This window comes from Triticum urartu, chromosome 3A, assembly GCF_056163025.1.
Source record: "Triticum urartu cultivar PI428250 chromosome 3A, HENAU_Tu73, whole genome shotgun sequence".
Taxonomy (NCBI): Eukaryota; Viridiplantae; Streptophyta; class Magnoliopsida; order Poales; family Poaceae; genus Triticum; species Triticum urartu.
Window position 1 is genome coordinate 401748119 of NC_141875.1, and position 72089 is coordinate 401820207.

General features: G+C 45.5%; 1 protein-coding gene and 1 pseudogene across 3 annotated transcripts; both read right to left on the bottom strand.

The window, feature by feature from the left end:
- Nucleotides 1-23551: 23551 nt before the first annotated feature.
- LOC125546811 (uncharacterized) lies at nt 23552-32453 on the bottom strand (annotated as a pseudogene).
- Nucleotides 32454-66336: 33883 nt separating this feature from the next.
- Nucleotides 66337-69741, bottom strand: DNMT2 (DNA methyltransferase-2). 3 transcript variants are annotated; one of them, XR_007299241.2, is made up of 12 exons: nt 69557-69740; nt 69349-69459; nt 68769-68862; nt 68572-68690; nt 68370-68492; nt 67846-68053; nt 67659-67751; nt 67432-67526; nt 67228-67308; nt 67077-67141; nt 66764-66923; nt 66337-66665 (listed from the first exon to the last, which is right to left on the bottom strand). XR_007299241.2 is itself a non-coding variant. In XM_087547208.1 (12 exons), exons 1-11 carry the CDS (start codon nt 69611-69613, stop codon nt 66848-66850), a joined length of 1122 nt encoding a protein of 373 aa, XP_087403334.1. In that variant the 5' UTR covers nt 69614-69741; the 3' UTR covers nt 66337-66665; nt 66825-66847. The 3 variants fall into 3 exon arrangements, 2 of the variants coding, with proteins under 2 accessions (XP_087403334.1, XP_048563502.2); XM_087547208.1 differs by having other exon boundaries at nt 66825-66923; nt 69557-69741; XM_048707545.2 differs by having other exon boundaries at nt 66337-66923.
- Nucleotides 69742-72089: the final 2348 nt, after the last annotated feature.

The following is a 72089-nucleotide window of genomic DNA, read 5'->3' on the forward strand; positions in this document are numbered from 1 at the left end:
CTCCGCCGAGCTCCCCTCCTCAGCCCAATAAAACTCTGCAGCATCCAGCATGCTACGGGGAAGATCTGCAAACACTCTTGGAGATCTCTGAACTCGGGTAAGAAAAAGGAAAGTCTCCTTCACATGCTTACTTTGCATATTGAATGCCTTACCCACTGCTATCTTCTTTGCCGCATCAATCTCCTGGAGGGCCTTGTGGGCTTCGGCCTTGGCACTCCAGATGCTTTCAAGCGCCTGTGTGAGCTCAAACTCCCGTGTTTTGGGGTCAAGCTCCAAGGACTCGTGCTTTTTGGTGAGAGCCTCGAGCTCTTGCCGCACCTCGCCCACTCGGGCTTCTTGGTTCTCCCGCTCAATACGTTCTTTGGCCGCTTTGTCTTCGGCCGCGGACAACGCCTTCCTCAGGGTCTCCACCTCGGTCATGGACCTTGACAAATTCATGATGATCCTATTACTTTACACCGAACTTCTTTTTACCTATATAAACCGGGGTATATCTTACCTTTGCTCTCTACGAGCTGCCCCTTGGTAAGGCCGAGCTCGTCCTCGGTTCACTTCAGGGCCTACTTCAGCGCAGAGACCTCCACAGTACGTGCGGCACCGGCCAGCAGGGAGGCCTGCACATACACATAGACATACTCTAGTTAGACTCCTGAGTTATCATTTGATACTCTATTCGGCTTTTCTTCGCGAACGCCGAACAGAGCATCAGGGGCTATTATCTATGCGGTAATATTTTTATATTTCAAATGCTTACCTCAATGCCTATTAGGAGGCTGGCGCAAGCTTCGGTCAGTCCGTTCTTGGAGGGCTGAACCTTCTTAACCACCGCACTCATGATAGTGTGGTGTTCTTCATTGATGGAAGCGCTGTGAAGCGCTTCCAGCAAGTTGTCTAGTGCCTCTGGTTGGACAGAGGACACCGACACAGATGGTTGGCCCCCCTTATTGGGGGACCGCCTGCAGGAGTCCGGAACCATTGAATGTTCCGACGTAGTGTCCGGCTGGGGCCCGAACTCGAAGCCCGCAGGAGCCTCGCTCCCTTGGTACCCAGGGTCCGGGAGGTCGCCGTGAGGCGCCCCCAGGACCGCCTCCCATTGGGTCGGTGCCTTTTGAGACACCACCTCGGCGTCGTCCGTAGGGCGGGGGGTGGAAGCCGTCGGAGGAGAACCGCTGTTCTTATCCGACGTGCTCAAAGAGCCGCTCGACGAGGGTACGTCGAGACGAGCTCGGGCCGGACTACATGATCAGGTTCGGCATAAGCAAAGGTAGTACAATAAAACATACCACGAAGTACTATGGCGTCCGGACACTTACGATTTTGCCAGGGGCTTGTCCCTGGGTAGCCACTCGTCGCCGCTGTCGGCGGCCGTCGTGGCACAGTCCGGAGGGAGGGTCTTTCCCTTCTTGGACCCTTCGGCCTCCCCGGATGGGTCGGCCTTCCTTTTCTTGTCTCCCCCGGTTGGGGGGGGGAGAATTTTTCTCCTCGTCCTCGTTTCCGGGGGAGGAGTGCGCATCGGACTCATCGGATGATGAGTCCGACAGAACCATCTTGCGCCGGAGACCCTTTTGGGTCCCCGCGGCCTTCTTCTTGACCGTCTTTTCCGGCACCTCGTAAGGTTTCGGGGTCAGCATCTTCGTTAGAAGAGCATTTGCCGGATCTTCGGGCAGGGGGGGCCGGGCAATCAAGCTGCTCCGCTGTCTTTATCCCGTCCTATACCTAGGCAAATAAATACCCCGAGAAATATAAATGCTTACCGGACCGGCATGGCGCTTTGCGCTGAGTCCGCGGTCTTCGGTAAGAGGGGGAGGGATCTCGGCGCTCTTGAACAGCACCCTCCAATCGTCCTTGTGCATCATGTCGTAGAGCTCTGCAGCACCTGGTGCTTGGCCGAGTCAAACTCCCACAAATTGAATGCCCGTCGTTGCCACGGAAGGATCCGGCGGACGAGCATAACCTGAACCATGTTGACAAGTCTAATTTTCTTGTTCATCATGTTCTGGATACAAGTCTGGAGTCTGGTAAGCTCTGTCGAAGAACCCCAGGACATGCCCTTCTGTTTCCAGGAGGTATGCCGCGTGGGGATTCCAGATCGAAATTTGGGGGCCGCCACCTAGTTGGAGTCACGCGGCTCGGTGATGTAGAACCACTCCGATTGACACCCCTTTATGGTATCCACATAGGTGCCCTCGAGCCAGGTGACATTAGGCATCTTGCCCACCATGGCGCCTCCACACTTTGCTTGTTGGCTGCTCACCACCTTCGGTTTGACATTGAAGGTTTTCAGCCATAGGCCGAAGTGGGGCCTGATGCGGAGGAAGGCCTTGCACACGACGATAAACGCTGAGATGTTGAGGATAAAGTTGGGGGCCAGATCATGAAAATCCAGCCCATAGTAGAACATGAGCCCGCGGACAAACGGGTGGAGGGGAAATCCCAGTCCACAGACAAAATGGGTAAGAAAAACTACCCTCTCATGGGGTTCGGGTGTTGGGACGATCTGCCCCGCATCGGGCAGCCGGTGCGCGATATCCGCGGCCAGATATCCAGCTTCCCATAATTTTTTGACGTTCTCCTCCGTGACGGAGGAGACCATCCACTTGCCTCTTGCTCCCGACATGCTTGGAGTGGTTTGAGAAGAAGAACGCGAGTTTGGGCGCTGGAGCTCGAGTGTGCGGGAATGGGTAAGCGAGGAAGAAGAAGGCGTGGGTGAAAAAAGTAAATCCTTATCCCTTTATAAGGGCGGAAGAGGCGATGTGTCTCCCCACTTTCCTGGCAAAACCGCTTATTCCCCAGGTGCCATAATTGATGGCACGGTTGGGTTACCCACGTCCGTATTGATGAGAATCCTGTGATAAGGGGAACACGATCTCTGCTTTGACAAGACGTATCGAGAAAACCGCCTCACGATGTGTGCGGATCTGGTTGAGAAAAGCGGTTTGAATGATAACCGGGCCATGAAGTGATGTCATACTATCAAAACATGTCAGCAGATTGGATTTATGGAAGTATTATTCTCTCTACGGTGGTATGTGGAACTTATTTTACAGGGTCGAACACTATCCTTGCATTCAAACTCTTCCATGGTGTATTCGGAGGAGGAACCCGCCTTGCAATGCCGAAGACAACGCTGCCCGCCGGACTCATCATCATTGAAGCCTGGTTCAGGGGCTACTGAGGGAGTCCTGGATTAGGGGGTCTCCGGACAGCCGGACTATATCCTTTGGCCGGGCTGTTGGACTATGAAGATACAAGATTGAAGACCTCGTCCCGTGTCCGGATGGGACTATACTTGGCGTGGAAGTCAAGCTAGGCAATACGGATATGGATATCTCCTCCTTTGTAACTGACCTTGTGTAACCCTAGCCCCCACCGGTGTCTATATAAACCGGAGGGTTTTAGTCCGTAGGACAACATACAATCATACCATAGGCTAGCTTCTAGGGTTTAGCCTCTCTGATCTCGTGGTAGATCTACCCTTGTAATACTCATATCATCAAGAACAATCAAGCAGGACGTAGGGTTTTACCTCTATCCGGAGGGCCCGAACCTGGGTAAAACATCGTGTCCCCTGCCTCCTGTTACCATCCGCCTTAGACGCACAGTTTGGGACCCCCTACCCGAGATCCGCCGGTTTTGACACCGATAGAGGTTTTGGAAGTTTAAGTCTATGACGAATCAGGGACTCCGAGTGCTCCTCACACAGAGTGGTTCGAATCTGACTTGATCAAACTTTGTGATGTAGCATGAATAGAGTTTGAGACGAGAAAAACATAGATAGCTAGAGGAAGTCCTTAGGCATTCTTGTCCATCCATTTGGCAAAAGAGAAAAAGCCAAACAATCAAGGCAACAAATGGATGTCCTCGAATGAGTAAAACATGCAACCAACATGCTCACACAATAAGATGGCAAATGAAATATGTGGCAAAGCATGCACAATCACTCTAGCATCTATCAAGCAATTTGGCGATGACTAGGTCATCTATATATGAGTATATTGACTGAGGAGTCAAATGAGAACATTTGATCGTAGGTCATACTCATCGTTTAAGCACAAGTGGGGTTACCACTTTTACATAATGCATTGTTGTGTTCACATCATTAGAGTTGCTTTAGCTCACTTGATTAGAGCAAAGCTCCCCCTAGATATGATATCCCCCCTAGGAGGGATGAACTAACCTTTGGTTTTATCGATGATGACTTCATGTAGGTGTTGAAGATGTAGGTGCTCAAAGTTGATGTAGATCATTCGGAGCAATCCTTTGGAGTGTGTTGCACTTTCAATACCTACACGGGTTAGTCCCACAAGGAACAAACAAGGATATCCATAGACATACAGTGATATTCACATTAGATGATGTCCATGAATGCATTAGGTTACCTTGTCCCTTGTCTTACCAACAAGAGGGTTTGTGACTCCTTGAACTAGTGCAAGATATGGAAGTTGTTTGAACTTGTCCTTGCCAAAATGATATGAGTGAAGTATGTTGGCGGAGTCACCCTCAAGTACTCTCTAGTTCTTCTTCTTCGAGATCCACACCATCTTGATGGGAATCCTTGGAGTTGTAGTTGTACTTGATGAAGTAGAACTTGATGTAGTCTTCGAAACCCACTTGACCAATGCCTTAGGGGCTTCTTCAAATGCATCAATCTCCTCTTGAAGCTTGTCCTTGCCCTTTAGCTTGTGGTCTTGTGGTGGAAGATCATCTTGAGCTTGTGTTCCTTGGAAAGAAGTAGGATCATACTTCTCTTGTTGAGGAACAAACTTTGTCTTGGGGTATTGATCTTCTTCCCACTCAACACCATTGGCATTGAACTTTCATTCAAAACCAACACCTTGATTCTTCCGGTGTCTTCCTTGCTTGCGTACAATTTCCTCAAATTGCTTACTTCTAGCAAGACTCTTGTAAACACCTTTCTCTATAATTCCCTTCAATAAGCTATTTTATTGCTCAAGTGTAACTTGGCTAAGAGAATCATTAGTGGAATCAAGAGAACTACTAGAAGCAACAACATTGGTTTTAGCATGATTATTGTTACTACTAGAAGAAGAATCTTTCTTGTTCTTGTTGCAAGATTTAACTTGTGGCATGTAAGTAGACAAGAGTAAACACCTAGCAAATCATCTTCATCAGTATTGAAATCAACATACTCGGGGTGTGATACCTTTGGGCCTTTAGCCATGAAGCATCTTCCAATTCCTTCATTTGGTGACTCAAATATGTCGTAGGAGTTGGTTGACACAAGTGCTAGACCGGCAACAGCTTCATATTGGGTGTATTCGGAGTCGGAGTGGTAACTTCTTTCGGAGTTATTGTCGGAGTCGGATACCCATTCACCAACATGAGCTTGATGTCTTCGTTTTGTGTAGCTCCTTGATGACTTGTCCTTCCTTTCTGAATCCTTGCTTCTCCATGATGTTCTTCGTTCATAACGGTCATCTCTACTCCTTCTCTCTCTTGGTGGTGATTCTTCTCTCCTACTTCTTCTTTTGGGAGAATCTTCTCTTCTTTTGTAGGGAGTCGTACACTCATTGGAGTAGTGCCTGGGTCTTCCACAATTTTAGCAATTACGTTCACGACTTGAAGATCTTTTGTCATTGTAGGACCTTGACTTGGAATTTCTTTCCTTGCTTCTACTCTTGTAGAACTTGTTGAAGTTCTTCACCATTAGGCTCAATTCTTCATTGAAGGTTTGTTTCTCACTTGATGATGTGGGAGCATCACATGAGGCTTTGTAAGCACCAATTGATTTGTTGTGGAGCTCTTCCTTATCCTTAAGTGACATCTCATGAGCAACAATTCTTCCAATGACTTCTGTTGGCTTGAGATCTTTGTAATTTGGCATCATTTGGATCAATGTGCACATGGTATCATATTTTCCATCCAAGGCTCTTAGAATCTTCTTGATGATGAATCGGTCGGTCATCTCTTCACTTCCTAAGCCGGCAATCTCATTTGTGATGAGAGCAAGCCTAGAGTACATTTCAGCGACACCTTCACCATCCTTCATTTTGAACTTGTCAAGTTGACTTTGAAGCACATCCAATTTGGATTCCTTGACGGAGTCGGTACCTTCATGCATATCAATCAAAGTATCCCAAATTTCCTTTGCATTCTCAAGACGGCTGATTTTGTTGAATTCTTTGGGGCACAATCCGTTGAAGAGAATATCACAAGCTTGAGCATTGTATTGCAACATCTTCAACTCTTCCGCGGTAGCTTCACGGTTCAGTTCTCTCCCACCAAAGAATTCAACTTGCAAGCCAATACACACAATAGCCGAAACGGCAGGGTTATGTCCAAGAATATGCATTTTCATCTTATGCTTCCAACTAGCAAAATTAGTACCATCAAAGTAAGGACCTTTACGGTGGTAATTTCCCTCACTAGACACCATACTCTCCTAGGTTTTGAAACCAAGGCTATGATCACCAAAAGCTATGGAAATCAAAGCAAATGGAGACCAAAGCTCTGATACCACTAGTAGGATCAAAAGTATGTCTAGAGGGGGGTGATTAGAGGGGGGGGTGTTGATGATGAACTCCTTGCTCCTGTGCTTCAAATGATAGTCTCCCCAACACTCAGCTCTCTCTCATAGGATTGGATTTGGTGGAAAGAGGGTTTGAGTGGAAAGCAACTTGGGGAAGGCTAGAGATCAAGATTTATGTGGTTGGAATGGAATATCTTGACCTCAACACAAGTGTAGGTGTTTCTCTCTCTCAGAAAATATATGTTGGAAGTGTAGGTATGTTCTGATGGCTCTCTCCATTAATGAAGAGTGGGTGGAGGGGTATATATAGCCTCCACACAAAATCTAACCGTTACACACAAATCACCAAACTCGATGGGACCGAACCGTGAAACTCGGTCGGACCGATTCAGTTCAAAATGTGAACGTTAGGATTCTCGGTGGGACCAACACGTCAACTCGGTGGGACCGATTTCATTAGGGTTAGGGCATAACGTAATCTCGGTGAGACCGATTACACAAACTCGATGGGACCGATTTTGGTAATAGGCAAACAGAGAGTTGGTCAGGCAAACTCGGCTGGACCGATTCACTCATCTTAGTTAGACCGAAACATTATGAAGGGGAAACAGAGAGTTGCATTGCAATCTCGGTGGGACCGATCGCTCATCTCAGTTGGACCGAAACGTTATGAAGGGAAAGAGAGAGGTTGCAATCCCATGTCGGTGAGACCAAGATCCCTATCCGTGAGACCGAAATGACTAGGGTTTGTGGCAGTGGCTACGTCAAGTGAACTCGGTGGTGCCGGGTAGGAAATTTCGGTGGGGCCGAGTTTGACTTTTGGTTTGGGACGTATGTGGATATGAGAAAGTAGTTGAGGGTTTTGGGAGCATATCACTAAGCATTTTGAGCAAGTAACTCATTAAGCAACACATCATCCCCTTTTAATAGTATTGGCTTTTCCTATGGACTCAATGTGATCTTGGATCACTAAAAGTAAAATGTAGAGTCTTGAGCTTGAGACAACATGTATCCTTAGTATTTTGAGGGGTCCACTTTCAAATCCATGCCATGCCAAACATTGAGCTTTCCTGAAATATTTATCTTGGATAGCATTAGCTCAATGGGCTATATGTTGTTAGGAATTGCCAAAACCACCCAGGGATAGTTGCACTTTCACGGCCGAAGTCAAATTCGATTCAACTAAAGTTGGAGAAACAGACACCCGCCGGCCACCTTTATGCAAAACTAGTTGCATGTCTGTCGGTGGAACCGGTCTGATGAACGTGGTCATGTAAGGTTGGTCCGGGCTGCTTCATCCAATAATACCGCCGAATCAAAATAAGACATTGGTGGTGAGCAGTATGACGATCATCACCCACAACTCTTTGTTTTCTACTCGTGCATATCATCTACGCATAGACCTAGCTCTGATACCACTGTTGGGGAACGTAGCATGCAATTTCAAAAAAACTCCTATGACCATGCAAGATCTATCTAGGAGATGCATAGCAACGAGAGGGGGAGAGTGTGTCCACATACCCTCGTAGACCGAAAGCGGAAGGGTTTACTTAACGTGGTTGATGTAGTCGAACGTCTTCTCAATTCAACCGATCAAGTACCGAACGTACGACACCTCTGAGTTCTGCACAAGTTCATCTCGATGATGTCCCTCGAACTCTTGATCCAACAAAGTGTCGAGGGAGAGTTTCGTCAGCACAACGGCATGGTGACGGTGATTGTGAAGTGATCCGCGTAGGGCTTCGCCTAAACACTACGTGAATATGACCGGAGGCGTAAACTGTGGAGGGGGCGTCGCACACGGCTAACAATGTTTGTTGTGTGTTCTAGCGGTCCCCCCCCCGACACATATATATAGGTTGCAGGGGAGGAGAGGCAGCCAAGGGGTCGCCCCAAGTGAAGGAAATATGCCCTAGAGGCGATAATAAAGTTGTTATTTACATTTCCTTATATCATGATAAATGTTTATTATTCATGCTAGAATTGTATTAACCGGAAACTTAGTGCATGTGTGAATACATAGACAAAACAGAGTGTCCCTAGTATGCCTCTACTTGACTAGCTCGTTAATCAAAGATGGTTATGTTTCCTGACCATAGACATGTGTTGTCATTTGATGAATGGGATCACATCATTAGAGAATGATGTGATGGAAAAGACCCATCTATTAGCTTAGCATAATGATCGTTTAGTTTTGTTGCTATTGCTTTCATCATGACTTATACATGTTCCTCTGAATATGAGATTATGCAACTCTCGAATACCGGAGGAACACCTTGTGTGCTATCAAACGTCACAACATAACTGGGTGATTATAAAGATGCTCTACAGACGTCTCCGAAGGGGTTTGTTGGGTTGGCATAGATCGAGATTAGGATTTGTCACTCGGTGTATCGGAGAGGTATCTCTGGGCCCTCTCGGTAATGCACATCACTATGAGCCTTGCAAGCAATGTGTCTAATGAGTTAACCGCGGGATGATGCATTACGGAACGAGTAAAGAGACTTGCAGATGACGAGATTGAACTAGGTATGATGATACCGATGATTGAATCTCAGGCAAGTAACATACCGATGACAAAGGGAACAACGTATGTTGTAATGCGGTTTGACCGATAAAGATCTTCGAAGAATATGTAGGAACCAATATGATAATCTAGGTTCTGCTATTGGTTATTGACCGGAGATATGTCTCGGTCATGTCTACATAGTTCCCGAAGCCGTAGGGACAGCACGCGTTCGATGACGATTTGTATTAAGTTATGTGATTTGATGACCGAAGGTTGTTTGGAGTCCCGGATGAGATCATGGACATGACGAGGAGTCTTGAAATGGTCGAGACATAAAGATTCATATATTAGAGTGTTACATTCGGACACGAGAATGGTTCGGGTCGTTTTGGATGAGTTTCGGAGTACAGGGGGTTACCGGAAGAGAGGAGGCCGGCCAAGGAGTGGCGCCCCCCCAGACCCAATCTGGATTGGGTTAGGGTTGGGGGCCCGCCCCCCTTTCCTTCTCTCCTCCTTGTCCGTCCCTCCTTCTCCTACTAGGAATAGGAAAGATGAGGGGAATCCTACTTGGACTAGGGAGTCCTAGTAGGATTCCCCACACTTGGCGCACCCCCTTAGTGCCGGCCACCTCTTCCCTCCCCTCCTTTATATACGTGGCCAGGGGGCACCCCATAGATACACAAGTTGATATTTTAGCCGTGTGCGGTGCCCCCCTCCATGGTTACACACCTCGGTCATATCGTTGTAGTGCTTAGGCGAAGCCCTGCGTCGGTAACTTCATCATCACCGTCACCACGCCGTCGTGCTGACAGAACTCTCTCTCGGCATCAACTGGATCAAGAGTTCGAGGGACGTCACCGAGCTGAATGTGTGCAGATCGTGGAGGTGTCGTACGTTTGATACTTGGATCGGTTGGATCGCGAAGACGTTCGACTAAATCAACTGTGTTACTAAACGCTTCTGCTTTCGGTCTATGAGGATACGTAGACACACTCTCCCCTCTCGTTGCTATGCATCTCCTAGATAGATCTTGCGTGATTGTGGGTAAATTTTTCGAAATACTATGTTTCCCAACACCAAGTAGGAGGAATCCTACTTGGGGTCCTCCCGATTCGGCCTCTCCCCTTTCCTATTCCTTTTCGGAGTAGGAAAGGAAGAGGAGGAAGGGGGAATCATATTCCCTTTTCCCTCTCCTTCTTCCCCTTTCCTTCTCCAATTTAGCCAGCCCATATGGGGGGACACACTGCTGATGGTATAATTTGGCTACTTAGTATGTGATGAGCCAAATTAAATCAATGATTTATCAAGCTAATCGGTTAATGCATTGTTGAAGTATTTCCATAGGAAAACTCATGGAAGGTGAAGATACAAGTCCTAAGAAGAATCATATGCTATACTGGACCATGGGCGTGATGCATGCAAGTGATATATATTTACGTATAAGAAGAAGTGTGCTTAGTCCTGATGGCCATTATCCAGTTTGATTCCCGACGTTGCCAGAATATTTAATTTTTGTGTGGGCTCAAGGTATTTATACATATGCTTAGCCACTATATTTAGTGTGATGGTAACATGGACGGAATACTTTATTCATATATACAAGAGTGCATATACGTGGATATGGCCTAGATATGCTACGCACTTAGATTGGCAAGTATATTTTTTATAGACGTATGCTACACGGTAACCGAATCAAGAATGGCTAGTCCCCATCGGTTTTAGCTTCAGAGTTGTAATCTTATACACCAAGTCCAGCGTGCCATATATATGTAAGGCCGTGGCCGATTGAAGAGAACAGCAATCGATCTATCAATACAAATATTACTTTTTTTCACGTACGTCTATTTTCTATCATTCTTCTCCTGACAAGCCCTAGCAGCCCTAGGGTTTGGAGATCTTTGTCATTTTGCACTAAAAAGCGGTCGTCCCTCCTCTACGAAAGCGAGGGGATCTTTGTTGCTTTGCTCGGAAAGCAATCGTTCATCGTCACGAAAGCACGACGGGTATCCTGGTGTTGCACCGCGATTTCGCGTGCCAACACAATTGGCGACTCCGTTGGGGAACAAGAAGAAGAAGAGCTACACGATGAGTACTGAGTCCAAGAACGGGAGCGACATCGACCCGGAGAACGTCATCGCCATCACACTCGACGACCTGTCGAAGATGTTTGGCGCGAGCTTGAAGAGGAGCTTGAGAAAGAAAATGTTGAGAGGTTGAAGCTGAAGTTGGCTGGATACGCGAAGACGAGGAATGGCGTCGTCAAAAAGGTAGTTCCGAGCCCTTCCAATGCTCAGGTAAAAAACTCAACTGAAGAAATTGCTCATCTAATTGATGTGTCCGTAGCTAGTAAATATGGGTCTAATATGGAAAATACGACACGTAGAATTACTCGAGCAGTAGTTAATAGACTTGAAGAATTTAAGGTGCAGTTTAATAAAGATCTTGAAAATTGTCTACCTGGTCATGTACGCTCATTAGTGCTGCAAGTTAATGATGAGTATTCTGGAAAAAGACCGATGCCACCAGACAGTAGCAGATTTAACAACTTGCCAAGTAATATACATACGCCTAGTGCATCGGCTAATGCTATGCAGCCTCACGCCCCTTTAAACAATAATCTGGATGGCCGGGACTATGTTCGTAGTTCGTCTAATAATTTTGTTCCTAGTACTACTGCTCCTATTGTTTCGACTTCGTTTCCAGAAAATCACAATAGCAATAACCGAAGTTTTGGGTTTAATTCTAATATGCAGCAGCCTAGTTGTCGGACAGTGGCATAGAGTATGCCGCCACTGCCGTCTGTCGGTACCGGGGTTCCGTATGGGCCGGTACCTGATTCATATTTTAGTGGGTCTCCATTGCAAACTACGCATGCTCCAATTTCTTTGCCGGAATTTCCACCACGTGCTTGTGTTCCATCTGCTCCACAAACCAGTTCTCTACAGCCCAATGATAATTTTAAGGATCAGCTTGCTAATATACTTAGAGAATTTGGTTTAACCTAAGGGTAGAGCACGTGCATATCAAAAACCATACCCTGATTACTTTGATTCGACACCATATCCTCATGGTTTTGGAATTCCAGATTTTGTTAAATTTACGGGGGAAGATGGTAGATCTACTTTTGAGCATGTAGGACAATTTTTAGCACAATGCAGCGAGGTTGGTACACCGGACGTGTTTAGATTAAAACTATTTCCTTTATCTTTATCCGGTACTGCATTTACTTGGTTTACATCGTTGGCTCCTAATTCTGTTTCCACATGGGCACAATTGGAGCAAAAATTTCATGAAATTTTTTATAGCGGTGAAACAGAACTTCGGGTTTCTAATATTAGGAGGTTTAGGGATGTCAAAAACCGATGTTTCAGCTTGACCATAGCCGAAAAGGACATAGCCGATCTTGCCTTTTCGGGTCTACTCGCTCATATTAAGGATAAACTAGAAGGGAAAGAATTTTTAGATGTTAATCAAGTTTTGCAGAAGGCTTTGGCGCAGGAAAACCGGGCTAAGGAAATTAAACAATACAACCAGTTTAAAGGAAATGGAAATAAAGAGAAGGATAACCATGTGGTTAATGCCTTAAATTATGATAGTGATTCGGCTAATGAGGATGATGTTAACATATGTGTCGCCGAATGGGTTCAAGCGCCAAAGTCAAAACCATTTGCATGTTCTACCTTGAAACCTACACCTGCTAGAAGAGACGAAATTAAATATACTTTTGATGTAAGCAAGTGTGATAGAAGATATGTTACTGCAAAATAAATTAATTAGAGTGAGGGAGGGTCATGTCATTCCACCTCTAGAAGAATTGGGTAGAAGAGCTTATTGTAAGTGGCACAATTATTTTTCTCATGCTACTAATGATTGTAACAAATTTCGTCGACAGGTGCAATCAGCCATCAATGAAGGACGATTGACATCTACAGAAGGTTCTAAGATAAAGCTCGACAACGACCCTTTTCCTATCAATGTGGTCGAGCTTGAGAGTAAAAAAATGCTTATTCGGTCGGATCAGGCCGAATCCGCAAGAGAGAAAAATGTTGTTGATAACAGTGCCCCTCCAAGGATGATCAAACCAAAAAATCCAGAAATAGGAGTGTGGAAAGTCAACGGAGGAAGGAGACAAGCTCCAAGGCCAAAGCCGATAGTTAGCATGTTGTTGGAAAAATATACCTCACGCAAGACCAACAATGTGTTTAATCGGCTCGGAGGTAATAAGCGTCCTAGATCTCCTTCTGGACCTCACAGTCATGAGCAATGGCAAGGAAGTGCATATGACCAACAGCCGTATTTTGCAATGGAGCCAACATATTGGGGTTGTGCACCTCCTATGTATCTGCAGTTTCCTCCATTGGGGTTTAATCCTTGGGCACCATATCCTACAGGGCCAGCAGGTTATTTTTAGCTGAGATGGATCCTGCCGAGGCCTATGTTCAGACCAAACGTACATGAGAAAAGGGCTCGTTTCAGTGAGGAGGCTAGATCACATAACACCCTCGAGATTCGAGGAGGTCGATCACCGGTACGCAGTGCAGAGCGCAACAACTATAAGGGCGACTACAAGCGTGTATGGATGCCGGTGAAACGTGCCGATCCTAAACCCAGAAAAAGTGCAGATGATTTAGATGTTGTTCATGGTCTGAAAATAGCAAAACACCAGTCAGATGAAGGTGTTGTCAATTGTACAGGAATAAGCAGTGTCTCAAAAGAATTTGTTGGTACAGAGGAGAAAAGTAATGGTGTGAAGTTGCGGCAAGCCGGCCAATCTAATCAATTTGAAAATCAAACTAATTCTGGGCATGACCCGCATGCACGGCCAGATGCTATATCCTCACGTACTATTCAGAAGCCTAAATCGGCTAGCACACAAGTTGATTTGATCATAAAGAATTGTTGCACAGGAACGTCCAAGAGTTTGCCTCCGAGGAGTTTCAAGTATAATACTAGTACATCTACACAATGGGACTCAGGCAATGTACGCGGCCAGGGGTTTAATGCTAGTACCGTATATGATCAGCAGAGAAGTTTTTTGGCCAGAGATAAACATTTTGCCAGAAAAACAGAAGTACGTCAGTATAGGCCGAAGGACCCCGGGGGCAGCCAAATTAAGTCTGTCGCGCCAGGGACTATACCAACACCGCAGTGGTGCCCGAATGGACTTACCCACACTCAGAAATGACATGTACAGCGACTACGGACATTGGAAATAAAGGAGGAGATAGCTGAGAAGAAGCATGATAGATGATTCAATCAGGATAAACCAATGATGCCTACAAAGACTTGGAAGGAGAAGCGCATCACAGCAGAGGAAAATAAAAATACAGATGACACCATTATTGCAGAAAATGCAGAGAATGATAAAGATGCACCAACTGATATGGATGTTAATATGGTGTTCGCATTGCCTGCTGAATTTCGTGCGCCCGAGGTAGAAATTCCTAAACTTGTTCTTGGCCCAAAGAATGCTACATTTGAGAAACCAGAGAAGCACGGTCAGCACCTAAAGCCATTATTTATCAGAGGTCATATTGATGGTAAGCCTATTGGTCGCATGCTTGTTGATGGCGGTGCAGGTGTTAATATTATGCCCTTTTTGGTATTTTCTAAACTGAACCGAAAAGAGAGTGAGTTAATGAAGACCAACATGGGACTTAGTGGGTTCTCAGGAGAATTGTCCGAGTCTAAGAGTGTTATTTCTATGGAGCTCATAGTTGGAAGCAAAACGTTGCTGACTACTTTTTTTGTTGTCGATGTTAAAGGTCGGTATAATATTCTTTTGGGACATGACTGGATTCATCCAAATTGTTGCGTCCCTTCTACTCTTCATGAATTCTTAATTCAGTGGGTTAATGATGATGTCGAGGTGATTGAGGCAGACAATTCTTCTTGCATTGCTTTGACGGAGGCACCGGTTGATTGGCAACACAGTGACATGCGTTGTTTGACCGGTAGGAATTTATCATATTATGATTATATCAGTATTGGTAGAGATGGTTTAGTACCTATAAATGCACAGCCGGCTGACATAGCTCGGCTTAATGATTTGTCTATATAAATGATGAATAAAGACGATAGTATTAAGTGGCTACAAAGACGCACGGAGGAGTATCGTTTCGGAAAGAGCGATATGCATGAAACAATCGAAGATTTTGATGACATGGAAAAGCTTGGACAAGGATTCTCATCAACTGATCTACTTGAAGAAATTGATATTGGTGATGGAAGCATCCCGAGGCCTACATTTATAAAAGCTAGCTTGAAAGCAGATCAGAAAAGTAAGGTATGTTTATTACTTAAAGAATTTGTTGATTGCTTTGTTGGAATTATACTGAGATGCCCGGTTTGAGTAGAGATTTGGTAGAGCATAGATTACCTATAAAATATGGTTTTAGGCCGCATAAACAACCTCGTAGAACTTTCAATCCTAATTTATATGACCGCATCAAGGAAGAAGTTGATCGGTTGTTAAAAGCTAAGTTTATTCGGCTGTGTAGATATGCAGATTGGATTTCTAATATTGTGCCTGTGGAAAAGAAAAATATTGATAATATTAGAATATGTGTTGATTTTAGAGATTTGAATAAGGCTACTCCGAAAGATGAATATCCTGTGCCTATAGCAGACATGTTTATTAATGATGCATCAGGACATAAAGTGATTAGCTTTTTAGATGGTAGTGTGGGTTATAATCAAATATTTATGGCCGAACAAGATATGTCTAAGACTGCTTTTCGTTGCCCATGTTTTGTTGGTTTGTTTGAGTGGGTCGTTATGACATTTGGGTTGAAAAATGTCGGTGCTACATACCAACAAGCTATGAATTTAAGTTTTCATGATCTTTTAGGCATTGTACTAGAAATATATATTGATGACATAGTTGTTAAATCGGATGGGTTTGATCATCATTTAGCCGATTTAAGATTAGCTTTTGAAAGGATGCGCCACTATGGATTAAAAATGAACCCACTCAAATGTGCTTTTGGCGTGTCGGCTGGTAAGTTTTTAGGCTTCATAATTCATTAAAATGGCATAGAGATTGACCCTAAGAAAGTGGAGGCAATTAGAAATTTGGAGGAACCCACGTGTAAAAGGGATGTGCAAAAATTGTTAGGAAAAATTAATTACTTGAGACGATTCATATCTAACCTGGCAGGGAAAATTGAATCATTTGTTCCTCTACTTCGGCTAAAGAATGAGGCTGAATTTATTTCGGGGGCAGAGCAACGAGATGCTTTCAATAATATAAAGCGATGCTTGTCAAATCCTCCAATATTGCGGGTGCCCAAGTCCAGTGCACCGTTCAGGCTGTACATTGATGTAGAGGATAGGGTGATCGGTGCGGTGTTGGCGCAAGAGGTCAGTGGCAAAGGATACATCATTGCATACTTAAGCCGTCGTTTGCTCGACGCCGAAAGTCGGTATGTGTTTATTGAAAATTTATGCTTATCTTTATACTATGCATGTACCAAGTTTCAGCCTTATCTTCTTTCTAGTACGTGTGTAGTAGCTTGCCAGGCTGATGTCATTAAGTATATGTTGCAACAACCGATTCTTAGTGGTAGGATTAGAAAGTGGGCTTACGCACTAGTAGAATATGATTTAACATATGAATCATTGCGTGCTATGAAGGGTCAAGTTATCACCGATTTCATTGTTGATCATAGGATTAAAGATGATGAAAATATTAATTATGTTAGTGTGTGTCCATGGAAGCTTTATTTTGATGGATTGGTTTGTAGGGACAAGCAAGGCGTCGGTAATATTTTAGTTTCACCTAATAATGTTGTTTATGATACATCGGTCCATTTGGAATATCCTTGCACTAATAACCAAGCTGAGTATGAAGCTTTACTGTTTGGTTTACAAACTTTAGTTGATATGGGCGTAAAGGATGTAGATGCTTTTGGTGATTCGCTTATGATAGTACAACAAATTAAAGGCGAATTTCAATGTTTTGATGGGTTATTAAATAGTTATTTGGACCGATGTTTAGACATAATTAAGTCTCTAGATATGTTTACTATCCATCATATACCTAGAGAAGAAAATTCTAGAGCTAATTGTTTAGCACAACAAGCATCCGGTTATCACATTCGTAAAGGAATGTTTTTTTATATTAGAAAAGCCGATGCATGATGGGTCCATAATGTAGATACTTTGCCACATGGTGCACTTGGGCCTAGCACAGTTGAACAACTAACTGTATAATGTAGTGCAGATTCGGTGCATGGGTCACAAACGATCGAATTAGCAAATAATTTAGAACTAAGTGTGTTGGTGTGCAAAAGTAGGGGCTCTCCTTTTGCACCCCTTTACTTGTGCACGGGCAGTCAGGGCCGCGCCCACGGCCACTCTAAGCAGGGCAGAGGAGGGAAGCCAGAGCACAAGACGACCAAAGCAATGCCAAGACCAGAGGCGCAAAGAGAGCAAGAGGGCGAGGTGGACTCCCCCGGCAAGACCCTTGCCAGGGTGGCTTCCGCAGCCTCGGCAAGATCCTTGCCGGGGCAACTTGCCTGATGCCAGCAGAGTGCGCCACCCTTGAGCCCAAGGGGTTCCAACACCATCAACCATATTGGAACCAAGGCTCGGGAGGCACCTCCGTGGTGGCATGCAGATCTTTGTAGAGATTATAGATACAAAAGATCAGATGGAAACCAGAAGACGACGATCCTTGGCGAGATCCTTGCCAAGGAAATCCACGAGACCCCCGACAAGATCCTTGCCGGGGACGACCGCGGTGCCGCAGCGAGACCCTTGAGGAGGACGCCTACGGGGCCGCAGCCAGGCCCACGTATGCCAAGACTCCACCACCGCTCCCATACAGCTGCCAGCTCGACCAGCTGGGCAGGCATCTGTGTGGCAGCACGCGGCCTCTACACCAACTCAGCAAGCACCTGCGTGGTGGCATGCAGATCTTCGTGAAGGCTCCACCACCGCGCCAGCCCAGCAGCCAGCCAACGTGGCACTACAACACCTCGTTATCTTGGACGTGCGTCGGAGCCAGGCGAGGCGACAACAGCTGGGACGAGCTTCTTTGTCGTCCCCAATAAAGCAAGAGGGGCACGTCGGTAGCGCATTAAATGCGTTTGTCCGACGATGCCAAGAGATAGACTCAGCCCCTGTACACCTTTCCACCTCCTGTGTGCCACTGTGGCGACCCCTTTTTGTCTATAAAAGGAGGCCCGAGGCATACTGGAGAGGGATTCGGATCTTTTGGACTAGAGAGCCACCGCAGCTAGTTCAAGAACACAAGAACACCCAAATATACATCAAAGCAGGACTAGGGTTTTACGCGTCTCCGCGACCCGAACCTGGGTAAACGATTTGTGTGCTGACCGCCAGACCCGCTCTTTTCACAACCCCGCACCCGCCAACCGTAGAAGGGATCCCAGTGACCCCATAGGTGTCGTTTCCCACCGACATCTCTGGCGCGCCAGGTAGGGGGTGCGCAGTTGTGAGAATCTGGTCTAGCAGTTAGTTTAGCAGTTCTTCATCGACATGGCTCCCAAGAAGAAGACGATCACAACGATCGGTTCGTCGGGGGCCGAACGGCCCATACCAGTACGGGCGAGTGGTGGGGCGGTCACAGACGGAAGCCGAGGCGCGGCTCGCGAACACCCGCATCACTCTAGCAGCCAAAGCCTGGCGAGCGGCGTTGTTCGTGCGCGAGACAACGGGCCACACGCCACCAAATCCAAAGACAGAGCCAGGCCCCCCGCAGGCGGCGCGGGGCCCTCCAGGGGCGGCGGCGTGGCGACTTCCGAGGTGCCTACACCGGCGCCCCCGACGCGCTCTTCCCAGATTGTGCGCGACGAGCAGCTTCACCACGCTGGTGACCCTGCGCACCGTCGTGGGAAGAGTCCCGTGCATCATTCAAGGGACGTAGAAGGCCAGCACGCGCACCGAGGCGCTGGCAAAAATGGCGTACAGCCGCCAGGCCATGATAGATCTCCTTCTAACGTGGTTATAAGCCGGAGTGCATCACGATCCACGCAACTTTCGCCACCACCCACGCCAGCAGAAGCCTTGGCACGCGCGTAGTTGCTCCTTGACTTTCCTCCTGCTGCGGAAAAACTCGATGAGTGGAGAGCCACCATCCGAAACCTCATCGGCGTTGATAACAAAGATGAGCCACGACCGATGGGGCCCTCTGGCTGGCGCTCCATCGAGCCACCGCATGCTAGTGGTGGAAGTATCAGGGGCGCTGCGGCCATGGTGCACTGTTCTCCTCCATGCCAGCCACCGTGGGTGTCGATCCGTCATGACGACGCTTGTGATAACATTTCCATAGCGTCGTCCGACCCACGGACCCACCGCGATCAGTGCCAAGTTCTTCGGGAGCAAGCCCGTGAAGACGCTCAAACCACCATCGAGCGCCGGCGCAATGCACGCCACCAGTTAGATAGGCGGGCGGGGCCCACTATGGACCACCCAGCATCGGGGGGCTCTGGCGACCTACCCTACGAGGTGGGTTGCCCGGCCTTTAGCCGTGAGCTGCGGCAGTTCCAGTGGCCCTCCCACCGCACGTTCAAGCCAGACGTTGCCGAGAAGTACAGCGGCAAGACCCACCCGTCAGAGTTCCTCAGCATCTACACTATCGCAATGCAAGTTGCTGGAGCCCGCGACGACAAGGTTCTTGCCAATTACTTCCCGCTGGCACTCAAACCCAATGTCATGTCATGGCTGAAGCACTTGCTGGCGGATTCCATTTCTTCTTGGTCGGACTTGTGCCATGAGTTTGTTGGCGCCTTTACCAGAGGCCACCAAGCTCATGGCCAGGCGAGCGATTTGCATATCATCCCCCAGAAGGAAGGTGAAACCCTGCGCAAGTACATACAGAGGTTCAGCCGGGTGCAATACAACATCCCAGATGTTCATCCCGCCGCCATGATCAGCGCATTCCATCGGAATGTGCGCAACCGCAAGATGCGTGAAGAGCTGGCGATCAACAAGGTCAAAGATGTGGCCAAACTTTATGTTCTGGCCGATAGGTGCGCTCGGGCTGAAGAGGGGAGGAAGTACCCCGGAGAGGACGCCAGCGCGGAAACCGACCACTGACGAAGACACAGCCACCCCGACGGAGAAGGGCCGGCGCCGCAATAGGAAGCGCAAGCGCAAGACCGTGCTTGTCGTTCAGGGATCCGAGGACACCGGCACTGCCAAGAAGGCCAAGGTAGACGACCCCAGCAAAGAAATTGCCAGGTGCGCCGCTTGCCAGGCCTTGGCTGTTGCCGACAAGCCAGGAGGCTCCGACAATCAATATTGCCAGATCCACCGCACCAAGGGCCACGACCTCCAGAACTGCCGGCAAGTCGAGTTGCTTGCTGAGAAGCAAAAGCTGAGTATGAGAGGCGGGACAAGGAGAAGGGACAGGATGGTGCTGAGGGGTCTGGCAAGAAGCGTGGCGGCCAAGGAGGCCGCCGCGGAAAGGATAATCAGCAAGAGAGGCCCGCTCAGGGCCGCGACAAGAAGCAAGGAGATGATGATCATGACGAAGATGACGAGTCCGGCGAGCACGAGTTCCATAAGGCTACGAAGGCCATGTATGTTGATGGTGGCGCCTCGCTGCACACTTCTCACCGCCAGCTCAAGCAGTGGGCGCGTGAGATCACAGCAACGGAACCATCACTCGATGCTCAGAGGCCACTGAAATGGTCCAACACGCCTATCATTTTCAACGCCGAGGACCACCCTGATCGCACAACTGCGGTCGGGTGTTTGCCGTCGTTGGTCTCCCCAACAATATGCAACCTCAAGGTGACGAAGATGCTAGTTGACGGCGGGGCCGGTCTGAACTTGATCTCGCCCGTCATGATCAAAAGGCTACAGATTCCTGATGGAGACCTCGAAGAGACGAGCACGTTTCAAGGGGTCAACCCGGGGAGGAGTTAGCCGAAGGGTAAGGTCACGCTGCCCGTGACGTTTGGAGGCAAGTTAAACTATAGGACGGAGAGGATTGTTTTCGATGTAGCTGAGATCCCCTTGCCCTACAATGGGATTCTTGGCCGCCGGGCACTAGCCAAGTTCATGGCGGCGTCGCATTACGCCTACAACACGCTGAAGATGCCGGGGCCAATGACCATCATCACCGTCCCCTCCGACAAGAAGGATGTACTGATCTGCGTCGACCAACTCTATCAGGAAGCAGTTGCAGCGACTGTCACCAAGGCACTCGCTCCTGCCACTGGAGCCCTGGTAGGGAAGGAGACTGGCAAGACCTCTTGCACCCACTCTAGCAAGCGCACCTCTTTGGAGTGTTGTGCTCCCGTCGAGGACGTGCCAGAGAGCTCCACCGGCAAGAGCAAGAAATCCAGAGCTGCGCCACCAGAGACCAAGAGGGTGTCCGTCGAGGAGGATGGCACGGGAGGGGCTTTCACCATAAGCTCCACCCTAGACAGCAAATAGGAAAGCGCGCTCGTCACCTTCCTGCGGGCGAATGTCGATGTGTTTGCATGGCAAGCATCCGACATCCCCGGCGTTCCCAAGGAGGTGATTGAGCACCATCTTGCTATCTGTCCTCATGCGCGACCCGTCAAGCAGAAGGTCAGGAAGCAAGCTTTGGAATGACAGGAGTTCATTACGGAGGAGATCAGGAAGTTGTAAGCGGCAGGCTTGGTGAGAGGAGTACTCCATCCGACGTGGTTGGCCAATCCGGTGGTGGTGCGCAAGGCGAATGGGAAGTGGAGGTTGTGTATTGACTACACAGATATCAATAAGGCTTGTCCCAAGGACCCTTTCCCGTTGCCGCACATTGACCAGATTGTTGACTCCACGGCCGGGTGTGATCTGTTATCATTCCTTGACGCCTACTCGGGGTACCACCAAATCTTCATGGCGAGAGAAGACGAAGAGAAGACAGCGTTCATCACCCCATGTGGCACGTATTGCTTTTTACGGATGCCTTTTGGGTTGAAGAGTGCTGGCTCGACGTTTGCAAGGGCAGTCCAGATTGGTTTTGAGCCCCAGCTACATAGAAATAAGGAAGCTTATATGGATGACATAGTGGTCAAAACCAAAGACAGGGCGACACTTGTACAAGATTTGGAAGAGACGTTTGCGAATCTGCGCAAGATCAACCTCAAGTTGAACCCTAAGAAGTGTGTCTTCGGTGTTCTGTCTGGAAAACTTCTCGGGTTCTTTGTGTCACAGCGTGGGATCGAGGCGAATCCAGACAAGATCAAGGTTATTGAGCAGATTAGGGCACCCAAGCGGATCAACGACGTGCGTCGGCTCACTGGTTGTGTTGCCGCCATGAGCAGATTCATCTCCAGATCTGCTGAGCGTGCCCTTCCCTTTTCAAAATCTTGAAAAAGGCGGGCCCATGGAATGGACCCAGAGGCCGAAGCAGCGCTGCAGGATTTGAAGAAATACCTCTCCTCTACACCGATACTGGTTGCGCCCAAACCACAAGAACCGTTGTTGCTATACCTGGCGGCAACGAACCAAGTGGTCAGTGCCGCACTAGTGGCGCAGAGGGAGGTCGACGAAGAGGCAAGGCCCCCGGCAGGGTCAGACGCTAGTGGGGCAGGGCCTGCGCAACCAGACAAAGTGATGTAGAAGAAGAAAATGATGCAGCACCCGGTTTACTTTGTCAGCTCCCTCTTGCAGGGGGCTAGGTCAAGGTACTCCAGTGTGCAGAAATTTCTCTTTGGCCTCCTTATGGCCTCGAGGAAGCTACGTCATTACTTCCAAGCACACGAGATCACCGTCGTCACCCGCCTCCCATTGCAACGGATATTGCATAACCCAGACGCAACCAGGAGGATTGTGGAGTGGGCCGTGAGCTGTCGAGCTTTGGTTTAAAGTTTGAAAGTACTTCGACAATCCAGAGCAGAGTCTTGGCAAAGTTCGTTGCCGAGTGGACCTCAACGCGAGACGAAGAGATCGAGGAGACCACCCTCCCTGGCAAGGAGGCAAGTCGCAACTGGATTATGTACTTTGACGAGGCTTTCTCGCTGCAAGGCGTCGGTGCTGGTGTGCTGCTCGTCGCACCCACCGGAGAGCACCTCAAGTATGTAATCCAGATGCACTTTCCCAGGGAGATGTCCACAAACAACACTGCTAAATACGAGGGGTTGCTTGCCAGTCTCAGGATCGCGGCAGACCTCAGGATCAAGAAGCTCATCATTAGGGGTGATTCGCAGCTTGTTGTCAGGCAAGTCAACAAAGATTATCAAAGCCCGTTGATGGAGGCCTACGTGGATGAGCTGAGGAAGCTTGAGGAGCGCTTTGACGGTATACATGCGGAGCATGTTCCCCGAGTGGGGAATGACATCGCTGACTACCTGTCAAAGCGCACCGCCTTCAAACTACCTGTGGAACCAGGTACTTTTGTGCTTCGGCTGACTCAACCATCCGTTGAACCATCAACAGAAAAGAACAAGCGAAGGAAATCAGGCCCCGGCAAGTACTTTCCCGCCGAACTCCCAGGAGCCGCCGGCAAGGATGTTGCCGTGAACACTGAGCTAGCCATGGGGCAACCGACTCCGGCTGGGCGTCAAGTCCTAGCTGTAGAGACAGCTGCTCCCATGGCAAAGGAAGTGCCTTTAGTCCTTGTCGTCGAGCCTCAGGCTCTGGCAAGGGCACAACATACCGTCCAATTCCTCCAAACAAGGGAACTCCCTGAGGAGCAGGAAGAAGCGGAGAAAGTAGCCCGTCGGTCTACCATGTATCGGTTCATCGACGACGTCCTGTATAGAAAAAGACCAAACGGTGTGAAATTGAAGTGCATTCCCCGGGAGGAAGGACTGGAGTTGTTGACAGAGATACACGAAGGCATATGTGGCTCCCACATAGGGTCAAGGGCCCTTGTCGGCAAGGCATTCCGGCAAGGTTTCTTCTGGCCCACTGCCCTCCAGGATGCAATGGCACTAGTAACCAAGTGTGAAGCGTGTCAGTTCCATTCGAAGAAGCTTCATCAACCAGCGCTCCAAACAATCCCTCTCTCCTGGCCATTCTCGGTCCGGGGCCTCGACATACTGGGCCCCTTTCCCCGTGTTGTCGGGGGCTTTGAGTACTTGTATGTTGCAATCGACAAGTTCACGAAGTGGCCGGAGGTGGAGACATTGAGAAAGGTGACAGCACAATCAGCCGTCAAATTCTTCAAGGGGCTAGTCTGCCGTTTCGCTGTGCCAAACAGAATCATCACCGACAACGGCACACAATTCACGAGCCACGCCTTCATGCAGTACATCCAGGACCTCGGCAGCAAGGTCTGTTTTGCTTCTGTTGCACATCCACGGAGCAACGGCCAGGCTGAGAGGGCAAATGCTGAAGTGTTGCGAGGCCTCCGGACAAGGACTTTTGACAGGATACGCAGGTGCGGACGACGCTAGATTGATGAATTGCCGGCGGTTCTTTGGTCAATCAGAATGACGCCAAATCGAGCCACCGGTCAGACACCCTTCTCCCTCGTTTACGGGGCAGAAGCAGTTCTCCCCACGGAACTCACATACGGGTCACCTCGAGTGCCCGCTTTTGATGAGCTTGAGCAAGAGCAGTTGCGGCAAGATGACGCAACGCTCCTTGAGGAAGATCGTCTTCGGGCGGATGTACGAGTAGCGCGCTACCAGCAAGCCTTGCGCCGCTACCATAGCCGCAAGGTTCATGCCCGAAGCTTTTAGGAAGGCGGCCTTGTTCTTCGGCACGTTCAGTCAGCCAAGAATTCCAACAAGTTTACGCCGAAGTGGGAAGGCCCTTATCAGGTAATACGAGTCACCAGGCCTGGCGCAGTGCCTGGAGACCGAATATGGCATTCCAGTGAGCAACTCATGGAACACCGAACATCTTCGAAGTTTTACCCATAAGGCGCGGTTGCCGGGGCCCCGGCAAACCACCTTTTGTACAACCCTGTCGGCAAGGCATGTAACCCTTTGTACAAAGCCAGGCGCAGACCCTGAGCATAAATAAATGAAGCGCTGGCGCCCTAAGTTTTAGCATGCATGCTAGGTTAAGTCTCTCCCTTGGTTAGGGTTGATAGTGCTTACCGGCGGCTAACCCCTAGCATAGAGGTCGAGTGTGTGTCACTCTGTTCCTTTCCATCTTCTTTGGTTCGCAGGGTGCATGGACATTTCTGTTGATCTATTGAGAGGAAAAACAACGGGTCGGCGCTCCGTCCCCGACAAACCAAGGTTGCCGGGGGCTGCAGACACAAGGATCTAACCGCGGCAGGCCAAGGTTGCCGGGGGCTGCGACGTCAGATAAGTTTTTCTCCCCCCACTCCGTGCACCCATATAAACCTTGAACGTATAAGGCTTTGCTCGCTCTCGTACCATCTTGCCCCCTCCGTCCCGTGTCTGAAAACTCTACTTTGGACCGGAACTTGGTTGTAGTGCGATGGGAAGAGGGCAAGCGAAAGGCCTAATCCTACTCGGCCACTACCTCCGCCAAGAGCGTGAGCGTAGTAGGGCCATAGAGCAGGAGGATGGCAAGGCCTATTGCTGGGATACCATGTTTATCTTAAGATAATGAGGACGCGTTCCTCTGTGTGGCCCTCGCCCATGCACAAACGAAACCCGGCAAACACACTTCCTTTATTTCTCACAATTTACCAACTCGGGTGGGTTCTCACACCAAAGTTCCTTTGTTTAGGGCAAGCCCAGTTACAAACAAAAGAGAAGGTCGGTCCCGTACTCAAACCAAATCAGAAGGGCGGTACTCACTCGGATGGAAGAATCCCAGGTCGGTCCCATACCCGAACAAAGGCTAGACTGAAGGTCCCGTCCCACGGGTTAGGTGCTTAGCTGAAGGTGGAAGGCGAAGCCAAGGAAAGAGCAAGGGTTGAAAGACAATATAGAAGAATTCCATCTCCCCTATTTGTTCCATTCTCAATGGTTGGTCAAGTTGAGATGAACTACGGGAATCTATATATGGACTTCAAGGTCAATCAACCCATACAAGGAAACTCAACGGAATTTGTTTTTTATGGATTCAAGCAAAGACTGAGAAGTATGGCTTGGCTAGGGAAGCAGTAGTAGTGTCAGAGGTCGAGCTTTGAGATGAGAAGAGGGCTGAGTCATCTAGCTTTTATTCCAAAATCACGTATCACCGATCAGCCTATTCGAGAGGAGCTCCTTGCATTGCCCACTTCAATAAGGAAGACTCCATCCATCTAACCCATATCCATTGGAACCAGAAGCGAGTGGTAAAGTCACCCTTTGGCTAAAAATGATTTGTATGCGTGGCGCAACACACACCTCTGCAAAATAAGAGAAAGAACAGAAAGAAGCAGGCACACAAGACGACAAGTGGATTGGATATCATTTGCTTTCGTCACCGATGCTATTGAATCCGCATTTAGAAGAAAGAGCTCTGGGACTGAATTGCTTTGAGTGGGGCTTGCCCATTAATTAGATCACTTGAGTAAGCCAAGAAAGATGAAAGCGATGGATATATGTGACAAAGAGAACTTATGAACATGAAAGCCGGCTTGTTCCCTAAATATTTTAGGAAGTGAAGAAGACAGAAAAAAGTTCGGTAATCTTCTCCCTTTGGTAGGCATTTACCCAAGGCACTGATATTATGAGTCTCTCGTTTATATGTGAAATAGGGAGTTCAAGGTCTTATTCGTCTTTCTTGGCCTATGTGAATATGAGCCAATTCTGGAAAGTGAATAATTCACTATTGAAAGTGCAAGTCGACGTTCCTGATATGAAAGTGAAAGTGGAGTGAAATCTAGATATGAAGGTTCAAGTCCAGTTCCAATATGGATATAAAAGTGGTGTTCAATCGTCGAAAGTGATCTCTCTTTTGTTGTTCTCTTTTAGTCCGCTTTTCTTTTTTCTTTCTTTGGAGTCGGGTTCTTAAGACAGGACTGGAAATCGGGTTTTCTGAATATCTCTCTTCCGGAGAAGTAAGTTTGTTCGAGATCGAAAGAGTGCCCTCGAGAGACTAGACTGATAGTAACAGTAGTGCGCCTTCAGTTGAGGAGAACTGTTCACAAGCAGTGGTTATGAGCTCTTTCTTGTGGAGGTTCAGAATAGGTAATTCCTTCACTTCAGTTGCACTAGTGGATTGAGTAACCTTTTCTTTAGTTCTAACAAAGTGCATGTGTTGTTTGTTAATAAAAACACGAGTTTCGATAGGCTGGAGGAAAGATACTATAAGTAGGACAAAGAAAGACCCTATAAGAGACCGGAACTCAATACGATTCAACCAATCAAAATTGCTTTGCTAAAGATACCCATTCTGATGTTCCTTTACCGGCAACAACTATTGAATAACAACCTTCGCTTTGCTTTCGCATCGGATCTCGGCATTGGCAAATCTAAAAATAGAGTAGATCCCGAGGCGTACCTAATGGTTTCATTGATTTGAATGGATTGATCCGTTGTACCATTATAGGAATCCTCATCCGATGTATGAATCCCATGGAGGAAGTGGGGAAACAAATCCAATTATTTGATTTTGATAGGAGCAGTGCCGGTATTGAGGGTTTCTCTATCTCTTCACTCATGAAATTAATACAAGTGAGGATTGATTTCAGTTATTCATATAAGAAATGAGAGGAATAAATAATCTCGGGGAAGACAGGCTTTCTCGCTCTCGGCACATCTTCGCTACGGATTCTTCTCTACCTTCTTGCGTTGAGATGCCATCAACTCTTTCCTGGGGAATCGGGTCAATACAATACTCTTGGAAAAGCAAGCTATAGCAGATCCTTGAGTATAGAGAAAAAGGAATGGAGTTTCATTAGCTCTCTGCGCACATCCAGTATAATACCTTTGCGAGCCCATACGGAAAGGGGTGCCGTGTTCTCTTTACAATGGGGGTGATCCTGGTTTCCAAAAGCTGCTGGTTGGTTGTATCTTTTTCTATTGGCAATCCCCAATCCGTTGCTTGTTCGTTACGAACAAAATAAGCCGATACCAGTTCTGGTGTTTATCCAGCGGAGGCTCCTATATCTTCCATGTGAGACCAGCGACCTCAGATCATCCCGGACTTATGTGCTGGAATAGCTTCGTTATGAGTTGAAGCAGCCTCAGCTACTATTCCTACTAAGGAGGAGTCGCCTTTTTCAATTCCCTCCCTTTTGCAATCCCATGTTGATGTAAGGAAGCTGCTTTAGAGTATTGGCAAAAAAGGCATTACATGCAGGTCCAGATCTCCTTGCGTTCGTTGGTGGTTGACTACCGGGAAAGGGCAGAATAGCAATAGTGAGGAAGCATACCACCCAAAGCAAGACGTGAAAACCTTCTTCGTATCCAAAAGCCCCTTTTAGTCTGTCTGGCCTTAGTATTTATGATACATAATCGCATCTTCTCCCCCTTTCTCGTATCTCCACAGAAGTAAGTACTGGTATGATTGGAACTAGTATTTAGATATATGTGACCCTCTAGCGGTTTGACTCCGTTGATGGTATACGGAACTTCCTTCCTGCGAAAGGTTGAGTTCGTAAATCAAGCTTATAGAAAAAGCAAGTACCGGTATTTGACGATGATGGTGAGGATGACTAACCTCGCTCTTGCAACCATGAATATTTTCTAGATACTACGGGCATATACCTTCTTCCGAAGGGTCCCCGTCCTATCTTTTTTGCCTTCCACTCTGGAATCGACTATTGGTGGGTTGTAACGTGAACCTATGGATCTCAATGAATAGCTTCGATACCACAAAAGGATGGGCAAGAAAGACAGTAGGTGTTGAGCCAAAGCCCTAGTTCATACACAATCATAATGTTGGTCAACCATCCGAACCGGGATTCCTGTTATTCATACGAAGGAACAAGAAAAGAAGAAGTATGGGATAAATGGTTTTTGAGTTGGGCATGATGAAAGCGGGTACAATGGCATTACTTAGAAGCTATTATGTCATGTCTTGGCTTTAGCAATAAGCTTGTGCGACTCATGACTCCCTCCATCCCTGGCATCGCCAAAACTAATGGATGAGGTTTTGTCGCATCTTAATCGAACCGCATGCGGAGCTCAGCTCCTAAGAAGAAAATAAGAAATATCTAGTTTTGTTTCATAAGTGGCGATCCAAGGAATAAGAATACCACCCCCTGATCTATATTTCAAAAGCGGATTCAGCGCTGCAAGAAATAGAATTATGCATAGATTGACTTGTAAAGAAAGACGAACCGAATAGTGCTAAGCAAAGAAAAAACTCTCTTATTTCTATGCTCGATTCAATCTCTACTCATCTGCTTTTAGTTCTACTTTCTATATACGAAGTCCGGGCTTTTCGAGCTGCTCAATTCTCGCTATGTCATTTCTTGGTTTTTAGTGCATTCACTCAATTCTCTGTGAAGTCCATGGACATGTGGTGGTTCATTGCAGAGAACAGCCATCACATGGATCAAGCTATAAGGAATCACCCGCGAGCGAGGGCAAGTCTCAATTACGGTAGGAATGGAATACACCAATCATAACTCTAGTCTCGTCCCTAGTTCCCTAAGTAGTTAGTGAAACTTCCAGCTGGACTGACTGGATTTAGAGCTTAATGCTCCTATCTTTGAACTAGAATCTTAGCGCTTATTTCATGAAGATAGCTACTTTAATTGATACAAGAATGCCTACTTTGGACCAATAGGATCTACTCCTACTTGAATGCCAATCCAATCTCTTTCCCAATAAGAATTCCTAATCCCTAAATCCAAGCAAGGCATGATTGTTAGTCAGGATAACCAGCTTACGTACCGCATTAAGAAGTACCGACTATGCTTTTTTCCATACTTTTCTTGCAGTACTTCAGTAAAGCTACCCCATTTTAATAAGATAGGGATTCGAGATATCAGCATTTTCACAGGTCCTTGTCAAGCTGCAGCAGAATCAGATTCGAGTATAGCATCATTCAGTTGGAGTTCTGAAATAATCTGGATCCACTTTGCTATTTTAGCAATCTCTGCTGCTCAGTTTCATCCCTTTCTAAGGTAGAAAACCCATCCATATATGTACGAGTGAGAGATGTCTTCCGTCCCGGAGAACCGTCTTCTCTCCCTCCTTAGGAAAAGGAGATCTAGGTAGAGGAGGTAGAAAATAATAGATATCGTCTATTCTATTAACTAGTCATTAAAAAGCAACCTATATCGAGGTCAAGTTTGATAGGGTGAAGTGGACTATTAGATCCCCGGCTTACCATTACAAAGAAAGCTTAGCCGCCGATGTCAATGTGTTGAGCACATAGGATATATTCGGCGAAATTCGGTAAGAAGTAGAGTGAATTCTGAAACTCCAGCATTTAGGCCCGGATAGAATGGGTCCTCAAGCTTAGAATCATTTGGCCTAACCTTTAAGAAAAGTCTGCATCTTTTCATTCGGGTCATACTAAAGGCAGGTAGACCGAACACACGGCACATGTCCCAATGACTGGTACACTGACGGTGGCTTATTGGTTCCTTCCTCCCTTCCATCCTCAAGTCTTACTTTCCTTGATGCCTTAGTTTACTTGATGCCCGATTCATTCCTCCCTATATTAAATCTCTCGTGCCATATTCTTTTTCAGGTTTGACATTACTTCCCTTTCCTATCTTTTTACTTTTCTCAAGGACGTAAGATTCTTCAAAATCCCTTCCGCAGATCCCTTTGATTCCAGGTTCAGATCCATCTATCTCTTCTCTCCCTTTCATTGAACCTTTGTTATTCCTTCTCAAATAGGACATGTATGTTTCCCTATATGAGGGATACTCATCATTATTATGAATAGGTTACTCTATCAAAAATGTTCTATCCAATTTCCTGAATTATTCACTATCATAGTCAGTCTCACCTTCGTCTAGTTGAGGGACACTAACATCACCATCTGCACTGAGAAATATCTAAGATTTCTCAGGGTTCACGTGCATGCCCCCGCCACCACGCTCTATCACTTAAATAAATCCAGTTAGATTCACATACCTTAAGATGTCCAGAATTTGACGACAGTCAAGGCGATATGAATCATGGCATGTTGAAGCTAGAAGGACATTGGTGTCCCATCTTGTATAAAAAACACCTTCATACCGGCTCAGGACCTCCCTACCGAATTGATGTTGAAAAAATAGATGTAGGAGCACATCACTCAATTCACCTATCAATGGTATACAATTCAAATGAGGAATTTGGAGGTTAGTGTCGGCATTATATATCGGGAGAGATATAAATTCCTTTAAGATATGCGAAATCACCCCCAGATTGTGTAGAAATTTTAATGTATTCCATAGACGTGGAGTAGAAACATAGTGGATACTGTGACTCAAAACCACACAGACTATTTTATCTACACCCCTTTTACCATCCCAGAACTCCTCGTGGAAACTCACCATTTCATTATAATGAGTTAATCTAGGCGGAAGATTGTTTCTTCCCCATATAAACTCTCGCATTAAGATATTCACTAATGCTTTCAAAATTAGTACATCTGCTAAAAGGGATGGGGCATCCATACAAGGCCAATCACCAGCATTGATGAGTGGGCGCCTGGCACAACAATACCCAAGCTCATCTTGCCTTTCAAGAGTGAAATGTTCCTGCATAGTCATACCTATCCCACCATATTTATAGGCTTTGTATACCAATTTGGGATGAAATGAAGAATAACCTTCATGTATATGTGACACCATGGTATCGATTGATGCGGGTAAGATGCCCCGCTCCCTCCACATATCATTCGAATACTAAAAATAAAAGGCAATTTCATTATGGTGGTATACCAGCCGCCAGTTCTGGAACTTCCAGTTCCAATCGGAGCATATAGATCCGTAGATGGATTTGTATGTATAGCCACTTCAGTCGTGCTCCTCGTTTCTCGAATGGAAAAAAGTATCTTATTTCTAGGAACATGCTAAACCAGAAATTCTTATGTTCGTGATTCTTCATCCACCGATGCAGAAAATCTTCCAGTTTTCCATTCTCATATGAGGCAGGAAAGTTTATGGGCAACAGGTCCGCACAAAGTGATTCATCATGTTCAAACATGAACCTTTTGCTCGTTGGGGGCGGTTATAAATAATCAAATTCCCACAAATGGAATGAGAAGTGGGTCCATGTAAATGATCGAGACCTCGCAAACAACAACGTTCCTTCCCCATATGGAGTTCGGGACCCAAGGGCAATCGTTGAGTGAACTGTATCTTATTCGTATTAGTTGACCTAAGCCGCACCATTATTGCATGGGTGGGGCTCAGCCTCCGAACCGTACGTGGGACAAGTTTCTGCCTCATACAGCTCGGGCCAAAGACCGGGGAAGTTGAGGAGAGATGGGGAGACCCAACTGCTGCCGGTCAGGACGGACAGGAAAGGGGGCGGGGATAAGCTTGTGAAGAAGCAAGCTAATTGCCCCACCCCCCAAAAACAAACCGACCCAGCAAGAAAACGTATGCGCAGGCGCAACAAAGCGCTCATCCCTTGCTTGCTACTTTGCGTTCTTTCTACTCCATCCCAGTCCATTCTGGGATAGGCGGCTAATATAATATGTGCAGTAGTCGTTGTCTGACCAATCGGCTCAGACACCAGACCACTTGTGCCCGCCCATTCTATCTCGCCCTAAATGGAATGGCTCTCTTAGTTACTTGTGCCCCGACCCGAGTCCCCACATCCGCTTTTATCCGCCCGCAACCCGGCCAACACAACATTAGGGCCGTCCCCCCCATTCTATGCTAACCCGGGCCGGGGTTCGCTTTTTGGGAAGCCCGTTCCCACCGCGCTCACGGCCCGGCTGCCCTGCCAGCGGTAGTGGGAATTCTCCCGTTCCCTGGTCAAAAAAGGGTTGGTTGGATGCCGGATCTACTCCACGAGGAGCGGTACGGACGTAGATGATATCATCACGACCTATCTTTGCGTACCGCTAGGGATGCTTAACGCCACTTCGCCAACTGGCATTACCTGCGCTTTCATGTCTCTCAGTGTGGTCAGCACTGGGTGTTTCCAAGCAGTGAGGCTTACACCCATTCGCATTAATTCATCCAAAGTTCCTTACCCTTATGCACGAATTTTGGAATAAGCCATCTTCCTATCAAGGTTATGGAGTCAACTGAGCATCTCAGCGGCGGGATTGAATACTCGGATCGAATCAGAGTTCATGCCGCCCGCCCTGAACAAATAGAATAAGAGGCGTGGGCCACAGGTCGCACATAAGCCATTGGGTCGCACGATAGAAGAACACCCAACATAAAGATGCACACTCCTCCATGTGAAATAGAAAGATTCATCTTCACTTTTTTGTAGTAGTCGTGACCAACAGCCATCAGCAGTCGGCTCGTTGGTAAGGCGAGAGATTCAAGCCCGCTTTCTGGTGGCACACCCCACAAACAAGCACCACTCGACGAGCGGTGGGGGCGGGGAAAGCTACAGGCCCAAAACCTTCGACCCTTCTTTCTATATGGGGGTGCCCGGGGCACCTCATCTTGTCATTTTGTTGCTCATTCCCCTTAGGCCGAAGTGTATGGCCTTTACTTCGGAGCGCCCGCTCACGCTTCGCTGACCTATCGCATGGTAAAGAGAAGAGAGTACGAAAGAATTGTAAACAGAGGAGATCGCAGAAAGATTCTAAATATGACAAGTCACCCATGGATTCGATAATAAGGAAATGAAGAGCGGGAACGAACGAAATAAAGCATTTCTAGCGGATGAGCTTCTCTCCATTTTGGCTGGTAATAGAATAGGGCGACTTGCTTTGACCAACACTCCACTTTTTGCTCTGTCCATGGAGCGTATGAATTTCCTTAAATGTAGATAGACCAAAAAAGGAATAAAGGGATAGGAATAGGAATTATAGTACCATTCGAAGAAGAGGCACCCGTGGGAACATCTCTACTAACGAACCATTTCAATAGTACGGGTGTTGCCGTGCCACGGGGCATGACCATGGAAGTAATGAAAAAGAAGAAGTTCTGTAGTTGGACCATCTGCTCTATCCGTTCGATTTGAGCTTCTCCAAAGAAGATGAGACGCTAAAAATGAAAGTGTTCGCAACGCATACCGAAAAAGGGTACCTATGTTGCCGACCATTAATGACTAGTTCGAAGACCGGGAGCAGGGGCATGTGCCAAGAAAGATTTGTTACTTTCCCTATGGTTTTCGAACGTTTTCAATAAAACCTTCTCGTAGAAGTATTTTCACAAAGTTTTCGGTAATATTAGTAGATGCTATTTGAACCCTTCCTTTTATTAAGATTCGAATTCTTCTTATTATTATTATCTAATTATTCTTTTTTCATGTATATGCGTCAGACACAATCTACTAATTGATCTATATTCTGATACCCTACTATATCATAGTCTCTACTACTAGTATTTTTAATACCTCAGGAGCTCATGAGACTCTTTTAGTGAAATTCATAAGTCTCAATTCCCGAGCGATCGCACCAAAAACTCGAGTTCCTTTTGGATTTCCTTCTTGATCAATGACAACCTTCATCATATCGTATTATCATACCGTTGTCACGTTTGAGTTTTTACATGTACGTACAATTACAACTCGTCTTACTTCTGTCTAATCTTTCTAGAGGCATTTTGGGCACTGCTTCTTTGATTACAACAACAATAACGTCACCAATATGAGCATATCAGTGATTACCAGCTCCTAAGATTCGAATACATATCAATTCGATAGCCCCACTTCGTTGTTATCCACTACATTCAAAAGGGTCTGAGTGAGATGGATCCTGGAAGTCTGGTTTTTGATTGGATAGTGATCCCGGGCACGAGTGGTTGATCTTTGCGGGCCGTGAATGGCCATGTAAAGGAGTATTGATGTCAATATGTTCGATCGAGAAGATTGGACGATGAAAGACGGATCCTTTGTGGTTTGAATAATAGGCTGTGGTTTCGATATTGGGCTATGGGCTGATTGCTTTCTGTATGAGCCTCTTGTGATTGGGCTCTCGTGGGCGGATTACTCGATGTGTACTCATCTTCCAACAAATAGGAGAAGACATAACCAGAAGAATTGTGAGAAATAAGTCAATTTATCAAGGAACAATTAGAAACTCCCAGGTGTTCCCCGTTCTTGCCCTTTTCCTCTCAGGTCCGGCAGGCGAAGGCAAAAAGTAGGAGACGGGAACGCGCCGATGGAGAGCTTGACGAGGAAGGCCCTCGACAGAGCGCACGGCGGAGGGAGGGACGACGCGGTCAGTCGGAGACGAGGTCGACGTGCCCTCGCTCGACGCTCTCGTTGTCGCTGTCGCTGTCCTCCTCATCACTCCCGCTTGAGAAGGGGTCTTCATCGTCGGAGGAGCTCTCCACGCAGCACTTCAGGCGAGTTCCAGATCTCCAAAGACCTTGACAGAGAGCAGGCCGTTCTCCATTAATTTGAAACAGAGAACGATCCGCCGTCAGGCTATGGATACGAGCGAAGGTCTTCCACCCGCGGCAAAGATACATGACCTGAGGGGCAGGAAAGTCAACATCGACCCGCGTGCCGCTGTTCCCACAGCCCCTCATATGCAACCTCAGGGTCTGGGGCGGATCGAGCTCCATCTCCCGAGCGAATGGTGCAGGGAGACGAAGGCGATGACGCGGTGGCCGACGCAGCTTGATGAAGAACTCACGAGGTTGGTCCCCGACGTGGCCCTCCATTGGAGGAGGCATCACTGGCGGAGGCAAGGCCGGTGCACCGCCCCGTCCCCCTCTTCCCCGAGCGCCAAGCTGGCCTCGGCCCCGCCCCCTCCTCCTTCCTCTCGCGGCCAGCTCCGCCGCCGTAGGCTCTTGGGAAGGAGGGACGCGCTGTCGACCAAAGACCCTCGCCGCCACCGTCGAAGGATCGGCGCCCCCTCTTGCCATGGCAGATGAAAGAGCGGGGCTGAGGTGGAAGGAGAGGGATGATGAAAGGTTGTGGGGTGCCATCCCCCTTCTTATAAAGGGGCAGGGTCGGGACTCGACCGCCCCACTCAGCCAATCCGACCATCGGGGGCGTAGAGAATCGAGGCCGACCCGCTGCCCCAATCAGCAGCGGCCCGTTTCCCTGCCTCATCATTCAAGGCCCGCACCCACCCCCTACCATCTTCGGAGCACGGGGGACACGTGGTGGGCGAGAAAAAATCGAGGGGACGGACGAGACGGCCATTCTCCGCCCCGCGGTCGTGGGGAGCGGGCGCCTTGAAGACCACGACCCGATCCCACTCAGTAAATGAGCCATGCCTCTGCGTTTTCCTCTTTTTTATGGGGAAGGCGCGAGCCGCCTCTTTACCACGACGTGACGTATGCGTGCGGAAACCGCCCCACGCATGACCCCCACGTCACGCATGACCCCCCACGTCGCGCGTTCAACACGGGTCATGGGGAAGCGCAGCGGACGGAGAAGTTACTGCGGTAAAAATCCGCCCCACCTGCCCGCGCACCATTTTGGGCCTAGCCCGACAATGCGTCGCGCTTATGTGTGGCCCAGGCCCGGGGGCTCCCGTCGATGTACAAAAGTAGGGGCTCTCCTTTTGCACCCCTTTACTTGTGCACGAGCAGTCAGGGCCGCGCCCACGGCCACGCTAAGCGGGGCAGAGGAGGGAAGCCGGAGCACAAGATGACCAAAGCAACGCCAAGACTAGAGGTGCAAAGAGAGCAAGAGGGTGAGGTGGACTCCCCCGGCAAGACCCTTGCCGGGGTGGCTTCCACAGCCTCGGCAAGACCCTTGCCCGGGCAACTTGCCTGACGCCAGCAGAGCGCGCCACCCTTGAGCCCAAGGGGTTCCAACACCATCAACCATATTGGAACCAAGGCTCGGGAGGCACCTCCGTGGTGGCATGCAGATCTTTATAGAGATAATAGATACACAAGATCAGATGGGAACCAGAAGACGACGATCCTTGGCGAGATCCTTGCCAAGGAAATCCACGAGACCCCCGACAAGATCCTTGCCGGGGACGACCGCGGTGCCGCAGCGAGACCCTTGAGGAGGACGCCTACGGGGCCGCAGCCAGGCCCACGTCTGCCAAGACTCCACCACCGCTCCCATACAGCTGCCAGCTCGACCAGCTGGGCAGGCATCTGTGTGGCAGCACGCGGCCTCTACACCAACTCAGCAAGCACCTGCGTGGTGGCATGCAGATCTTCGTGAAGGCTCCACCACCGCGCCAGCCCAGCAGCCAGCCAACGTGGCACTACAACACCTCGTTATCTTGGACGTGCGTCGGAGCCAGGCGAGGCGACAACAGCTGGGACGAGCTTCTTTGTCGTCCCCAATAAAGCAAGAGGGGCACGTCGGTAGCGCATTAAATGCGTTTGTCCGACGATGCCAAGAGATAGACTCAGCCCCTGTACACCTTTCCACCTCCTGTGTGCCACTGTGGCGACCCCTTTTTGTCTATAAAAGGAGGCCCGAGGCATACTGGAGAGGGATTCGGATCTTTTGGACTAGAGAGCCACCGCAGCTAGTTCAAGAACACAAGAACACCCAAATATACATCAAAGCAGGACTAGGGTTTTACGCGTCTCCGCGACCCGAACCTGGGTAAACGATTTTTGTGCTGACCGCCAGACCCGCTCTTTGCACAACCCCGCACCCGCCAACCGTAGAAGGGATCCCAGTGACCCCATAGGTGTCGTTTCCCACCAACAAAGTGATTGGAGAGTTCCTCTAGTTAATCATTTAAAGGATCCAAGTCAAACGAGAGATAGGAAAAATTCGGCGACAAGATTTAAAATATACTTTGTTTAATGACGAGTTGTTTCGCCCAACAATAGATGGGTTATTTTTAAAATGCTTGGATTCTGATCAATCTAGAATAGCTATGGGTAAGTGCATGAAGGAATCTATGGAACACATCAGTCGGCTCACAAAATGCGATGGTTGTTAACAAGAGCGGGGTTTTATTGGCCGACTTTGCTAGAGGATTGTTTCCGGTACTATAAAGGTTGGGAGGCATGTCAAAATTTGGTAATGTACAGTTAGCGCCCGTGTCTATGTTAAATCCCATAATTAGGCCATGGCCATTTAGAGGATGGGGCTTAGATTTTATTGGTGAAATACATCCTTCGTCTTCTAAAAGACATCGCTTGGTCCTAGTTTCCACAAATTAACTTACTAAATGGACTGAAGCAGTTCCTTTGAAAAATATGACTCACAAAGAGGTTATTAGTCTTGTTTTAGAGCATATTATTCATAGATTCGGTATTCCTCAAACCGAATCTTTAGGAATTAAATTGTTAAATTCGTCGCCTTCTTATGCTCAAGCTAACGGAGAGGCCGAATCTAGCTATAAAACTTTAATTAAGCTTATCAAAAAGAAAATTGAGGAGCATCCGAAAATATGGCATGAGGTACTTTTGGAAGCTTTATGAGCTCATCGGATATCTAAGCACGAAGCAAATCAAGTAGCACCGTATGATCTAGTATATGGTCAGGAGGCAGTGTTACCTGTAGAGGTTAATTTACAAGCCCTTAGAGTGGCCAGACAAAATGATTTGTCGGCTGTGGATTATAATGATTTGATGATGGGTAAGATAGATGACATTTCAGAAGAGAGATTAAGAGCTTTGCGAGAAATTAAGAAGAAAAAATTAAGAGTAGCCAAGGCTTATAATAAAAAGGTGAGAGAGAAATCGTTTCAAATAGGGGATTTAGTGTGGAAAACGATTTTACCTATTGAAACTAAAGATAGAAAATTCGGCAGATGGTCGCCGAGTTGGGAAGGCCCATATAAAATTATAGAGATTGTTCCTGAAAATTCATATTGTGTACAATCTTTGCAGGGAGAGAAGTTGTCCAAAGCTCTTAATGGAAAATATTTGAAGAAGTACTATCCTATCATGTGGCAGGAGGCCTGAACATGTTGTGGCCGATATGTTATTTCAAGTATCGCCCTGAGCAAAGTTGGCCGATATATTATTTGAGATATCGCCCTAAGAAAATTTGGCCGATGTATCGTTGGACATCGCCCTGAGTAATGATATGATCAATGATCGACTTCATCCTACGGCAACTCCTATAGTATTTTTGGTCAATGCAATTGTACCAAAAACAGGGGGTATGTGTTGATGGTATAATTTGGCTACTTAGTATGTGATGAGCCAAATTAAATCAATGATTTATCAAGCTGATCGGTTAATGCATTGTTGAAGTATCGCCACAGGAAATTTCATGGAAGGTGAAAATACAAGTTCTAAGAAGAATCATATGCTATACTGGACCATGGGCGTGATGCATGCAAGTGATATATATATATATATATATATATATATATATATATATATATATATATATATATATATATATATATAGGGTCGCGCTATTCGTCATCCTGGGTGAGGAATAGTTATTCTTCACCCCCTGTATTTTACCATCAATGCACCGTAATTTTACGTTTCGTAAGTTTTGTCTTATTCCCTACGCAAAAAGAGACCGTAAGAAAATATATAATCCCGTAAAAAATATTTTATGTTATGTAAAATTACAAACGTAAAAACATAGTCTAAAATACACATAAACTGCAAAAAAAATCTTATGACCTATATTTTTATTTTCTATGTCAAATTTTACATAGTGAATTAATAGGATTGTAACTATTTGAATTTCAAATGTAATTTAATTATGAAATGATCATAAGATTACTTCGGGTGAAGAATAACTTATCCTGCACCCTTGGTGATGAATAGTAACACTATGTATATACATACATACATACATATATATATATATATATATATATATATATATATGAAGAAGTGTGCTTAGTCCTGATGGCTATTATCCAGTTTGATTTGCGACGTTGCCGAAATATTTAAATATTTTCTTTGTGGGCTCAAGGTATTTATACATATGCTTAGCCACTATATTTAGTGTGATGGCCACGTGGCCGGAATATTTTATTCATATATACAAAAGTGCATGTACGTGGATATGGCCTAGATTTGCTACGTACTTAGATTGGCAAGTATATTTTTTATAGACGTATGCTACACGGTAACTGTCGGGGATATACCCCGCGGTGTAAACCGGCCGGAAGTATAACCCGACTGGACTTGGTGTTTTACTTAAGACCCGGCTGAGACTTAACGATTCACTGGCGACCCGTTTGGACCTGACGGTTTACAATTCATTGGTAATCCGGCAGGCGGGTCAGAGGAGTGACAAGACCCGATGGCCCAACGGGCGGTTCATGAAGGCCGGTTCATACTAGATGGGCCGGTTGAAGAGGAAAGGCGTGAGGAATATTTGTCTTACAAGGAGTTAAGACCTGGACTTGTATCCGGTTTGTATTAGAGATAGACTAGTCATAATCCTAATATGACTCCACATGTAACCCACCCCTTCAACTTATATAAAGAGGGGTAGGGCTCCCCAAAGAGGGACAGGCAAGAAGAAACAATCTCTAGGGCTAGACACAAAGAGCCGATTTACCGGCGACTCCCTCACGAACATAATGAGACCTAGCCACAAACAGCATGTAGGGTTATTACCGGATGATATTTTCCGGGGCCCGAAGCTGTCTAAATCCTTATCTTATGTTGCGTCTCTCGATTCCGCCCAACCCCTCTCAAGCTACCACATAGATGCGTTGGCCTCGCGACTAAGTCCTCACACTAGGACATCTGCCGTGACAATTCCACGACAGTTGGCGTCCATCGTGGGGCCTGCGCACGACGGTGTTGAGTTCTTGGAGGAATCTTTTATAGGGTTCTGAGAAGTTCGCAATTTTCCGGCTCAATGAAAGCTGGCGTGAAAAATTCACATCAACAATAGATTCTGCATGTTCGCTATGAAGTTTTCTGCCGCTGATATGGAAGGATCTACGTTGTTGACAAACAGCTAGAACGATATATACAAGATTGAGTTAAGGTTGTATCTGTGTACGCTGCCATGCGCGACCGGCGATCAGGCGATCCATCGAACGGATTAAATTTTTGCTGCAGAGCCGTCAGATCTCCAAGTCGCCAAGATGGTTTCCACTATAATCTATTTTTGCCGATTTGACATACTACAAGTCCCAAGCGTTGCATCTACTCATCCATCAAGCCATCACGTCAAATCAGCCCATATCCGAGTCAAACCGGTGCAACTTGCTGTACGGCGAAAGCCAACACTCGAAAATCATCTTCGGCTATTGCTATTTGGTCACTCCACGTGTCAGGACAAATACGTGTTGAATACGGCCTCCAATGCCCGATTACTCAATGCAACAAACTCCAATGATTAGTCGATGCAAGATCGGATCAATCTCCAGTTTCCAAAACTACCAAGGCAAAAGTTATGGAGTGTTCAGCACCTACAAGCCAGGGACTCGATCTCCGCAGAGTCACCACTTCTCCGACTCCGTCTCGCCACTGCGGGCCTACCGGCGTGTTTTCAAGCCGTCTCCGATGTCGGTCCGCATTGCCGTGCTTCCACTCACCTCGTCTATGAGCCGCCACTGCTACTCCACGCGCGCGTGTGCGCGCACAGCCATCCGGCTTGCATCTGTTGTTAACTGCACTGAGCCGCCCCAGCTGCTGCTCGCACCCCTGCCGGCTCGCGCCGCGTTCGCTGGCTCGCTGGCCACCAGTTCTCTGCCATGGCCGAGTTACTGGCACGGCCTCGTCGACTCGCCGCCTCGGCTGCTGCATCAAGCCGCCGCACCGCCTCCGCCGACGCGGCCACGGCTGGAGCCGCCCGAATCCGCCGCTGCTGCGGCCAATAGAGTGCGCCTCGACCGGCTTGCCGGAGTGTGCCTCAAGCCGCCATCCCGAGCAGCCGCCCCGGCCTTGCGCCTTGTCCGAGCTGCCCTCGCCAGCGTGCATAAACCGCCGCTGGCCCGCCTTGGCGTCAATCTTCTGACGTGGCTGCACCGAGCCGCCCCGGACGAGCGGCCTCACCTCCGCTCTGAGCCGCCACGCTGCCACGAGCCGCCGCTTTGACGACCCGCCTTGGCCTTGACTCACTTCTCCGGCTTGCCGCCTCGCTGCGGGAGTGCTGAATAATGTTGATGGCCCTCGGGAAGAATCGTGGAAAGGCTGTGTTAATGACGACGACAGAGCACTTTTGCGGGTTATCAAGTTTACCTTATCAATATCTGCTGAAGCTAACTAAATTGACCCTGATTGCAGCTGGGTTGAACAATGGGTGCACCGGGCAAGCCCGTGTATATATATATTGAATCTCAGTGGAGATGGGACTCATGCTGGAGTTAGTGCGATACATGCCGAGTGCCAGAAGAGAAAACTTGCAATTAGCACAAAGAGCCATCAATTCTGCATATATTGAGGCACGTTCTGAATTTCATAAGTGGAGTTGATGGGAAGACAAGGTGAATTTATCACAATGCATGCTTCCCCGCCCGCTCGCGCTGTGGGATATTGTGCATTGGCTTTATTTTTCCAGTACGGTGCTGAGCATGTGAACACAGGACAGGCCAAGGGATACTGGATACTGGATCTATTTTTAATTGTTGTGCCCGGACAAGCAACTCTGATGATCAGTCTGATACACTGCAAGAAAACCATTATTCAGCAGCAGTGGTAGCACTGCTATCCACATGCATCAATTACTAATGAACGTCTGCTGTGCATCAAGTACATTGACTTGGATCTCAAGGGCGAATCGATATTTAAAGAAGGGGGAAAAGAAAAGGAAGACCCACGTGGGTGCTAGTGCTACATTAGACGTACATCTGTCCGGCTATTTTTGACCCGAGCACGTCCAGCATTATCCACACTAGTATTCATGATCATCAGGCAAAAAAATCAGGTGATATCCATTTCAGTCTGTTTTATCAGCACATATTGCTTTTTTCAAAGAACAATTACTCTGTCCTGTAATATTTTTACACAGGACAATTTTTATACCATTCACGGACACGCGTATCACGGTCCGGTTTACATCAACGTGCCGGCCTACTCGCCCGTCCGCACCACCTTACAACACCACGGACGACTCGCCTGTTCGCCCTGGCCACCGGTTCATGCGTCTGCACCAGTTTACAACGCGGAGGACAACTTGCTCGTCCGCACAGGTTTACAATGTCACGGACGATTCGCCCGTCCACTCTCGTGGCCGGTTCACGCGTCCACGCCGGCTCACAACGAGGAGGACAACTTGCTTGTCCACGCCGGCTTACAACGCCGCGGCCGACTCATTTGTCTGTTCCTGCGGCCGGCTCGCCTATAATTGATTTCAGCTTCACTGTGGTAATCAGCAACTCCGCGGTGGATAAATTACTGGCCTAACATATCAGGTGAAATCCATCCAGTATATTTTTATATTATATATTACTTTCTTCAAAAAGAGCGATTACTTTGTCTTGTGAAGTTCTCCAATGCAGGACAAGCTATATCACTGAGATGTTGACTGACTCATACCAGTTTATATCATGGTCAAATATGGAGAGTCTCAAGCCAAACTCCTCGAGTCACCTTGAGACTCGGGGGCTACGATGACATGACTCAGCAAATCTTGTCAGTTTCAGCAAATTTAAAAACCCCAGGACGATGGAGGGAAAGATAACCCGGTTCCGAAGGCTATTGTTATATTGATGGAAATTTAAAAGCCGTCAGAAAATTTCCGGCTTAGAATGTATATGACAGTTACAAAATCCCGGCTCAATGAAGAAATTCCGGGTCATCAGAAAGAATTCCGGTTTACAATCCGGTTCAAGGGACATATGTCTCCCACAAAGCTCTGACGCTCTCAATATCCGGTTCAAAATCCCGGTTCAAGAAGAATTTATCTCTTGCAAAAAGTTAAAGGTTGCCGAAGAGGACCTGTTGCCATGACGCGCGGTTCAAACATGGGTTATCCTGCCTTATTGGCTTATCATATTATTGATCACATGGGGGCTTCTGTTTATAAAGTGGAGTTCTGATTACATACTGATCCGGCTATCAAGCCAATATTGTCATAAGGGGCTAAAGAGAGTCTGTTGCACAGCATAGCTCAAACATGGGTATCCCTTGAGCATAACTAATAATATCACTTGGGGGCTATGTTCGAACCATAGTCACACCTCTTGATCGGCGTAAGGCCATCAGGGAAATCACTTGGGGGCTTGGTCATATTCGAACCATAGCTACACCTCTTGATCGGCGTAAAGCTACCAGGGAAGTTACTTGGGGGCTCTTTGCTTCGCAACGAACTAAGAGTCTGCACCCTTGTAATAGGCTATCAAGCCAGGCTTGGAAGCCAGGTGTACGCACCTAAAACCCCGGATTAACCTGCCTTCTTTAAGTAAGTCACTCCGCCCAGGTAAACCTGGTACGACCCGCGAACGTTTGACAGTCAATCTCATAGACCCTGAACTTGTCAAAGTTAAAACGTGATTGGTTAAAGATTGAGGTCCATCTTAAAAGGCTTTGTGAAATGGTTAATTCAGTGGCCTGGCAGCCCATGAAAAGCCTCGATTTGGAGCCTGGCAGCTCGTAAAAAGCCTCGCATGTTCTTTTTGAGTTCTATTTGCCAAGTTTTTTCGCCTTTGTTGAGGTTCATAATATCTTCTGATAAACCGGCGTCCTTGACCCAGCTTGGCTTTCAACTACAAGTTGTCAGTACATGATCAGTTATAATCCGGAGACTATCAGGCCGGTCTGGTTCCGACTCAAAGTCACTAGTATTGAATAAACCGGTGTTTATCACAACCCGGAACGGTTTTATCATAAAACTGGCAAAATATGGGAGGAGTTATCAGCACTCAAGATTTGGGTTATCACCCTTACTACAAAAAGTTGGTAAGCCAACGATGTGATTCAATGTCACATGTATGATATATTTCATATTTGATTATTCTTAAGTGCAGCCTTGGTTATACACCCGGGTTATATGTTGGGCATTATGACCCGTCCAGCGGTAAACCGCCAGGACACTTTAAACTTGTTGTATACAGAAACAGGTTGGATAAAGCATGATAAATTATCCAGTGTTTATTAAACCGGTCTAGCTTTGGACTATAAGTCGCCAGTATATATATTTGGATTGCGCCATTGGAATCATGCGCTTATAAATCATTGAGTATATTATTCAAATCTTTAAATAGCCAACATGGCTGGATTTTTTATTATGGTTATCAACAGATGAGGTATTCAAAGTCGCTTTGGCGCAATGGCTATTATTTTATCAAAGGATATGGTTTATTCTACAATGGAAGGAATAGTCCCGAGTCATTGCAGGCTTACGACTCGGCACTTGGGGCTACATTATTTAAATTAAGATTATATCAAATATGCAAGTCTCATGTCGCTGCAAGCATGCACCATGATACTTGGGGGCTAATGCAAAGTCATTTTTTGCTCATCTTATTGAAGACCCGACTCATCATATCATAATGAGCCGGCCCTTGGGGGCTACCAATTGCTCCTGTCAAACATTCAAGGTATACAAGCCTTAATCCATTATATTAAAGGGTTCATTGCTCAGTTGGTAAAGCACAAAGCTCTTAACCTTGTGGACGTGGGTTCAAGCCCTACGATGGAAGCTACATTATAATATGTTATTTCCATTGAAGTATATATCAAGTCCCGGTTCAGTATTATCTTACTAAGCCGGCCCTTGGGGGCTGCACATCACTGCTAAAATCTACATGATTATATTTACAAAGTCCCTGCTCATTATTGCATAATGACCCGGCCCTTGGGGGCTACACTGATTGAAGTTTTTATAAGCAATTACAAGTCCCAGGTTGCTGCAAGCATGACAATCTGGCACTTGGGGGCTACATATATGGAGTATTCAGTTTATATGATTGAGATGAACAAACCGGATTTCTTCAAGGTTGAAACACTTATTGGAGCAAGTCTTAAGTTATCACTATGTTCTCCTCTTAAGACTTGGGGGCTATAGGTATTATGCATATAAAGGAGGAACGTCTTCAGTTTATCAGTTTTGAGCAAATCAAGAAGATCAATTACATGACCCGGTGTCGACAACAATTATGACCTGGTGCCATCAATATTTATAAACCGGCAATTTTGGTAATATTAAACTGGCAAGTTTTACATCTTCAAATCGGCTGAATATCAGATAAGTATTTCAAGACCCATATTTCTTAAACCGGCGCTTTGGAAGCCGACTCAAGTGGATTATTCTTCACAATATTTCTCTGTGAGAAACCAATGTCAGCAAATTGAGTATGAAGCTGGCTTGTTAACCCGGATTTTCTAGAAGGAGGAAATGACAAGGACTTAAGGATCATCATATGCCGGTTTACAAGAATTCTTAACCCGGAGCATAATCTGTCAAATTTGGTCTTGTGTTTGTTTTACAGGATCGGTTTAACATGGATAAATCCAAATTAAACTGGGGCCTATTGTCGGGGATATACCCCGCGGTGTAAACCGGCCGGAAGGATAACCCGACCGGACTTGGTGTTTTACTTGAGACCCGGCTGAGACTTAACGATTCACTGGCGACCCGTTTGGACCTGTCGGTTTACGATTCATTGGTAATCCAGCAGGCGGGTCAGAGGAGTGACAAGACCCGATGGCCCAACGGGCGGTTCATGAAGGCCAGTTCATACTATGATGGGCCGGTTGAAGAGGAAAGGCGTGAGGAATATTTGTCTTACAAGGAGTTAAGACATGGACTTGTATCCGGTTTGTATTAGAGATAGACTAGTCCTAATCCTAATAGGACTCCACATGTAACCCACCCCTTCAACTTATATAAGGAGGGGCAGGGCTCCCCAAAGAGGGACAAGCAAGAAGAAACAATCTCTAGGGCTAGACACAAAGAGCCGATTTACCGGCGACTCCCTCATGAACATAATGAGACCTAGCCACAAACAGCATGTAGGGTTATTACCGGATGATATTTCCCGGGGCCCGAAGCTGTCTAAATCCTTGTCTTATGTTGCGTCTCTCGATTCCTCCCAACCCCTCTCAAGCTACCACATAGATGCGTTGGCCTCGCGACTAAGCCCTCACACTAGGACATCTGCCGTGACAATTCCACGACAGTAACCGAATCAAGAAAGGCTAGTCCTGATCGGTTTTAGCTTCAGAGTTGTAATCTTATATGCCAAGTCCAGCGTGCCATATATATGTAAGGCCGTGGCCGATTGAAGAGAACATCAATCGATCTATCAATACAAATATTACTTTTTCACGTACGTCTATTTTCCATCATCTTCTCCTGCCAAGCCCTAGCAGCCCTAGGGTTTGGCGATCTTTGTCGTTCTGCGCTGAAAAGCGGTCGTCCCTCCTCTACGAAAGCAAGGGGATCTTTGTTGCTTTGCTAGGAAAGCAATCGTTCGTCGTCATGAAAGCACGACGGTTATCCTGGTGTTGCATGGCGATTTCGCGTGCCAACACACACCACCCCCTTAGTGGCTGTTGTGTTTCCCCTCTTGGCCCATTAGGCCCATATAGTTTGTCGGGGGTTGTCCGGAACCCCTTCCAGTGACCCGATACGTACTCGGTACCCCCAGAACACTTCCGGTGTCCGAATACTATCGTCCTCTATATGAATCTTTACCTCTCGACCATTTCGAGACTCCTCGTCATGTCCATGATCACATCCGGGACTCCGAACAACATTCGGTCACCAAATCACATAACTCATATAATACAAAATCGTCATCGAACGTTAAGCATGCGGACCCTACGGGTTTGAGAACTATGTTGACATGACCGAGACACCTCTTCGGTCAATAACCAATAGCGGAACCTAGATGCTCATATTGGTTCCTACATATTCTACGAAGATCTTTATTAGTCAAACCGTAATGACAACATACGTTATTCCCTTTGTCATCGGTATGTTACTTGCCCGAGATTCGATCATCGGTATCTTCATACCTAGTTCAATCTCGTTACCGGCAAGTCTCTTGACTCGTTCCTTAATGCATCATCCCATAACTAACTCATTAGTCACATTGCTTGCAAGGCTTATCATGATGTGCATTACCGAGAGGGCCCAAAGATACCTCTCCGTTACTCGGAGTGACAAATCCTAATCTCGATCTATGCCAACCCAAGAAACACCTTCAGAGATACCTGTAGAGCATCTTTATAATCACCTAGTTACGTTGTGACGTTTGATAGTACACAAGGTGTTCCTCCGGTATCCGGGAGTTGCATAATCTCATAGTCAAAGGAATATGTGTAAGTCATGAAGAAAGCAATAGCAATAAAACTGAATGATCATAATGCTATGCTAACAGATGGGTCTTGTCCATCACATCATTCTCCTAATGATGTGATCCCGTTTATCAAATGACAACACATGTCTATGGTTAGGAAACTTAACCATCTTTGATTAACGAGCTAGTCTAGTAGAGGCTTACTAGGGACACGGTGTTTTCTCTATGTATCCACACATGTATCAAGTTTCCGGTTAATACAATTCTAGGATGAATAATAAACATTTATCATGATATAAGGAAATATAAATAGCAACTTTATTATTGCCTCTAGGGCATATTTCCTTCAATACGTGCCTTGTTGCCCCTATTGTCACTGGGAAAGGACATCGCAAGATTGAACCCAAAGCTAAGCACTTCTCCCATTGCAAGAAAAACCAATCTAGTTAGCCAAACCAAATGGATAGTTTGAAGAGAATTACAAAGATATCAAATCATGCATAAAAGAATTCGAAGAAGATTCAAATAATATTCATAGATAAGCTGATCATAAATCCACAATTCATCGGATCTCGGCAAACACACCCCAAAAAAGTATTACATTGAATAGATCTCCAAGAACATCAAGGAGAACATGGTATTGAGAATCAAAGAGAGAGAGAGAGAAGAAGCAATCTAGCTACTAGCTATGGAACCGTAGGTCTATGGTAAACTACTCACGCTTCATATGAAGGGCAATGGAGTTGATGTAGAAGCCCTCCGTGATCGAATCCCCCTCCGGTAGGGTGCCGGAAAAGGTTCCTAGATGGGATCTCACGGGTACAGAAGGTTGCGGCGGTGGAAAAGTGTTTTCGTGGATCCCTCTGGTGGTTTTGGGATATATGGGTATATATATGTGAAAGAATTAGGTCAGGAGGTGTACGAGGGGCCCACAAGGGTGGGGGCGCGCCCTCCGTCCTTGTGGCCACCTCGTGGCTCCTCCGACTTCATCTTCAAGTCTCCTGGTTGTTTCCGGTCCAACAAAAATCATCACGAAGGTTTTATTCTGTTTGGACTCCGTTTGGTATTCCTTTTCTGCGAAACTCAAAAACAGGAACTGGCACTGGGCTCTAGGTTAATAGGTTAGTCCCAAAAATAATATAAAATAGCATATTAATGCATATAAAACATCCAAAATAGATAATATAATAGCATGGAACAATCAAAAATTATAGATACGTTGGGGACGTATCAAGCATCCCCAAGCTTAATTCCTGCTCGTCCTCGAGTAGGTAAATGATAAAAACAGAATTTTTGATGTGGAATGCTACCTAACATATTTATCCATGTAATTTCTTTATTTTGGCATGAATGTTCAGATCCGTAAGATTCAAAACAAAAATTTAATATTGACATAAAAACAATAATACTTCAAGCATACTAACAAGGCAATTGTGTCTTCTCAAAATAACATGGCCAAAGAAAGTTTATCTCTACAAAATCATATAGTCTGGCTATGCTCCATCTTCATCACACAAAATATTCAAATCATGCACAAAACCCTGATGACAAGCCAAGCAATTGTTTCATACTTTTGATGTTCTCAAACTTTTTCAACTTTCACGCAATACATGAGCGTGAGCCATGGACATAGCACTATAGGTGGAATAGAAGGTGGTTCTGGAGAAGACAAAAAGAAGGAGATAGTCTCACATCAACTAAGCGTATCAATGGGCTATGGAGATGCCCATCAATAGATATCAATGTGAGTGAGTAGGGATTTCCATGCAACGGATGCACTAGAGCTATAAGTTTATGAAAGCTCAAAATAAAACTAAGTGGGTGTGCATCCAACTCGCTTGCTCATGAAGACCTATGGCAATTTGAGGAAGCCCGTCATTGGAATATACAAGCTAAGTTCTATAATGAAAAATACCCAATAGTATATGAAAGCGATCATAGGAGACTCTCATCATGAAGATCATGGTGCTACTTTGAATCACAAATGTGATAAAAGGATAGTAACATTGTCCCTTCTCTCTTTACTCTCATTTTTTATTTGGGCCTTCTCTCTTTCTTTGGTCTCTTTTTTTGCATCCGGAGTCACATCCTGACTTGTGGGAGAATCATAGTCTCCATCATCCTTTCCTCACATGGAACAATGCTATAATAATGAAGATCATCACACTTTTATTTACTTACAACTCAAGAATTACAACTCGATACTTAGAACAAAATATGACTATGTGAATACCTCTGGCGGTGTACCGGAATGTGCAATGAATCAAGAGTGACATGTATGAAAGAATTATGAATGGTGGCTTTGCCACAAATACGATGTCAACAACATGATCATGCAAAGCAATATGACAATGATGAAGGATGTCATAATAAATGAAACGGTGGAAAGTTGCATGGCAATATATCTCGGAATGGCTATGGAAATGCCATAATAGGTAGGTATGGTGGCTGTTTTGAGGAAGGTATATGGTGGGTTTATGGTACCGGCGAAAGTTGCGCGGCACTAGACAGGCTAGCAATGATGGAAGGGTCAGAGTGTGTATAATCCATGGACTCAACATTAGTCATAAAGAACTCACATACTTATTACAAAAATCTATTAGTCATCGAAACAAAGTACTATGCGCATGCTCCTAGGGGTATAGATTGGTAGGAAAAGACCATCGCTCGTCTCCGACCACCACTCATAAGGAAGACAATCAATAAATAAATCATGCTCCGACTTCATCACATAACGGTTCACCATACGTGCATGCTACGGGACTCACAAACCTTAACACATGCATTTCTCAAATTCACAACTACTCACTAGCATGACTCTAATATCACCATCTTCATATCTCAAAACGATCATAAGGAATCAAACTTCTCATAGTATTCAATGCACTTTATATGAAAGTTTTTATTATATCCCTCTTGGATGCCTATCATATTAGGACTAAATTTATAACCAAAGAAAATTACCATGTTGTTTAAAGACTATCAAAATAATATAATTGAAGCATGAGAGTTCAACAATTTCTATAAAATAAAACCATTGTCGTGCTCTAAAAAGATATAAGTGAAGCACTAGAGCAAAATTGCCTAGCTCAAAAGATATAAGTGAAGCACATAGAGTATTCTAATAAATCGCGATTCATGCGGGTCCCTCTCAAAAGGTTTCTACAGTAAGGATGATTGTGGAAAACTAAAAAACAAAGACTCAAATCATACAAGACGCTCCAAGCAAAACACATATCATGTGGTGAATAAAAATATAGCCTCAAGTAAAGTTACCGATAGACGAAGACGAAAGAGGGGGTGCCTTCCGGGGCATCCCCAAGCTTAGGCTCTTGGTTGTCCTTGAATATTACCTTAGGGTGCCTTGGGCATACCCAAGCTTAGGCTCTTGCCACTCCTTGTTTCATAGTCCATCAAATCCTTGTCCAAAACTTGAAAACTTCACAACACAAAACTCAAAAAAAAATCTCATAAGCCCCTTTAGTATAAGAAAATAAATCACCACTTTTGGTACTGTTGTGAACTCATTCTTTATTTATATTGGTGTAATATCTACTATATTCCAACTTTTCCATGGTTCATACCTCCTGATACTACCCATAGAATTATCAAAATAAGCAAACAACACAAGGAAAACAGAATCTGTCAAAAACAGAACAATCTGTAGCAATCTGGAATTCTCGAATACTTCTGTAAATCCAAAAATTCTGAAAAATTAGGACAACCTAAGAAATTTGTTTATTAATCTTTTGAAAAAATAATAAGTATTTTATCACGCTTTTGTTGAAATTGAAAATTATTTTCCTAGGCGTAAAAGTTTCTGTTTTTCCAGCAAGATCAAATCAACTATCACCGTAAGCTATCCCAAAGGTCTTACTTGGCACAAACACTAATTAAAACACAAAACCACATCTAACCAAAGTCTATATGAATTATTTATTACAAAACAGAACCTAAAAAGTAAAGAACAAAAATAAATTTGGGTTGCCTCCCAACAAGCGCTATTGTTTAACGCCCTTAGCTAGGCATAAAACACGAGTACATCTAGGCATTGTCATCTTTGGTATGCAATCCATAAGTAGCTCTCACAATAGATTCATATGGCAATTTATTTTTCTTTCTAGGAAAGTGTTCCATGCTCTTCCTTAACGGAAATTGAAATCTAATGTTTCCTTCTTTCATATCAATAATTGCACCAATCGTTCTAAGGAAAGGTCTACCAAGAATAAGAGGGCATATAGGATTGCAATCTATATCAAGAGCAATGAAATCTACAGGCACATAATTCCTATTTGCAACAATAAGAACATCATTAATCCTTCCCATAGATTTCTTAATGGTGGAATCCGCAAGATGCAAATTTAAAGAACAATCATCAAATTCATGGAAACCTAACACATCACATAAATTTTCTGGAATCGTGGAAACACTAGCACCCAAATCACACAAAGCATGTCACTCATAATCTTTAATCTTAATCTTAATAGTAGGTTCCCACTCATCATAAAATTTTCTAGGGATAGAAACTTCCAATTCAAGCTTTTCTTCAAAAGATTGCATTATAGCATCAATGATATGTTTAGTAAAAGCTTTGTTTTGATTATAAGCATGAGGAGAATTCAACGTGGATTGCAACAAGGAAATAAAATCTGTTAAAGAACAATTATCATAATTAAATTCCTTGAAATACAAAAGAGTGGGTTCATTGCTACTTAAAGTTTTGACCTCTCCAATCCCACTTTTATTAATTTTTGCATCACGATATAAAAACTCCGAATCATTGGGATGCCTTTTAACTAAAGTTGACTCATCTCCAGTCCCATGTTTATCAAAATTTATATTGGAAAACAAAGATTCAATAGGAGTCACATCAATCACTTTAAGATCTTCATCATTATTTAAAGCCTCTGGTTTTGCGGCCATCTTGTTTACTAAGGTAGCTTGTTTATCAGAAATTTGGCCTACTAAATTTTCAAGATGAGCAAACTGAGATTTCGAACCATAAAATTCCTTAGACGTATCATCGAGCTCTTTATTCATGTACTCCATAAAACTTTTCTGCTCCTTAAGCTCATTTCTAAAGAAACTATTATGCTCAAATTGTAGAGACATGAAGCTCCTAACATTATTTTCAATTTCTTCCATCCTCCTAGAGTGAGGACCAACGTTCTTTGGTTGAGCCATAAAGACAGGCAAGCACACCAACACACGAGCACACAAAAAGCAAATGAAGAAGCTGAACAGAAGAGGGGCAAAGAAAAGGCAAAAAAATTCGAAAATCATTTTAGAAGTGGGGGAGAGGAAAACAAGAGGCGGATGACGAATAATGTAATGCAAGAGATGAGAGTTTATGATGGGCACTTGGTATGTCTTCACTTGGCGTAGATCTCTCCGGCAACGGCGCCAGAAATTCTTCATGCTACTTCTTGAGCTTGCGTTGGTTTTTCGTTGAAGAGAAAAGGGTGATGCATCAAAGTAGAGATAAGTATGTCCCTTAGTTTGAGAACCAAGGTATCAATCTAGTAGGAGACAACGCACAAATCACCGAATACCTGCACAAACAATCAAACAACTTGCACCCAACGCGATAAAGGGGTTGTCAATCCCTTCACGGTTACTTGCAAAAGTGAGATCTGATATAGATAGATAAACGATAAAGTAAATATTTTTGGTATTTTTGGTTTATAGATCGGAAAGTAAAAGATTACAAAAATAGTAAATCGGAAACTAAAATTGTAAATCAGAAACTTATATGATGGAAAATAGACCCGGGGGCCATAGGTTTCACTAGAGGCTTCTCTCAAGAAAGTAAATAATATGGTGGGTGAACAAATTACTAGCGAGCAATTGATAGAAAAGCGCAAAGTTATGATGATATCTAAGACAATGATCATGAATATAGGCATCACGTCCATGTCAAGTAGACCGAAACGATTCTACATCTACTACTATTACTCCACACATCCACCGCTATCCAACATGCATCTAGAGTATTAAGTTCATAAAGAATGGCGTAACGCATTAAGTAAAATGACATGAGAGGAATTAACTCAAGCAATATGATGAAAACCCCATCTTTTTATCCTCGATGGCAACAATACAATACGTGCCTTGCTACCCCTACTGTCATTGGGAAAGGATACCGAAAGATTGAACTCAAAGCTAAGCACTTCTCCCATTGCAAGAAAAACCAATCTAGTTGGCCAAACCAAACCGATAGTTCAAAGAGAATTACAAAGATATCAAATCATGCATAAAAGAATTCAGAGAAGATTCAAATAATATTCATAGATAAGTTGATCATAAATCCACAATTCATCAGATCTCGGCAAACACACCGCAAAAAAGTATTACATCGAATAGATCTCCAAGAACATCGAGGAGAACATGGTATTGAGAATCAAAGAGAGAGAAGAAGCCATCTAGCTACTAGCTATGGACCCGTAGGTCTGTGATAAACTACTCACGCTTCATCGGAAGAGCAATGGAGTTGATGTAGAAGCCCTCCGTGATCGGATCCCCCTCCGCCGGGGTGCCGGAAAAGGTTCCTAGATGGGATCTCACAGGTACAGAAGGTTGCGGCGATGAAAAAGTGTTTTCGTGGATGCCTTTGGTGGTTTGGAGATATATATATATATGGGTATATATAGGCGAAAGAAATAGGTCAGGAGGTGCATGAGGGGCCCATAAGGGTGGGGGCGCGCCCTACCCCCTGGGCACGCCCTCCGTACTTGTGGTCGCCTCATGGCTCCTCCAACTTCATCTCCAAGTCTCTTGGTTGTCTTCTGGTCCAAGAAAAATCATCGCAAAGGTTTTATTCCGTTTGGTATTCCTTTTCTGCGAAACTCAAAAACAGGAAAAAAAACAAGAACTGACACTGGGCTCTAGGTTAATAGGTTAGTCCCCAAAATATCATATTAATGCACATAAAACATCCAAAACAGATAATATAATAGCATGGAACAATCAAAAATGATAGATACGTTGGAGACGTATCAGGGACGGCGGCTGGGAACCCGACCTCCCCCATATGCCGATTTTTCCGCCCCCCCCCCCCAGGCGACACTATTTCAAGCCCTTGGGGGGCGAACAGCTGGAGATGCTCCAAGTCTTAAATTTGATATTGGTGCACGTATTTTTCTATATTTATATTTCAGTTTTTTTGATGATATTCATTCAATGGGAGCAGATGTTCTCGTCAACTATGAGGCGCCTGTTGTGATTTGGTCAATCTCAATACTATGTCGGCTCAGTCACTCGGAAGTGCTCATATGAGTAGGGTGTGCACGTGTGCGTTCATATATGCTTGTGTATGTGAGCAACTTCGATTGTATTGTGTTGAAGAAAAGAACTGTTGCTCTGCGCTCCTCCTCGATCACAGTGCAGTTTTTTAGCACGGTACAATCAAAGACACTCACCTCGTGAACGCACGCATGCATATCCTATCCTTATAAGCACCTCAGATTTTGAACCGACATAATATTTTGAGATTGATGAAGTCACCGTAGGTGCATCATATTCTACAGGGATGTCGAGAGATTGAGTCGGCACAACATTTTGAGATTGACCAAGCCACCTTAGGCGCCTCGTTCTGGACGGGAACATCTCCACACACTGAAACCTAAAATAAATTCAAAAAATGTGAACACCAATGTTAAGTCTAGTATTTGAATCCTTGTGAGCTGATTTCATTAGAAGAAATCTAACCATCTGAGTTAGGCTCAGTTTGCAGATCACGATGCATTTCTGAATTGTATATAGAATGTTTTTTTCCTTTTTGAGTTGAACTTCATAGAATGTTAGAATGTTTGGGGAGCGAGATCACGGGTGGAAATGAAGTGACGGTGATGTGTTTCTCGGAAATGAGAGTAAAATTGTAGCGACCAGACCTCAAACAGTCTGATCTCTGTGCTCCGGTGTCATCCCTGGATCAGTAATGCTGACACCACATAGTACTCGGAGGATTTATAGCAGAGTAGCAATCACACACTTATTACATCGAGTGTCTCATAAGAGAACTTATTACAATAAATATGGCTTAAGGCCATCTAATAATGATAACAGCGGAAGGCTTGGAAGATAAGTGAGTCCATCAACTCCAACGGCATCACTGAGTATAGAACCACGACCTAAAAACTCCTTAATCGTCGTCCGAAAAGTCTGCAACATTAACGTTGCAGCCCGAAACGGGTCAGCACATGGAATATGCTGGCAAAGTAACACATAGAGAGTAATGGAATGCAACAGCTATACTATATGCATATTTGGCTGGTGGAAAGCTCTATGGTTACAGTTTTGCGTAAAGCCAATTTTTCCCTACTTCAAAGAAATAAATTTATTTAACTATCATGGTAGTTGTTAAACATTGAGAATGGTTGACAGCATTCTCAATCCCAATTAAACATCATCATTAAACAAACCCAACAAAATTAATTTAGAGTAACATGTTGAGATTCACATGAAAATCCAGGTACTAGATACTCAAGATGTCCATAACCGGGGACACGGCTAACCATGATTAGTTTATTACACTCTGCAGAGGTTTGCGCACTTTTCCCCACAAGACTCGATCGCCTCCGTTTGGTTTCTCGCACTACATGGTGTTTGAGAAGACGGATGACCGAGACATAGTCTTTTAGAAGCGCTAGCACCTTACGATCGGGTAAACCGTACCACCTACATCCCCTACATCTGCTAGTCTACCACTGTAAGAGTTCGCACAACTTAGTCAACTATGCTAGAGCCCATAATAGCTTGTGGCTGCACACAGAAGTTTCTAGTATGAATAGTCTCATGATCCCTTTGAGCCTGGGTGGCGGTCCAAAAGAAAACAGGCAAATCCTGGATTACCCAGGTGCCTCAATCCACCCAGATGTGTGTTTAAGTTGCCACCTTAGATAAATCATTAATTAACAATCTCACATCTGTCATGGATATCACTCACCCAATCCACGTCTACTAGCATAGCATGGCATAATAAGCAAACGTAGAAGTAACTCCCAAAGGTTTGATAATAACAGGTAATAGGTACTACCTCATCTACTTCCCATCCCACAATTTAATTAGATCCTAATCATGCAATGTGTGAGGAATCTAATGCAATAAAACTAGGTAGTAGAAAAGTATGATCAAAGTGTTACTTGCCTTGCTGATGATCCGCGAAACCTAACGATTCGAAGTAACAGGCGGCGCACTCCGGGTATTCTATCACAGACAAACAAACAAGCACACAATAAGTACTCATCTAGTGCACGGGTAAAACTCAAATAAGAGATCTAACCAGAAGGTTCAACTTAAGAACTCCGGTTGGCAAAAAGAATCAAATCGAACGAAGCAACGAAAGTCAAACGGCGAAAGAAAACAACTTCGTTCTAGCAATCTGGATCTAGGGCAAATTTTACAGTAGCAAAAACTTGTTTAAGTTGATTAAACGGATAGAGGGTTTCGAGACGAATCTCTAGGCGCTTGAATCGCCTGATTCCGATAAACGAGCGAAAAGTTATACTAAAACGAAAATCGGATCAGGAATCACGATCAGAAAAATCGTGGATTTAATCTGAGAAAAAGAAAAACGACGAACGCTCGCTAGAACGAACGAACGGACGAATGCTCACTATTTAAATAAACCGAAAAAACCGATCTATTTAAAAAACCGAAACTAAAAAAACCGACAAAAAAACCGATCTTTTTTTTAAACGACGGCACGGAAAACGAGGCGCGGCGAACCTCGGCGGCGGGATCCGGCGGCGGCGGTGGCGGACGACGGCAGCGGCACGGCGGCGCGCAGCGGCGGCCGCGGTGCGTGGGGGCGGGGCGGCTGGGGCGGCTAGGGTTTTCTCCCGGGGGGCTGGGCCGGCTTATATTGCCTAGTCGGGCCAGAGTCCTAGTCGGACACGGCCCGTTAGGTCGGTTCGTTTTTTTTTAATTATTCCGCTCGAAAGAAAAATAAAAAGAAATACTAAACGGACTTCAAAAATTCCGAAATAAATTTTCACGGGCTTCTAAAATCAAGCCGCACAAGGTGAACATTTATTTGGGACCTAAATGCAATTTTGAAAAACGCACATTTTTCCTAAATTCAATAAAACACCGAAAAACTCCGAAATAAAATCTTATTTGATTTTATTATTAAATCCTCAATATTTCTTTATTTTGGGAAAGTCATTTTATTCCCTCTCTCATATTTTTGTAATAGAAATAATTGATGATAAAATAAATAAAATCAAATGATCCTATTCTCAAAATTTGAGAGAACTCAAATATGAAAATAACGAAATCCCCAACTCTTTCCGTGGGTCATTGAGTTGTGTAGCATTTCTAGGATCAACCAAAATGCAAAATAAAATATGATATGCATTGATGATCTAATGTATAACATTCCAAATTGAGAATTTGGGATGTTACAAACCTATCCCCTTAAGATAAATCTCGCCCTCGAGATTCGGGTTGGCTAGAAAATAGATAAGGGTGGTCTTTGAGCAAGTCTTCCTCTCGCTCCCAGGTGGCTTCATCCTCTGTGTGGTGGCTCCACTGAACTTTGCAAAACCTAATAACCTTGTTGTGAGTGACTCGACTGGCAAACTCGGGAGTCTTAACTGGTTTCTCCTCGTAGGTCAAATCGTTATCCAACTGAATAGTTTCCAATGGCACTGTGTCTCTCAAGGGTATGTCAGCCATCTCCACGTGACATTTCTTTAACTGAGAAACGTGGAACACATCATGAACTCCTGACAATCCTTCAGGCAATTCCAACTTGTAGGCCACTTCTCCCATACGCTTCAAAACTCGATATGGTCCTACAAATCGTGGCGCTAACTTCCCTTTAACTCCAAAACGCTTTGTTCCCCGAAGTGGAGATACTCAAAGATAAGCTCTATCTCCGATTTCGTAAACTGTATCCTTGCGTTTAGAATCTGCATAACTTTTCTGCCTGGACTGGGCTACCTTGAGCCTATCGTGAATCAACTTCACCTTCTGTTCAGACTCTTTAATCAAGTCAGGACCAAACAACTGGCGGTCTCCAACTTCGTTCCACGACAGCGGTGTCCTGCACCTCCTTCCGTACAAAGCTTCGAAAGGGGCCATCTTTAAACTGGTTTGGTAACTGTTGTTGTAAGAGAACTCTGCATGTAGCAAATTATCGTCCCAACTAGATCCATAATCTAGCGCACAAGCTCTCAGCATATCCTTCAAAATCTGATTGACTCTCTCGGTCTGTCCATCTGTCTGTGGATGAAAAGCTGTACTGAATTCTAGCCTGGTTCCCAAAGTTTCGTGCAATTTCTTCCAAAACATTGAGGTAAACTGGGTTCCTCTATCTGATACGATACTCCTTGGAACTCCATGCAAACATACGATTCTGGTCATGTATATCTTTACCAACTTAGCACTAGTGTAAGTGGTCTTTACTGGGATGAAATGAGCTACTTTCGTCAATCGATCGACCACAACCCAAATCGAGTCATAGCATGAACGAGTCCTGGGCAATCCCGTGATAAAATCCATGCCTAACGTATCCCACTTCCATTCGGGTATCGGCAATGGTTGTAACAATCCTGCTGGCTTCTGATGCTCTGCCTTTACTCTCTGACATACATCACAAACTGCTACATACTCCGCAATATCCTTCTTCATTCCGGTCCACCAGAAAATATCCTTCAAATCCAAATACATCTTGGTATTACCTGGGTGAATTGAATACGGTGAATCGTGTGCCTCTTGCAAAATCAACTTCCTGATCTCCGGGTCATTGGGCACGTAAACGTGGTCTTCAAACCATAGGGTGTCGTGCTCATCCTCACGAAATCATTTAGCTTTTCCTTTGCTCAATTTCTCCTTTATAGCGGCAATCTCTTTGTCAGCTTTCTGAGCTTCCCTGATTTTATCCATCAAAGTTGACTGAATCTCCAATGCTGCTACATAGCCTCTCGGAACTATTTCCAAACATAGTTCATGAAGATTTTCTGCTAACTCTTTGGATATTTCTCCTGTCATTAACGTATTGACCTGACTCTTACGGCTTAATGCGTCAGCTACTACATTAGCCTTTCCGGGATGATAATGCAATTTCATATCATAATCCTTGATAAGCTCCAACCATCTCCTTTGTCTGAGATTCAACTCCTTCTGGGTGAAAATGTACTTCAAACTCTTATGATCCGTGTACACCTCACAATGATTTCCAATGAGAAAATGTCTCCATGTTTTCAAAGCATACACTACGGCTACTAACTCCAAATCATGCGTAGCATAATTCAACTCATGAGGCTTTAGTTGTCTTGAGGCATATGAAACAACTCTCCCTTCCTGCATAAGCACTGCTCCAAGTCCTCGACGTGAAGCGTCGCAGTACACCTCATAATCCTTGGTCTGGTCCGGCAAAATCAACACTGGTGAGGTAACCAAACGTTTCTTCAACTCCTGGAAACTAGCCTCACATTCCTCCGTCCATATGAACTTGGTATCTTTCTTCAACAACTCAGTCATAGGCTTCGCAATCTTTGAGAAATTCTCAATAAATCTCCGGTAGTATCCTGCGAGTCCAAGAAAACTCCGGATCTCTCCAACTATTGTTGGGGCTTCCCACTTGGTCACGGTTTCCACTTTAGTGGGATCAACTGCTATACCTTCTCTAGATATAACGTGTCCGAGGAATCCTACTTCCTTCAACCAAAACTCACATTTGTTGAACTTGGCATATAATTGATGTTCTCTGAGCTTTCCAAGTACCAAACGCAAATGCTTCTTATGCTCCTCTTCATTCTTCGAATAAACCAGGATATCATCAATGAACACTACGACGAACTTATCCAAGAACTCCATAAACACTTTGTTCATCATGTTCATAAAATAGGCAGGTGCGTTAGTCAGACCAAATGACATAACGGTATACTCATACAGCCCATACCTGGTAGTAAAAGCTGTCTTCGGAATATCCTGTTCTCGAATCTTCAACTGGCGGTATCCTGATCACAGATCGATCTTGGAAAATACCTTAGCTCCTTGAAATCGATCAAACAGATCGTTGATCATAGGTAGTGGGTACTTGTTCTTGATCGTTACTTCATTCAATCCTCGATAATCAACAACCATCCTTAACGATCCATCCTTCTTCTCCACTAGAAGTACCGGCGATCCCCAAGGTGAAGAACTTGGACGAATATATCCCTTATCCAGTAACTCCTTAATCTGCTTCTTAATTTCCACCAAATCCTTTGCTGGCATCCTATATGGTCTCTTTGATATTGGCCCGGTGCCTGGCAATAGCTCAATCAAAAACTCAATATCTCTATCCGGTGGCATGCCTGGCAACTCTTCCGGAAATACATCGAGAAAATCCCTTACCACTGGTACTTCCTCCTGCACAACTTCTGTTAAGCAATTTACTTGAGTCCTCTTTGGCACATGTCGGGATACATACTTGATCCTTCTCCCTTCTGGGATGGTAAGCAAAATTGACTTGCTAGCACACTCAATATTCCCTTCATACTTTGATAACCAATCCATGCCTAATATCACATCCAATCCTTGAGATTCCAATACTATTAGGTCTGAGGGAAAAACATAATTACCAATCCTTAATGGTAACCGATCACACCATAGACTAGCCACATACTCTGCTCCTGACGAGGTTACTAACATGGGTGACCTAAGGGCTTGGGTTGGTAGGTTATACTTATCCACAAATCCCCTTGAGATGTATGAATGCGATGCACCAGTATCAAAAAGAACGAGTGCAGTAAATGACTTAACCAAAAACTTACCTATTACTGCATCGGGCTGAGCTTCAACCTCCTCCATGCTAACGTGGTTCACCTGTCCCCTGTTGAAAGGGTTCGGCTTCTTCCCAGAACTTACATTGCCATTTTGTCCTTCAGGACATTCATTGGCATAATGTCCGGTCTTCTGACACTTAAAACAAGTGACCTGGCTCAGGTCCTTCTTGGCTGGGGTTGATGGGTTGGTGCGGTTCTGACCGTTGCTTCCTCCATTGCCATTACCATTCTTGGTGCCATTGTGATTGTGCGAGCTACCTCCTCCATGGGTATGCTGAAAATGTCCTCCCGGTCTAGGGGTAAAACGTGGCTTCTGCTGAGCTCCTGAATTGTACTTTCCTTGTCCATACTTCCTCTTGCGATTCTTAATTTGCTGCTGCTTCCCTTCAATCATAAGAGCACGATCTACCAACTCCTGGTAGTTGTTGAAGGTTGCTACTATCAACTGCATGCTCAACTCATCATTCAGTCCTTCCAGAAACTTCTCCTGCTTAGCTGCATCCGTAGCGACATCATCTGGGGCATAACGTGCTAGTTTACTAAATTCCTCCACATACTGGCCAACTGTCCTTCCTCCTTGGCGCAGGTTGCGAAACTCACGCTTCTTCATGGCCATAGCTCCTGCTGAAACATGTGCAGTACGAAAAGCCTGCTGAAACTGGTCCCATGTGACAGTGTCGACTGGGAAAGTGGCTGTGAAATTCTCCCACCATGATGCTGCGGGTCCTTCTAGCTGATGTGCGGCAAACTTCACCTTCTCCGCATCTGCGCATCCTGCTGTGGTCATCTCCCTAGCTGTCTTGCGGAGCCAATCATCTGCTACTATCGGCTCGGTGCTACTGGAAAACACCGGCGGATTCAGCCTAAGAAAACGGACTAAGTGGTCAACAGGTGGTGGTGGTGGTGGTGGGTTGTTGTTGTTGTTCCCTTGATTCTGATTCTGGACTAGCAACTGCATCAATGTGTTCTGCTGCTGGATCAACTGGGTGAGCTCCGGTGGAAAGGCAAATCCGGGGTCATGTCTCGGAGGCATATGAGAGTTTAGAAAAGATGAGATATAAGAATAGAGGGGGTCTAAAGAGAAAACACTACCCATATGCACATGAGGCAAAAACAAACAATTCACTTCAATCAATCAAACAAGGGCATACAATCGATCTAACTATCGCAAAAGTGCTCGGACTACTATATTTACATGGTGGACTACTACTACTGATGAGGTGGTTTACTAGAAATATTCTTCGGTTGCAGACTCCATGATATCTGCTCTAGCTTCATCAACATAGTCATCATCGCTACTATCTGCTTCCGAGTCGGTTCCGTCGATGATGATGTAGTCTTCCGGGCTAATCTCCTGGGGTTTTTCGTCTTCATCTACTGGCGTAGGGCCTCCCATAAATATTCCAATCTTCTTGATCAAGTCGTCATTTTTCTCCACCAATACTTCAATTTCTTCTTCATAATCTTCACGTGTAGCCTTGAGTTCTTCCTCCAGTTCCTTGATTCTAGTCTTAGCCTTCTTCAGATCTATCATGTCGGCGCACATCTAGTTCTCCTGTCGTCGAATGTGCTGATTTAACTCCTGGATAAAAGCTGCAATTGATCTATCCTTCCTGGTGCTGATCATCTCCCAGTGCTCATCTCGGCGCCCACAAATCTGGTAGATAGTATCCTTGAGATCCTTGTGGTAGACTTCTCCAATGTGTCCCATGGCGATGTGAGCTGCCATGCTCTTTCCTAGACTCCAAGTTGGTGCATCAAAAGAAAACTCTATGGGCTCGGTGACTGGCATGAACGTCCTTCCTGAAACTTGAACTTGAATCATCCAGCGCTCTTCTTCAGGTAAAGTGACGTTGTAGGTTCCCGTGAAGCTTGGTACTCCTATGTTCAGGTATCTAGTGACTTCCTTTAAGTGTCGTCCAAAGGGTGTATCTTTATCCGGTTGCGTGAACTTGTTCCTTGCATCCGCCATCCTAAAGAGTAGAAAAGATGAGAAGTCAGAAGAGACGAGAGTGGATAGTGATCTAGGTCTTTAGCTTAGTGGTCGTGTCCTACAGTCAGCGTGTGCTCTGATACCATCTCTGTAGCGACCAGACCTCAAATAGTCTGATCTCTGTGCTCCTGTGTCATCCCTGGATAGTAATGCTGACACCACAAAGTACTCGGAGGATTTATAGCAGAGTAGCAATCACACACTTATTACATCGAGTGTCTCATAAGAGAACTTATTACAATAAATATGGCTTAAGGCCATCTAATAACGATAACAGTGGAAGGCTTGGAAGATAAGTGAGTCCATCAACTCCAACGGCATCACTGAGTATAGAACCACGACCTAAAAACTCCTTAATCGTCGTCCGAAAAGTCTGCAACATTAACGTTGCAGCCCGAAACGGGTCAGCACATGGAATATGCTGGCAAAGTAACACATAGAGAGTAATGGAATGCAACAGCTATACTATATGCATATTTGGCTGGTGGAAAGCTCTATGGTTACAGTTTTGCGTAAAGCCAATTTTTCCCTACTTCAAAGGAATAAATTTATTTAACTATCATGGTAGTTGTTAAACATTGAGAATGGTTGACAGCATTCTCAATCCCAATTAAACATCATCATTAAACAAACCCAACAAAATTAATTTAGAGTAACATGTTGAGATTCACATGAAAATCCAGGTACTAGATACTCAAGATGTCCATAACCGGGGACACGGCTAACCATGATTAGTTTATTACACTCTACAGAGGTTTGCGCACTTTTCCCCACAAGACTCGATCGCCTCCGTTTGGTTTCTCGCACTACATGGTGTTTGAGAAGACAGATGACCGAGACATAGTCTTTCAGAAGCGCTAGCACCTTACGATCGGATATACCGTACCACCTACATCCCCTACATCTGCTAGTCTACCACTGTAAGTGTTCGTACAACTTAGTCAACTATGCTAGAGCCCATAATAGCTTGTGGCTGCACACAGAAGTTTCTAGTATGAATAGTCTCATGATCCCTTTGAGTATGGGTGGCGGTCCAAAAGAAAACAGGCAAATCCTGAATTACCCAGGTGCCTCAATCCACCTAGATGTGTGTTTAAGTTGCCACCTTAGATAAACCATTAATTAACAATCTCACATATGTCATGGATATCACTCACCCAATCCACGTCTACTAGCATAGCATGGCATAATAAGCAAACGTAGAAGTAACTCCCAAAGGTTTGATAATAACAGGTAATAGGTACTACCTCATCTACTTCCCATCCCACAATTTAATTAGATCCTAATCATGCAATGTGTGAGGATTGATCTAATGCAATAAAACTAGGTAGTAGAAAAGTATGATCAAAGTGTTACTTGCCTTGCTGATGATCCGCGAAACCTAACGTTTCAAAGTAACAGGCGGCGCACTCCGGGTATTCTATCGCAGACAAACAAACAAGCACACAATAAGTACTCATCTAATGCACGGGTAAAACTCAAATAAGAGATCTAACCAGAAGGTTCAACTTAAGAACGCCGGTTGGCAAAAAGAATCAAATCGAACGAAGCAACGAAAGTCAAACGGCGAAAGAAAACAACTTCGTTCTAGCAATCTGGATCTACGGCAAATTTTACAGTAGCAAAAACTTGTTTAAGTTGATTAAACGGATAGAGGGTTTCGAGACGAATCTCTAGGCGCTTGAATCGCCTGATTCCGATAAACGAGCGAAAAGTTATACTAAAACGAAAATCGGATCAGGAATCGCGATCAGAAAAATTGCGGATTTAATCCGAGAAAAAGAAAAACGACGAACGCTCGCTAGAACGAATGGACGGACGAACGCTCGCTATTTAAATAAACCGGAAAAACAGATCTATTTTAAAAAATGAAACTAAAAAACCGACAAAAAAACCGATCTTTTTTTTTAAACGACAGCACGGAAAATGAGGCGCGGCGAACCTCGGCGGCGGGATCCGGCGGCGGCGGCGGCGGCGGCGGACGACGGCGGCACGGCGGCGGGGCGGCTAGGGTTTTCTCCCGGGGGGCTGGGCCGGCTTATATTGCCTAGTCGGGCCAGAGTCCTAGTCGGACACGGCCCGTTAGGTCGGTTTGTTTTTTTTAATTATTCCGTTCGGAAGAAAAATAAAAAGAAATACTAAACGGACTTCAAAAATTTTGAAATAAATTTTCACGGGCTTGTAAAATCAAGACGCACAAGGTGAACATTTATTTAGGACCTAAATACAATTTTGAAAAACGCACATTTTTCCTAAATTCAATAAAACACCGAAAAACTCCAAAATAAAATCTTATTTGATTTTATTATTAAATCCTTAATATTTCTTTATTTTGGAAAAGTCATTTTATTCCCTCTCTCATATTTTTGTAATAGAAATAATTGATGATAAAATAAATAAAATCAAATGATTCTATTCTCAAAATTTGAGAGAACTCAAATATGAAAATAACGAAATCCACAACTCTCTCCGTGGGTCATTAAGTTGCGTAGAATTTCTAGGATCAACCAAAATGCAAAAAAAAATATGATATGCATTGATGATCTAATGTATAACATTCCAAATTGAAAATTTGGGATGTTACAAAAATGATGTACATGATTGACTATATTGTTCACGGGGGTTGAACATAAACTTTTGAAGTTGAAAGCTGAGGCTCGTGCATTGTCCAGGTACATAGAGGGGTTTGATTTGCATCCATTTCTTGCACGCAATACGATATGTCATCACATAGTATCACATTACACTTGCCCTAAATAAAAATATCACATTACTAACTGCACCTCAAAACATGCAATGTTGCAACATAAATATGGCTGTGGAGTGGAAGGCACAACGCAGAGGTCGACCGCTAATACTTGGACTGGTATTGGTATATGCTACAGTAGAAACAAAGGCTGAGCTTCGGCCGCACATGCCACCTAACTTTGGACGCAACCACCTCTTCGCTATAATAACTTGCTAGGCCGTCGGCGAATTGACCGCAAGTCCTCAAGCTCGGTGAAACTGCACCGTGGCGTGAAGGATGAGCATGATCACAATTCACAACTCACAACAATGCACAGATCGGAGACACACAAAAACTGAAGGATAAAATATCATACTTGCAACTCAAGTGTGGCAAGATTTGACAAATATCAGATGGCGGGCCAAGGTGAATATCACCTGCCAAATGATTGAGAACTTGTCTATGCCTCGGCAAACAGATAGCGCAGCAAAGGAGCCACAACCGCTACGCTCAGACTATTACCCAGCATGGCATACCTACAAAATGAGCAAAGCGTCATTCAACTAGTGGATAATGATTTCTAGTAGAACAAATGACTGACTCTTTCACATTATTACTGGATGAATCATGATCAAAACGTAGCTTCCTGAATTCACATCAGAGGGAAAGGTGGGACTAGAAACACTTACTGTTGTCTGAGGCTTATGTGATCCGGAAAACGGAAACTCGGGGGAAATGAATGCAAATTTGCGACCTGAAAAATAAATGAATACCACATGCTATGAATCATAAGAGAACAGAAGTATGTAAATATATGTGAAATTATGAGAAAGTATTCACCTCTCGAGGGGTGAAAAACCGTAGACCCAACTCATTCAGTGAAGACATTTCAAGGTTCTCTTTTGGAACTGGTTTGAGGTTCTATAATTTGAAGAACATTATCACAAAATAAGGAATCGTGAAAATAATGAGGTAACACCAGAGGGTTAGTGGTGCAAAAAAACTGAAGACTGGAACTGAAGACAGGCAAGAGAAGAGCCTTACTTTAGATGTAACCAGTACAGAGCCTGTGCCCTTCACATAGCGATAATAACTTTTAGTAAAACAGCAGCACCGTTTTGATTCAGGGTATACAATATCTTACAAACAGTCAAGGATTCACCAACTCACCACAGTCAAGCATTGGTTAACAAAAAGGTAGCAATAACATGTATGCAGAAGTACATTCCTACTCATTATGAGGACAAGTGTCAAGAAGGAACTAAGGATACCCATAGCATTTCCCCACCGTTCAATCAAGTTTAGTGGAACTGTGTAGTCATGTGAAGCAGTTTCAATTGGAGTGCATTCATCAGCCTCCTTAACTACATAATAGAGAGTGGCGCTGAAACTATATTGGTGGACCTGCTGCTTCAAACATCCAGACAATTTAAATACAAACTGCAGACCTGTACTTACAGTCAGAGATGATGGCTGAACATTCCTTATCTCCAATACTCTGTGCTTCAAGGAAGTTTCTTATTGGATTACATACTACTTCCAGATCATCTTCATTCTGATCATAGCTATTCTGAGTTCTCGTAGTGTTCAATGTTAGGCATGTAGGTGTCCTAAGCAGCTTGTCATTGACTGATGGATTTGGAAAACACATAGATTCCTGTTTTGCCTGTAGATAAAGTATGGTTAAATAGTTATGGAATTCCTCAGGAACTGTCTCCTGAAGTTTCCCACTTCTGAAGAAACTGGAAACCCAAAATAGTTTCTTATGGTTAGCTATGATCTCTTCTAGGTGCTTGGCAAACTCATATTTTTACCACTTATAAGCAACATACTCCTTGAATCTACTCACGCTCATTTTGCACATTTTGGGGCTTCCAGAGTGATGAAGAATTGAGATAATGACGTAAATAAGATCCATGACATGTTGCTAAGATATGCCGACTGATTGCAATGGAACAGCAGGTGGATGCACAAGTTCTTACCAAACAGAAGTAGCGTGGTCTAGAATATGGGACACCAAACTGCAAGGGGCTTAGGATGAATTCTTGTGTGTTGAAATTGAGAGTTGAAAGGACTGCTAGCAACTGGTCATGTGTATCAGACACCTGTCACAAGCAATTGATACTGATAGAGGTCCAAATACTACAGTCAACTGTGATTCAAATAATTTTAAGCTTAAAAAACCTCGAATCCAACAACATTTTCCACAAATAACATTTGTGGAGGAAAGCTCATGTTTTGCATAAGGTTTAAAATCTTTATAAATGAAAATGCCCGAGCATCAGCTGAATGTTTCTGAAGTCCTGCATGGCAATCCACCCATTAGTGAAATTTGAAACTGAAGCAGGTAATGTCAAAAGGAAGCTGCTCCAGAATCAAACCTTGCCGTGTATATGGTTGACATGGAGGAGAAAGGAGCCATGCATGTGCCTGGTACTTGTCTAGATCACCAGCAGTGAGTGTTTGAATGTTTCCCTGCAGTGACATAACAGTACATGTAGATGTAGTGCGGTCAAAATTAACATGTTCCTCCACTGCAATATAGACCGTGTATGCCTTAATTTATGTACCTAACGATGACATGATGAATCATCAGTAAAAATCCAACCAGCCTATAGTCAACTTATTTCTAACAATGTAGTCAGTTCAAATAAATTCTCCAAGTATTACTTCCAATTTAGTAATCACATGTATGAGAAAATTCTGCATAGTGCACAATGCATACATGCTAAGAAGGGTACTTGCGGTGTCAAAAAAAAAAAAACTGATGGGCGCAGTTAATCCTCACTGCTAGTCGAGATACTACAGGTATCAGGACAATACATATACCAGTTTCGTCGCCTAAAATTTTCACCACCACGAATCAGTAGTGCTTAACAGTTAGCACAGCAAGAAACTTCCGGTTTTCGCCTAGATCCAAGTTTGCCAGGGCTTATAGATTTCTGGGGAAACGGGACGCACCTGGCAGGGGCGGTGGCCGAAGTTGTGCTCGTAGACGTCGTTCGCGACGTCGTTGATGTCAAAGGCCTCCACCACCTCCGCTCGAACGCCCGACGACGCAAGGGCGTACCGCTGCGAACAAAGGAGGCGGCAAAACAGAACCCTAGTCGCCGTTAGATGTGCCGCAGGATTCAGGTGCAGTACGGAAGTAGAAGGAGGATATGAGTACCATGCCGCCGATACCGCTGTAGAACTCGAGGACCCTCCATGGGGGCGGCGTCTCCATTAACTCCAGTTATCGCGCGGCGGCGGCTGGTCGGCTGGACGGTGGTTCTCGTAGGCTTCTGCTGTTTTGCAGTGCACAGTTACACAAGCCGGGTGCTCGAGTTCGAGCCCTCGCCTGTTCAGCCCAAGTGGCCCAGCCGTTTCAGTTGTCTATCCAAAATTTCAGCAGATACCTCTATTTTCTTTTTTGAAATCTACTCCCTCCATTCCAGAATGTAGTGCTTCTTTTATCCCCGTGCTTCAATTAACTACCAAGACCGATTGCGGCGGGAGCAAAAATTATATCAGTGAATTCGTATTCGAAAGAAGTTTTTAAGTATGTAACTTTTTCTCCCGCCGCAGTCGGTCTCGTACGTTAAATTTATGGTCAAAGTTCGACCTCGGGAACCGCGGGCGCACTATATTTTGGAATGGAGGGAGTATCTATAACTCCCCTTCGCTCGCGCTGCCTCCAGGGGGCGGCTCTGGCGAAACCTAGCCGCCGCCGCCGTCCTCCCTTCCTCTCGTCCTTCCCACCGCCGCCGGAGGAAGCCGACAAGCAAAGCTCGCCCGACGGACGGCGGTGGTGGGCGCGCCTCCTTCTTCCACACGGGGGCCTCCGGCTGCTCCCCGCAACGGTGTCCCTGGGCGAGTCGCGCGACGGCGGAGCATGGGCGCTGGGGCGGCGGCCCCAGAGGCGTACAGCGGTGGCTGCGCGGCCACTGCTGCGAGGGCAGCATGGTGACCAGCGGTAGCAGCGGATCTGGGCTCCCCTTCCTAGATTCGCCCTGCGACGTGAGGGGCCGGTCGGCGGGGAGGCATGGAGTGGAGGCGCGGAGGAGGTGGAGGTTCACGGCCGAGACTGCAGTGGAGCGTGCCTGAGTGTCACGGCGGAGGTTCTGGCAACCGTCGCCCTCGGATCCCTGGTGGCTGCAGCGGGGCTGTGCTGCGGGGAAGGGCACATCGGAGGTGCTCTAGGCACGATGGCCTACCCGGGAGGCGGCGGTGCGGGTGTGCCAGAAGGTCGAGATGCGAGCCAATCTGGGCCAGAGTCCGTGCCAGATCCAGGTCATGCGGTTGCCGCTGTGAGACTGTCCGTTGAAGTGGTGGGACAACCACGGTGTACGGCAGCCCATGTCTGGGCGGCTGGAGGTGGAAGCTAGCTCGGGGCTGCCAGTTCTTGGTCGTGCTGGAGGTGTAAGATTGGTTGTGTTCTCCTACTCATGCGCGTCTTTGAGGGGCACGCTCTCTCTACTGTGGGAGGTGTTGGCGGACCACGATGGTGCAGCTTCGTCGGCAAGGGGCCGCGGTGGCGGCAGTGCGAGGCTTCATGGACGGTGCTACCCTAAGCTGGAGGTGTGGAGATTGGCGGCGATATGGATGAAAATTCTGCCCGGTTTTTGCCAGGTCAGTGGCAATGACACCCGTGGGTGTCATTCCCCTCCTTGGAGGCGTCATCGAGGTGCATCGCCATTCCTCTCGCTCCCTTGGTGATGGTAGGTGTCTCCAGGCGAAAGCCTAGATCGGCACGATTGGCACGATGGCGGTGTCTTCGACATTATCTCTCTGTTGGGAGCATCGTGTCTGGAGACACGGTTTGGAGGTCCTACGTTGTGCTCCTCCGGTGTTCGCCATTGTTCACGATCGATCTTCCGAGGCGCAATGTACAGCCATTGTTGGTGATTCCAAGACGGTGCCTTCCTCGGGGCGGATCGAGTCCCGCCATTCTCTTGGCACCCCCTTTAGGCATAAAGGGGGATGGTGCGTAGATAAGGGATGCTCGGTGGAGATGCTATCTTTTGGAGGTGATCTACAGCGGCCGAGACGCGACGAGATTTTTCTGTTATGGACATGCTCTTTTGCTTTGTAGTTGTCTTATCGTTGGTGGTTGTCTTTGGACTAGCCTGGGTGTTGAGTTCGTGCTATCCTCATTGTTCACAGCGAGCGATAGTTGTCTTGTACTGCAATTCTCTTCTTCTATAAAACTATGGTACGCAATTTGTGTACTGACGAAAAAAAAACAATCACTGGATTTCAGTGCTCATGGGCATGGTCAAGTTAGTATCCTTCTCGGTTATTTTAATGGACAGAGGCTTGAGGAGTTCAGACCATCGAAGGGTATTCAACAAGGAGATCCCATCTCCCTCTATCTCTTTTTTTGGCAGCGGAGGGCCTTTCTGGCCTGTTAAAATATAACCAGCCATTGCATCTAAGCGGGATTAAGGTGGCTTCTTCGGCTCCGCCGGTGAATCATCTCTCATTTGCTGATGATAGACTATTGTTCTTCAAGGCGAGTGTGGAGAGGGCAGTTGAGTTGTCAAACCTATTGGATACTTATTGTCAGGCTTCAGGTCAACGGGTTAACAAAGATAAGTGAAACATCTTTTTCAGCAAAGGTTTGCCCTAGTGCGGTTTAGGAAGAGGTAAAGCTACCATTAATGAATCTCTCAATGAGTATTTTGGCTTACCCTCTGATGTTGGTCAATCAAATAATGGCA

Coding starts and splice junctions, on each gene's coding strand:
- DNMT2 (XM_087547208.1), bottom strand. CDS start 69,613: ATGGAGACGCCGCCCCCATGGAGGGTCCTCGAGTTCTACAGCGGTATC. Junction 68,493..68,571: donor AAAATGTTGTTGGATTCGAG/GTTTTTTAAGCT, acceptor TGCTTGTGACAG/GTGTCTGATACACATGACCA. Junction 67,527..67,658: donor ACGGTGGGGAAATGCTATGG/GTATCCTTAGTT, acceptor ACTGTTTGTAAG/ATATTGTATACCCTGAATCA.